The sequence below is a fragment of the Callithrix jacchus genome, chromosome 2 (genome assembly GCF_049354715.1).
Source record: "Callithrix jacchus isolate 240 chromosome 2, calJac240_pri, whole genome shotgun sequence".
Classification (NCBI taxonomy): Eukaryota; Metazoa; Chordata; class Mammalia; order Primates; family Cebidae; genus Callithrix; species Callithrix jacchus.
The window spans coordinates 203746126-203818214 of NC_133503.1; the positions used below are offsets into that span (position 1 = coordinate 203746126).

General features: G+C 47.6%; 1 long non-coding RNA gene across 1 annotated transcript; it reads left to right on the forward strand.

Annotated features, from left to right (window-relative positions):
- Nucleotides 1-16330: 16330 nt before the first annotated feature.
- LOC118151604 (uncharacterized) lies at nt 16331-30243 on the forward strand. Its single transcript, XR_004740015.3, has 3 exons — nt 16331-20305; nt 21666-21726; nt 24526-30243. It is a non-coding gene; the product is annotated as an uncharacterized LOC118151604 (long non-coding RNA).
- The last annotated feature ends 41846 nt before the right edge of the window (nt 30244-72089 follow it).

Here is a 72089-nt window from a genome sequence, read left to right on the forward strand (position 1 = left end):
TGTACCAACTTGCTTTCCCACCGACGGTGTACAAAGGTTCTTTTTACTCCATGCCTTTGCCAATGCTTGTTACTTTGCCTCCTGGGATCAAGAGATTCTCCTGCCTCGGCCTCTTGAGTAGCTGGGATTACAGGCACCCACCACCATACCAAGCTATTTTTTAAATATTTGTGGTAGAAACAGGGCTTCACTAAGCTGGCAAGGCTAGTCTGGAACTCCTGATCTCATGCGAGCCACCTGCCTTGGCCTCCCAAGGTTCTGGGATTAGAGGCATGCCACCATGCCTGGCCCTTATGTGTTTTTGATTCGCATTTTCCTGATGATTGGTAATGGTGAGCATTTTTTCATATGCCTGTTGGTCGTATGTATGTTTTCTCTTGAGAAATGTATATTCGGGTCTGTGCTCATTTTTAAATCAAGATATTTGTTTTATTGTTATTGCATCCAGTTCTTCATATATTTTGGATATTAACTCTCTATCAGGCTTATGGTTTGCAGATATTTTCTTCTGTCTTGCAGGTTGTATGTTTACTCTGTGGTTTCATTGCCGTGCAGAAGCTTTTTGGTTTGATGCATTCTCATTTGTCTATTTCTTACTTTTGTTGCCAAAGCTTTTGAGATTATATCCAAAAATCATTGCCCAGACCAATGTTAGGAAGTTTTTTCTGTATGCTTTCTTCTATTAGTTTTACATGTTCAGGTCTCATATTTAATTATTTAATCTATTTTAAGTTTTATATATGGTGTGAAGTAAGGTCCATTTTTGTGCTTCTGTATGTGAATATCTAATTTTTCCAACCCTGTTTGTTGAAAATACTATTTTTTCTCTATTCTATGTTCTTGGCAACCTTTTTGTAGATCATGTAACCAAAAATGTGTAAAGTTATTTCTGGGCTTTTCATTCTGTTCCATTGGTTTATATCTGTTTTTATGCCACTACCAAGCTGTTTTGTTTACTGTAGTTTTGCAGTATATTTTGAAATCAGGTAGTGTGATGCCTTAAGCTTTGTTCTTTGGCTCAAGATTTCTTTTTAGCTATTCAAGGAATTTTGTGGTTTTTATATAAACCTTAGATTTTTTTCTATGTCTGTAAAGAAAAAGCCATTAGAATTTCAATGGGAATTGCATTGAATCTGTAAATTACTTTTGGTAGTATGAACATTTTAACATTATTAATACTTCCAGTCCATGAACAAGGAACAACTTTTCATTGATAATTGTTTTTCTCAATTTTATTAAAGTTTTATAGTTTTATGTACATAGATCTTTTGCCTTCTCAGTTAAATTTATGCCTAAGTGTTTAATTTTGATGTTCTCATAAGTGGAATTTTATCTTAATTTCTTTTCTTTTGGCAGGTTCTCATTAATCACATTGTATACAAATGTGACTAATTTTTGTGTGTTGAATTTTGCATCCTAAAGTTTACTGAATTTGTTTATTAGTTCTAACAGTTTTATGGTGAAGTCTTTATGGTTTTCTACATATAAGATCATGTAGTAAGCAAACAGTCCATTTAACCCCTTCCTTTCCAATTTTGATGGCTTTATTTTTTCTTGCCTCATTGCTCTGGCTAGCACTTCTATTGTTATATTGAATAGAAGTAGCAGGAGTGGACATCCTTATTTTATTCATATTTTGGAGGAAAGCTTTCAGATTTTCACTGTTGAGCGTGGTGTTAGCTGTGGTCTTATATGTCCTTTATTATGTACATTTCTTCTATACCTAATTTGTTGAGAGTTTCTTATCTTGAAAAAAAATGTTAAGTGTTGTCAAATGCTCTTTTAATCTATTGAAATTATTATATAATTTTTATCTTTTACTCTGTTAGTGTGAAATATATTTATTGATTTGTGATGCTGAACTACACTTGCACTCTGGGAGTGGATACCCCATAGTCATGGAATACGATCCTTTTAATGTACTACTGAATTTGGTTTGCAGGTATTTTTGCACCTCTGTTCATCAGGAATACTGGTCTGTAATTTTCTTTTATAAGCTTCCCTCTTAGTACTGCTTTTGTTGTATCCCACATGTTTTGGAATATTATGTTTCCACTTTCATTTGTCTTAAGATATATTTCTTATAATTTTTGGAGCTATTCTTTGGCACATTGCTTACAGGAGTTATTTATACTTTAGAGTGTGTTAATTTCCATATATTTGTGTATTTTCCAATGTTCCTACTGTTACTCATTTCTGGTTTCATGCCAATGAGGTTAGAAAAGATACTTGATATGTTTCAATATTATTTAATCTATTAAGACACATTTTGTGGCCTAAAATACAGTCTATAATAGAGAATATTCTGTGTGCATTTGAAAATAATGTATCTTATTCTGCTATTAGATGGAATGTTCTCTATATGTCTGGTGGATTTAATTTGATAGTATACTAAAAATTTTGAATACACATACACATTATACATTGGTCTGAAGTTTTCTTTTCTTTCCACATATTTTTGTATTTTTAGTGTATAGCACACACCAGCCTCATAAAATGAGTTGGAAAGTATTCCATCTTTCTCTATTTTCTGCAAGTTTGTGTATAATTGGTTTTATTTATTATTTCATTATTAATTAAATTGGCCCATAAAACCACTTAGGCCTGCTTTTTTCCCCTTAATATTATATTAATTTAATTTCTTTTGTATTATAAATTTTTTTGTATTTTATGTTTCCCTTCATTCTGCCTACCTTGGGGGTTATGTTGCTCCTATTTTTCTAGTATTTTAAGATAAAAACTTAAATTATCAATTTGAGTTATTTTTTAGTGTTAATGTTAAAAGATGTAAATTTTTCTTAAAGCTGTACTTTACATAAATTTTATAATTTTGGTAAGTCATGTTCATTTTTGCTCCATTTAAAATAGTTTTAAAATATTCAAAATATCTTCTAACTTATCTTCTGATTAACTTTTGTTCCATGGGCTATTTAGAATTTTGTTGTTTAGTTACCAAATATGTACAGATTTCTCAGATTTTTTCTATTGTTAATCTTTAATTTTATTGTGGTTGAAAATATATTTTGCATGATTTCAAACTTTGCAGATTTTTAATATTTATTGTATGGGTTGGCACATAGTTATCCTGAGGAATATTTCATGTATGTTTGAAAATAATGTGCATTCAGCTGTTATTGGGTGAAGTTTCCAGTAAAGATCAGTTCATTGTTAATTTTATTTATCTTAACTATCATTATGTTTTCTGTCTAGTTTTCCTATTTGTTGCCTTAAATGGATTTTTGAAATCTCCAACTATAATTGTTCAGCTGTTCATTTCTCAATTTGATTCTGTTGATTTTTTTCATGTATTTTGGGACTCTGTTGTTAGTACCTAGACGTTTCAAATCAGTATATCTTCCTGACAATTTGATCCTTTGATATTCATAAAATATTTATCTTTGTTGCTAGCCTAATTTCTAGTCTCTGAATTGGCTGTTGAACAGTCTATTTTGTTTGATTTTAGAATGGCCATTCCAGTTCATTGATGGTGAATGTCTGAATGTGAATGGTGTGTGTGTGTATGTGTGTGTGTGCATGTGTGTGTATACTCACCATTATATATATATATATATATATATCCACACCATTATATATATATATATCATATATAATCAGTTTGTTTCAAACCCCTTTGTACTTTCTTGTTATATATATTTAAAGTGTACAACATGACATTTTGATGTACGTATACTTAAATAATTACTACAGCAAAAGAACTAACATATTCATTTCCTCACATAAGCACCACCTCGTATATGTACGTATGCTAAGGATATCTGAAATCTACTCTCTCTGAAAATGTCCAGCATACAACATATCTTTAACAATAGTCATTGTGTCATACATTACAGCACTGGACTTATTTATCCTGTGTGACTATAACTGTGCACCCTTTAACCTGCATTTGTGTCTTGAATCTAAAATATTTCTCTTGTAAGTAGCACATAGTTGGGCATTGTCATCTTGTGTTTTTTCCAATAGCATGATCTCTGCATTTTGACTTGAACATTAGTCCATTTACTTTTAATGTAATTTTTAGTAGAACTGGATTTATGGCTGCCATTTTCCTATTTGTTTTCTACGTGTCTTGTGTGTATTTTTGCTTCTTATTTACTTTTTTGTATTAAAGAAATGTTTTTATCATACCATTTTAATTCTGTGTTTACTTTTAACTATATATTTTAGAATTGTTTTAATTAAGGTGCCATAGGGATATATAGACACACACATATATATATGCACATATATATGTACATATCTAAAGATATATATGCATACGTATTTGTATTTTTAGTAGAGATGGAGTTTCACATGTTGGCCAGGCTTGTCTCAAACTCCTGACCTCTGGTGATTCACCTGCCTCAGCCTCCCAAAATGCTGGGATTACAGGTGTGAGCCACCATGCCCAGCCTGTTCCTTTATTTTTCATTCTTTAAAAAAACATGTAACTGTATAAAGCAATAATTATTACACTATAATGTTGGGTTAATTGTAAATATTTATAATATATATTACCTATATGTATGCATATATATTGACAGTTCAGTCTATTTTAGGTATACATACAGACTAATCACGATAAAATATAGTAACTTTGCTCTAGAACATCTCTAATTCTACTCTCTCATCTTCCTCATGTATGCATGTTGTATGGGTATATGCCTGCATGGGAAAAAATATAAACACACATATGTTATACATATTTTAAATATTTATAATTAACCCAACATTATAGTATAATAATTATTGTTTTATACAATTATATGTTTTTTTAAAAATTAAGAATAAGAAACAGGCTGTGTGTGGTGGCTCATGCCTGTAATCCTAGCACTTTGGGAGACTGAGGTGGGTGGATCACCAGAGGTCAGGAGTTTGATACCAGCCTGGCCAACATGGTGAAACCCCATCTCTACCAAAAATACAAAAATTAGACAGGTGTAGTGGTGCACGCCTGCAATCCCAGCTCCTTGGTAGGCTGAGGCAGGCAGAATTGTTTGAACCTGGGAGATGGAGGTTGCTATGAGCAGAGATCCTGCCATTGAACTTGAGCCTGGGTGACAAGAGTGAGACTCCATTGCAAAAAAAAAAAAAAGAATAAAGGAATATACTTATATATGTACACACATATATAAATATACACACATATAAATACACACATATATAAATATACACATACATACATGTATCATATTTTATATTGACTAATATATTTGTAATTTCTGGGTTTTTTTTTCTTGTAATGTCTAATGTCATTTCCTATTGAAAAGTTTTCTCTAGTGTCTCTTACAATGCAGGTGTGCTAGCAATAAATTCTCAGTCTATGTTTATCTGGGGCTGTCTTCTTTGTCATTTTTAAAGGGCTGTTTTGTAGGAAGTGAAATGTTTGGGTAAAAATGTTTGTTTTCTTTCAGCAAGACATATTATTCCACTGATTATTGATCTCCAGCATTTATGTGAGAAGTCAACCACCATTTTTGTTTCTCTCTGTGTGTGTTGACTTTGTTTTGTTGCTTTCAATATTTCCTCTTTTCCTTTGTCTTCCAACAGTTTGACTATGATATATCCAGGTGTGAAACTCTTTGTTTTTATCCTGCCTGGAGTTCCTTAAACTTTTTGGATCTACAGACTTAATCTTTTAAATGAATTTGGGAGTTTTCAAGCCTTCATTTATTTCCTAATTTGAGATGGAGTCTGGTTGTCATCCAGGCTGGAGTACAGTGGCATGATCTCAGCTCACTGCAACCCCTGCCTCCCGTGTTCAAGCAATTCCCATGCCTAAGCCTCCTGAGTAACTGGGATTACAGGTGCCTGCCACCATGCCTGGCTAATGTTTGTATTTTTGGAAGAGACAAGGTTTCACCATGTTTGCCAGGCTGGTCTTGAACTTTTGACTTCAGGTAATCTGCCCACCTTGACCTCCCAAAGTGCTGGGATTACAGTTGTGAGCCACTGCACCTAGCCTCAAGCCACTAATTTTAAATATGTGTCTATTTTCTTTTTTTCTCCTCTCTTCCTGGTATTCCTATTACATATGTGTTGAGATGCTTCATGTTGTTACAAATTTCTTTTAGGGTTTGTTCCTGTTTTTATTTTCAGTACTTTTCTCCCTGTTCTCCATATTAGATAATTTCTATTGATCTAAATTTCGTTTCCCTGATTCTTTCTTCTGCCATCTCAAATCTATAGTTGAGCACCTCTTGTGAGTTTTCCAGCTTGTTCATTATACTATTCAACTACAGAATTTGTTTTTTTCTTTTCTGTGGTTTTTATTTCTCTATTGGGATTATCTTTTTGGAGTTACTGTCATCACGTTTTCTTGTATCCTTGAGTGTATTTCTTACAGCTGTGTTGAAGTCTTTGTCAGAAATAAAACATTTGGTCCATTCAGAGCCAGTTGACATTGACTGCTTTTCATCCTTAGTGTGAGTTTCACATTCCAGTTTTGTAGGTTGTCTTGTAATGTTTGTGTTGTATTTGAAGGTTTTAGATACGTATTGTAGCCATTCTGGGCCTCAGAGTTACTCTCTAAGGTTTTCTTTTTTCGGTTTTTTATTTTTTTCAGGTTGACCCTTCAGTTTTGCATCTCTAGTATTTCATTCAGTGTCACTTGTTTCACAATGACTAGGTTTGTGAATGAGGTCTTCATTCTTAAATGAGGTTTTGCGGCATACACAATTCTTGATTGAAGGCATGCCAGGAAGACCATCTTTTGACTTTGGCTGTTTTTAAAGAAACATGCTATTTGTCTTCAACAGCCTGGTTGAAGACATGCATGTGGAGTTAGGGTTCCTATTTACCTAGTTTCAAGTTGCTGTGAACCTGAATTTTCCACCAACCCCGGAAAATTCTGTCATTGTTTTTTTTTTTTTCCAAATACTGTTCTCTTTTATCTGCTGCTTTTTCTCTTTTTGGAACTCTAATTAGATTCATTCAACCTGCCCTTTTGACCTTCTTAACTTCCTTCATTTGTTATTTCTTTCTCTTGTGGCTGAATTCTGGAATTTTCTTAGATTGGCTAGTTATCTATTCATCCTCCAGCAAAATACTGCTATCCTAATTCAACATAAAGAAAACTAGAGGGAAGGAAGCTGGCCAAGATGGCCAACCTGAAGACACTAGTGTGTGCCGCTGTCGTGGAGACAAATAGATCCTTCTATTTGTTAGAAACATCGCCTTCCGTGGAAACATCCAGGTGTGTATGTCAGGATGCATCAAGGAAACAACTCCGCCCGTGCAGAGTGGAGAAAAGTAAGGCATAGTGACTGCCCACCCAGGAGTCACACAGAGCCAGGGGAGTCTACCCACAGAAGCAATGAGTGAGTGACAGGCCTTGGGGACCCATGTTTCTCTCACAGATCTTTGCAAACCTCCGGTCAGAAGACCCCTTTATGAACTCACTCAACCAAGGCTTGCAGTTTGACATGCACCCAGCTGCAAGAAGTCTTGGTAGGGCATCCACCCAGGCACATGCAGATCCCCAGGAGTTTTAGATACCTGGACTTCCAGCAAAGTGGGAGGTTAGACCCCCATATGTACCTTTAAGAAAGGGGCTGAGCAGCAATGGTTGGCAGACGTTACTTCCATGCATCTTGCAGAATAAGGCCCACTGGCTTGGAAATCCAACTAGCCACCAGTAGCAGTGTTACATCTCCCTGAGACAGCGCTCCCAGAGTAGGGGTTGGGACACCATCTATGCGTTTCAGAGCAATCAGCCATTTCAGTGCAGCCACCCTACAAAAAAGCAGCCAGACTGCTGGTTTTATGTGAGCCCCTGACCGCATTTTTCCTCACTGGATAAGACCTCGTGATCAGGGTCACCAGCTACCCAGTGCTTTCCAGCTGGCAATGGTTCTGAGCCTCCCTGGAACACAGCTTTCAGGGGAAGGGATGGGTCACTATCTGTGGTTTCATAGCCTGAGCTGTTGTTGCCTTCAGGGTCTAGGAAGTCCAAGGCGACCAAGGACTGGAGTGGTCCCCTGGCACAGCACAGTAGCTCTACAAAGAAGTGCCCAGACTGCTTTTTCACCCAGATCTTGGATCCCATTTCTTTTCATTGGGTGGAATCTCCCAACCAAGGTCTACAACCACCCTTGTCAGTATGTTTAGGCCAGAAACAGGTCCATACCTCCCTGGGGTGGAGCTCCCAGGCTGCCATCTTTGCTGTATTGCAGCCTTCACTGTTGTTACTGTCAGGTGCTGGAAAATCTGGGGTGACTAGGGGCTGGAGCAGACCCCTAGCATACTGCAGCAGCCCTATGAAAAACATGGGTTCCTGATTCTGTATTTTTTCACTGGGTAGGTCCTCCCAGCCTCCTGGGTCTTCAGCTACCCACTTCTGAGGCCACTGAGTCTACAGCAGCTCCACAGCTCATGGAGGTAGAGCTCCCAGAGGAAGAGGTGGGTTGCCTTCTTTGCTAACTCACACTTCTCGCCTTTGCTTTCTCTAAGCTCTGGAGAGTCTGCAGGGACCAGGGGCTGGTCCAGACCCCAAGCACAGAGCACCCACCTCACAGAAAAGTGGCCAGACTGTTCTCCACATAGGTCCTGGTCTTCAGTTCTCCTCACTGGTCAGGGACACCCAACCTGGGACTTCAGCACAACCACCCTGCCCTCACCTGATTACTGCAATCAGAGGCAACTCAACAGTTAAAGGCTCACCTACGCAAAGATGAGAAAGAACCAATACAAGAACTCTGGCAACTGGAAGGGCCAGAGTGTCTTACATTCTCCAGACGATCACACTAGTTCTGAAACAAGGGTTCTTAACCAGGCGAGTTGGCTGAAATGACAGAACGAGAATTAGAATATGTATAGGAATAAAGATCATCTCGAGTCAGGAGAATGGCAAAACTAAAAATCACCATAAAATGATAACGGAGCTAACACATGAAATAGCTAATAGAAAAAAGGACCTAATTTATCTGATAGCACTGAAAAACATGCTATGACAATCTCCCAACCCAATCACAAGTATTAATGGCAGATCAGATCAAGCTGAAGAAAAAATTCTCAGAACTTGAAGACGAGCTCTCTGAAATAAAACAGACAAAAATAAAGAAAAAAGAATAAAAATGAACAAACCATTTGTGAAACACTAGATCATGTGAAGAGGCCAAATCTGTGAATCATGGGCCTTGAAAAGCACGAGGAGTAAACAAAGAACCTGGAAAACATATTTCAGGATCTCGGCTGTGAAAACACCCCCGATCTCGTTAGAGAAGCAAACTGTCGAATCCAGGAAACACAGAGAAGCCCTGCAAGTTCTACACAAGAAAATCTTCCCAAGACACACAATTAGCAGATTTTTCAAGTTCAAAATGAAAGAAACAATGTTAAAAGCAGCTAGAGAGAAAGGGCAGGTCGCCTACAGCGGAACACCGTCAGGCTAACGGCAGAGCTCTCGGCAGACACCTTACAAATCACACAGGTTAGGGGCCTGTATTCAGCATCCTGAAAGAAAAAGATCTTCAGCCAAGAATTTCATATTCAGTCAAACTAAGGTTTTTTAGTGAAGTAAAAATGAGATACTTTTCAGATAAGCAGATGCTGGGGGTGTTTGTTGCCACCAGACCCACCTTTTAAGAGATCTTGAAAAAAGCACTAAATATGGAGAAACCACAACCAACAAATACAAAACACACGTAAGTACACAGACCAGTGACGCCATAGCAACCACATACACGAGTCAGCAAAATAACTCACCAGCAACACAACGACAGGATCAAATCAACCCGCACATACAAATACTAACCTCAAATGTCAACGGGCTAAACGCCCCATTTAAAGGCAAAGAGTGGCAAGCTGGATAAAAAAGCAAGACTCGGTGGTATACTGTCTTGAAGAGACCCATCCACATGCAATGACACCCATAGCCTCAAAATAAAGCGATGGTGGAAAATCGACTAAGCAAACGGAAATCAGAAAGAAAAAAAAACCCAGAGGTTGCAATCTTAATTTCAGACCAAACAAACTTTAAACCAACAAAGATCAAAAAAGACAAAGAACGGTGTTATGTAATAGTAAAGTATTCAGTTCAGTAAGAAGAGTTAAACATCCTAAATATAAATGCACCCAACACAGGAGCACCAAGACTCATAAAGGAAATCCTTGGAGACCTACAAAAAGACTTAGGCACCCACACCGTAACAGTGGTAAACTTCCACCTTCCACCGACAGGACAGATGGCTGAGGCAGGAAATTAACAAAATATTTAATACCTGAACTCAACATTGGACCGAATGGATCTAATAGACTTCTACAGGACCATCTTCCCAAAAACAACGGAATATACGTTATTCTCCCTCCGTATGGCATATACTCTAAAATCACCCATACGGTCAGACATGAAATGATCCTCAGCAAGTGAAAAAGAGCCAAAATCATACTAAACACACTCCTGGACCACAGAACGATAAAAGTAGAAACCAAGACTAAAAAAATTGCTCAAAACCATGCACTTACATGGAAATTAAACATCCTGCTCCTGAATGGCTTTTGGGTAAATAATAAAATTAGGGAAGAAATTAAGTTATTTGAAACTAATGAGGAAAAGGATACAAAAGTATCTTTGCAACACAGAATCTCTGGAACGCAGCCACTGCAGTGCTAAGAGGAAATCTGTAGCAGTAAATACCACATCAAAAAGTTAGAAAAATCTCACATTGACAATTTAACATCACAACCAAAAGAACTAGAGAAGCAAAAGCAAACCAATCCCAACTGAAGGAGATTGAGACGCAAAACGCAATTCAAAAGATTGATGATCCAGTCATTTGTTTGAAAAAAGAATCAATAAGATAGGCCACTAGCTAGACTAATAAAGAAGAAAAGAGAGAAGATTCAAACACACAATTAAAAATGGCAAAAAGGGCCAGGCGCCATGGCTCATGCCTGTAATCCCAGCCCCTTGGGAGGCTGAGGCAGGTGGATCATCTAAGGTCATGAGTTCATGACAAGCCTAGCCAACACGGTGAAACCCCATATCTACTAAAACTACAAAATAATTAGCTGGCTGTGGTGGCAGGTGCCTGTAATTGCAGCTACTCAGGAGGCTAAAGCTGGAGAATCGCTTGAATCCAGGCAGCAGAGGTTTCAGTGAGGCAAGATCATGCCATTGCACTCCAGCCAGGGGGACAAAGCAATACTCTGTGTCTAAAAAAAGAAAAAGAAAAAGAAAGAAGGAAGGAAGGAGAAGGGAAGGAAGGAAGGAAGGAAAGAAGGAGAAAGAAAAGAAAGAAAGAAAAAGAAAGAAAGAAAGAAAGAAAGAAAGAAAGAAAGAAAGAAAGAAAGAAAGAGACAAAGGCCATGTTACCACCAACCCAACAGACATACAAACAACCATCAAATACTACATGAAAACATATATAAACACAAACTAGAAAACCTAGAAGAAATGAATAAATTCCTGGAAATATACACCTTTCCAAGACTGAGCCAGAAAGAAATTGATTCTCTAAGCAGACCAATCATGAGTTCTAAAACTGAATCAGTAATAAATATCCTACCAACTGAAAATAGCACAGGACCAGAAAGATGCACAGTCAAATTCTACTAGGTGTATAAAGAAGAGATGGTACCATTTCAACCAAAATCATTTTTTTAAGTTAAGGAGGAGGAACTCCTCCCCAATTTATTTTATGAGACCAGCATGATCCTGATAACAAAAAGCAGAGACATAGCCAAAAAAGAAAACTTCAGACCAATATCCTTGATGAACATTGATGCAAAAATCCTCAACAAAATACTGCAAGTAGAATCTAGCAGCACATCAAAAAGCTCATCTACCATCCTAAAGCAGGCTTTATCCCTGGGTTGCAAAGTTGGTTAGACATATATGCAAATCAATAAATATTATTCATTACACAAACAGAACTAAAGACAAAAACCACATAATCATCTCAATAGATGTAGAAATTTTTTCTGATAAAATTCAGTATCACTTCATGTTAAAAACTCTCAACAATCTAGGTGTTGAAGAAACATACCTCAAAGTACTTAGTGCCTTCTGTCACAAATGCACAGCCAACATCACACTGAATGAACAAAACCTGGAAGCACTTCCCTTGAAAACTAGCACAAGACAAGGATGCCTCCTCTCACCATCCTATTCAACAAAGGACTGGAAGACCTGGCTACAGCAATTAGGCAAGAGAAAGAAGTAAGGGGCATTCAAACAGGAAGATGGGAAATCAAACTACCCTGGTTTGCAGACGACATGATTCTATACCTAGAGAACCTCATAATGTCGGCCCATGGCTTCTTCAGCTGATAAACACTTCAGCAAAGTTTCAGAATACAAGTCAACACACAAAATCAGTGGCATTCCTATATACCAACAGCAGCCGAGCCAAGAGCCAAATAAGAAATTCAATCCCATTCACAACTGCCACAAAAAGAGTAAACCACCAAATAATACAGCTAAACAGGCAGGTTAAAGATCTCTACAATGAGAATCATGAAACACTGTCTAAAGAAACCAGAGGCTCACACCTATAATCCCAGCACTTTGGGAGGCCGAGACGGGTGGATCATGAGGTCAAGAGATCGAGACCATCCTGGTCAAAATGGTGAAACCCCGTCTCTACTAAAAACACAAAAAATTAGCTGGGCATGGTGGCGTGTGCCTGTAGTCCCAGCTACTCAGGAGGCTGAGGCAGGAGAATTGCCTGAACCCAGGAGGCGGAGGTTGCAGTGAACCGAGATCACACCATTGCACTCCAGCCTGGGTGACAAGAGTGAAACTCCATCTCAAAAAAAAAAAAAAAAAAAGAAACCGGAGGTGGCAAAACCAATGGAAAAGCATTCTATGTTCATGAATAGAAAGAATCTTTATCATTAAAATGGCCGTCTACTTAAAGCAATGAACAGATTCAATGCTATTCCTATCAAACTACCAATGACATTCTTCACAGAACTAGAGAAAACTATTTTAAAAATCATATGAAACCAGAAAAGAGCACAAATATCTAAGGCAATCCTAAGCAAAAAGAACAAAGCTAGAGGTATCACAGTATCTGACTTCAAACTACATTGCAAGGCTACAGTAACCAAAACATCATGGTACTGGTACAAAAACAGATACATAAGCCAATGGAACAGAATAAAGAACCCAGAAATAAGACTGCCCACCTACAGCTATCTGATCATCTGACCTGACAAAAAATGAGCAAGGGGGGAAAGATTCCTTATTCAACAAGTGGTGCTGGCAGAAGTAGCTAGTCACATAGAGAAGATTAAAACTGGATCCCCTCCTCACATCATATACAAAAATCACCTCGAGATGAATTAAAATCTTAAATGTACAACCCAAAATTATAAAATCTCTGGAAGACAACCTAGGCAATGCCATTCTAAACATAAGAACTGGGAAAGATTTTATCATGAAGATGCCAAAAGCAATTGCAACAAAAGCAGACAGTGAAAATGGAGATCTAATTAAGCATAAGAGCTTCTGCACAGGAAAGGAAGCCATCAACAGAGGAAATGACACTCTACAGAATGGGGGAAATACTGTGAACCACGCATCTGACAAAGGTGTAATATTCCAGATCTACTAGAAACTTAAACAAATTAACAAGCAAAAATCAACCAGCACCATTAAAAAGTGGGCAAAGTGTAATCCCAGCACTTTGGGAGGCCGAGGAGAGTGGATCATGAAGTCAAGAGATCGAGACCATCTTGGTCAACATGGTGAGACCCCATCTCTACTAAAGATACAAAAAATTAGCTGGGCATGGTGGTGTGTGCCTGTAATCCCAGCTACTCGGGAGGCTGAGGCAGGAGAATTGCCTGAACCCAGGAGGCAGAGGTTGCGGTGAGCCGAGATCGCGCCATTGCACTCCAGCCTGGGTGACAAGAGCGAAACTCCGTCTCAAAAAAAAAAAAAAAAAAACAAGTGGGCAAAGGACATGAACAGACACTTTTCAAAAGAAGACACACATGCAGCCAACAAGCACACGAAAAAAGCTTAATATTATTGATCGTTAGAGAAATCCACACTAAAGCCACAATGCGACACCATCTCACACCAGTCAGAATGCCTATTATAAAAAGGCAAAAAAATTGCAGATGCTGCTAGGTCACAGAACTTACGCATTGTTGGTGGAAGTGCAAATTAGTTCGACCTTTGTGGAAGGCAGCGTGGTGATTTTTCAAAGATCTAAAAAACAGAACTAGCATTTGACCCCGCAGTCCCATTAGGCATATATATCCAAAGCATATAGATTGTTCTATTATGAAGATACATGCACATATATGTCCATCACAGTACCATTCACAAGGGCAAAGACATGAAATTAACCTAAGTGCCCATCGGTGGTAATAGACTGGATAAAGAAAATGTGGTACATATACACATGGAATACTACACAGTTATGAAAAAGAACAAGAACATGGTCTTTGCAAGAACATGAATGGAGCTGGAGGCCATTATCCTTAGCAAACTAATGCAGGAACAGAAAACCAAATACTGTATGTTCTCACTTATAAGTGGAAGCTAAGTGTTGAGAACCCATGGACCCAAAGGGCAGGATGATACAGAATGGGACCTATTTGAGGGTGGAGGTGGGAGGAGGGAGAGAATCAGAAGAAAAATAACTATTGGGGCTTAGGCTTAGTACCTGGGCAATGAAATAATCTGCACAACATACCCCATAACAGGAGGTTCCCTGCATAACAACCCTGCATATGCATATGAACGTAAAATAAAAGTTTAAGAAAAAAGAAAACTAATATTCAGCCTGATTACAAGTTACAAAGCAGTGGTAGTGAATCAGGAATCGCTGATGTGTGATCTGCATATGAAAGACACATAACGGGAAGTGAAAGCAATTCCGGAAATCTCGGACCAAAAAAGAATACCAAGATAAATCTCGTTTTAGGCTGGGAGCACCCACGCATATTGGTTATTTAGAATGAATTAACTGGAACTGAACTGAGCAGGAGTCTGACAACAGATCGAAGCCCCTTCTGAGGCAAAGCTCTTCTCTGTGGCTTGGAAAAGAAGAATAAATATATTAATGTACTTCTCCGGGTGCTTGGAGAATTTGCAGGATAATGTCTGTAATGAACTCTAAGCTTCTTAAAAAATAATCCTTGCAAAGTCATGCAGGGAGACTCATTATCACGGTGTCCTCAGGAGAAGCCAGGCCAGGTGAGAAGTGTGTGGCATTATAATGACGTCCTGGTGGTGTCTGGAGAATCAGACCCCCACGGATGCAGCAGAGCAGCCCATATGCTACACAGAAGTCCGGAAAACTCATTTGTGCACCATGAGCAGATGCTTGTTTTCTGTGTGGGTGGAGCCGCACCTGTGTGGCGGGACTCATACAGAGGCATCTCTGAGTTCCCCATCTTCCCGAACTCCTCCTATGTGCAAACCGATAAATAAAAAGGTCCTGTCTCTGACTCTTTGATGGTATCTCACGGTAATGCTCACATTTAAACACAAACAGACAAATAAAATGATGAGAACAAAAAGACCTCTGTAAGATCTGCGACCCCTGTGGATTGCATGTCGTTTTGTTGTTGTTGTTGTTGTTTTGAGATGGACTTTCACTCTTGTTGCCCAACCTAGAGTGCAGTGGCATGATCTCGGCTCACTGCAACCTCTGCCTCCCTGGTTCAAGTGAGTCTCCTGCCTCAGCCTCTGGAGTAGCTGGAACTACAGGCATGTACCACCACTCCCAGCTAATTTTGCATTTTTAGTAGAGACGCGGATTCTCCGTGTTGGTAAGGCTGGTCTCGAACTCCCGACCTCAGGTGATCCCCCGCCTTGGCCTCCCAAAGTGCTGGGATTACAGGTGTGAGCCACTGCGCTCTGCCACCTGTGATTTTTTAGAAGCGTCCACAAAGCCTGTGGAGGGACAGTGAGCTGGGAATAGAAATCTCATGTTCCTGGGCTTGTGCTTATGAAATCCAGAGAAATGAGATTAATGGTCTCACTGTATCGAGAACTGGGCGTTTTGATAGAGTTGTGTCCTCAAAATGACTTCCTTTCTGAGGCAGGAAGCAGCCGACAGGCTTCCTAATAAGCTTGTGATTTAGTTATCTGACCATGAGCACGTCCCTGACCTCTCTGACTCAGTTTCCTCATCTGTGAAGTGGCGGGGTTGCTGTGATGCCGCAGCACTCACAGGAGGGGCCGCATGACGCGCCTGGTGCCACTGTCATGGTGCGCCCTGCATTGCAGAGTCCCTGGTGCCCTGGACTGTGCTCTGGACGGTGCTCTGGAAGGCGGGCGAGGGAGGCTGGACGTTTCCATGGGCCGAAGCGTTCTCACGCGTCGCCTCCCACCTGCGCTCAGGGTGCCCAGGAACCTCGCGTGTTTCTCAGACGTCACCCACCTTGGAGGAACCCGAGTTCGCAGCCCTTCTGAGCGACCTGCGGACATACCTGCCAATGGTGACGGGCGCGCCGGGGGTTCCTGGCAATCCCGATGCAGGCCTCGGGTCTCAGGAGGCGCTGACATTAAAACAGCGGACAGCCCGGCACTCCAGGCACGTGGGAAAGCCGCGCAGGTGCCACGACCTCCTTAGATGCTGTTTCCGGTGTGAAACGGTTTTCTAAAATGTAAACGAGGCGTTGTAAAGCCCCTGTTTCTTCTAACTCTGCAGCGCCTGGCGGACCCGGGCACGGAGGTGACACGCTCCGGCTGCCTCCGCTCGTTTTTGTCCTTTTTGTCTGCGGCGCCCCCTCCTCCGTCCACCCCCACTGCGTTCAGAACGGCCGTTAACGAGGCGCTCTAATTAGCAGCGCTTTGAGGTGAGCTTGGACACTTGAAGTAGTTCTCGCTCCCCAGGCTTTCTTCCTCGGTAATAATTAAACACTGAGGACCAGATATTCAAACGGCTTCGCTGAGACGACGGCCGCCGTTCCCTGGAAATGTCAGGAGTGCACGAGGTGCGAGTCTTCAAAGCACCCCTGGAAAGTTTGCAGGCTCACGATGCGGCATCGAGAATTTCAATGAGAACTGTTTCAAAGGACCAAGAAACAGGAATTTACGCAGGTCGGAAGAAAATACGTTGGTTACAGTTACAATAAAGATCTTAACTATGTTCAAAATACGTTGCTTACAAGAAGGGAGTTCGTTTTTCTTAATCTCCAAGTGCACATTATGTATTTCATTTGCGTCACATTTGGGTAATGTTTCATAAAGGCGGCTGACAGGAGAAGTTAGAATTAAACGGAGGTTATCTGCGTCCCACACCTGCAGGGTGGAAGGAGGTTTAACCTGGTCCAGCAGCTAACCCCACACAGGACGCCTCGCGGTGGCTTGAAATCCGCCGTGGTGAGAGCAGTCGCTACCAAACAGACAGCCGCTGTGCATGGGGCTGGATTTATTGTTTTTTTGATCATCTAGACTTGAAAGAGTAACGGATACGACTCTAAGATGTGGTGTTTCTACAGCCATCACATTGCAAATGGCACAGAAACTAAGGGAGCATTCTTTTAATCCAAAGAGATGGCAGAACTCGGCAAAGAACTTGCTCTCGTCGTTGCACTGATGAACAAGTCCCAACACATGTCTTCGCTGTTTCACTTTTGTCTTGTTAATGTAAATAAGAGATCAACCAACGTTCACGTCAGGACTTCAGTTCATTACGTGCGTGTGTTTTGTTTCCCATGGAGGCACCGCTGAATCTCTCGGTTAGATCCTGCTGACGGGTTTGAACTCTCTACGCAAGCACTTCCCACAGGAACACCAACACGTGTTCTCTCGGCGGGAGAGGAGAGCCAAGTGCTGTCCAAAGTGACTGTTGATCAGCTCCACGCCCTCCGTCAGTTCGCACCTTTTCATTCTGACTCTCCGCGAGGTTCCTGTGTCTCTGCGCAGAGTTGCTCATCCCGTCAGTCAATCTTATTTTGTTTTTGTTGTCCTGTCTGTGTCTCCAGAGATCTTTCTAATTTCTGCATCATAACTACTCACTGCTTCCTTACTGCTACCTTCTCCTGTCCTCATCTCTCAAACCGCAAGGACCTGGATGGCAGGCAGGCAAACCGAGGTGTACACAACCGAGGCAGGGCCGCATCTTCTCGGGCGGGAGCAGGACTGCCAAGGAAAGGGGGACCAGTGGCCTGGGAGTCTCCAACCCTCTGCTGCAACTAAAGAGGAAAATATGCTTTTGACTTAACGCTGACAACGGGCTGTCTGGTGGTGGGCAGGATTTGCAGCCTGTATCCCAGGTCTTCCAGATTTGGGGGTGGGTCGGGCCGTAGGCACAGAGGACTGTGATTGTCCCTCCCTGGCAAACCCCTCCTGGCTCTCTCTTAGGGTCTCCAGCATGCCTCACCTCGAGTGAGGACCTTGAGATGACCCTCTGGGCCCTGCTTTTCTCTCCCCATCCCCTGGGGTTGTTTCTGATGCTGGTGCCTAGATCAGCAGCTCTAACACCAGTGCCCCACACAGGTGGGCATCGGGCTGCGGCCCGTAGACACTGCTCACAACCACCAATGCCACCTGCCAGGGCTGCTGTGGTCCAGACACAGGAGGAGCCGCTGGTGCCAAGTCAGTTGGTAGCTGGCCCTTTCCAGGAGCCTCAGAGAAAATGGGTTCAGTTTCCCTGTTGATCAGCCTTCCCAGAGGGAGGTGGGCAGGAACCCAGGTGGCCTGGGCTGCAGGATTCGGAACCCCTCCCCCTTCTTTGGTGAATCATAAAACTTAATCCCAGGGCCCCAGGGGGCTTCTGGAGGCACACACACTTGGGCCCTCCCACATGCCCAGGTTTCTAGCCCTCAGGGGCCTCCGCCCAGGGACCCTCCTTGGGTCCTGTGACTGTGAGAGGCCCCCCGTTAGAGGAGACAGCCCTCAACTACCTCAGAGTCGGGCTGTGTTTCACCCAGGTTCATGTGTTTCTCCACCGACAACTGTGATGGGCTGAATCGTTCCCCCAAAAAGTTATATATCGACGTCCTCACTCCCCACACCTCAAATGCCGACTGTATCTGAAGACAGTCTTTAAAGAGGTGATTAGCTGAAAATGAGATTATACAGACGGCCCCTAATCCAATCCAGAGGTGTCCTGATAAGAAGGAGAAGTTCGCACACCGACAAGCAGGGCCACAACCCGGTGACGACCCGGGAAGACAGACTCGCTGTCTGAGCCCAGGAGAGAGGCCCCTCGAGGAACCACCTGCGGACAGCTTACCCTCGGGGAGCAGCTTCCAGAACTGCGAGGGAATAAAGGCCGTGTTTAAGGCCCCGTCGGTGGTGCTTTGTCATAGAAGCCAAGCGTAGGAACGCAGCCACCAAATGTCCCCAAGCACATGTCTGTCTCCAGGGCCTGTGCGTTTGCAGCCCCTGAGGACCAGGGTTGCACAGTTTGGATCACGTCAGAGCATGTGTCCATCCATAACTTATCACAGCATTATGTCCACGGATGTTCCATTGCTCACAGTACCTGACTCACAACATGCACAGCTTTGAAAGGAGCCGTGTGTTCAGCCTGGATCCAGGTGATCGATCGGGAGCCCAGATCCAAGATGAAGCAGGAACAGAAGCTCTTGACTGTCACACAAAGTCAAAGCGTGAGCAGGTCATGTGGACGCTTCTGAGGCCACAGGAAGGCGTGAGGAAAGACCTGAATGGAAATCTCATTTCCATTCAGTAGGTGGGCATATTACAAACAAAGGGAACAGGTGCCAAATCAGAGTCGGAGGGAGTCAGCTGCACCTTCACTCTGACCTGAACATAGCCGGAGGTGTGGGCCCCACGGCCGGCACCCCATTTAAAGACTCTGAGACTAGGTGGGGCCGGGCAACACAGCAAGTGTCCTGAGTGCTGGGGACTGGCCTTTCCATCGCTGCACTCGCTGTACCACACAGACCACAGGCGCGGGGGCGGGGAGCCTTTCCACCGCATTTTTACGAAATGAGCCCCCTTTCAAAGTGAAACAGTATTATGGATCAAAGCGTAGGTGGCTCCATATGTAAGGAAGAAACAGCCGGTGTCACCCTGGGCCACTCACACACGCTGCATGGACGCCCCCTCTCATTAAAAACGGGTCGGATTGCATTCCAGGCCCAGCCTGCAAAGTTAATGACAAGCTGGCAACAAAGCAGCTTGTGAGCCTTGTACTACAACGTGATTACCTACCTGCTTCTTATGAGTGGGTCTGAGCAGCGCCCGGCCGGCTGGTATTTGACCCACAGACAGGGAAGTTCCCAGGCGCTGCGAGGCTGACTCACTTCAAAGTCCTCGCCCTGCTGGCTTGGTTTACACCTGAGCCAATTAGCTCGGGCATCAGAAGAGGCCTGAAAACGGAGCCAAGCCCTTATTCCCGGGCTGGAGAAAGTCACTTGATCCCAGGTAAATGATACAGGAAGAACAATGGAGGGGAGGGGGGGCAGTAGGGCTCTGTGCCCCTTGGAGGAACTGAGACGCAGGGACTGGGCGTTGGCGAGTACTGAGGGCCAGGCCCGCGCTCAGGGTGTTTGTTGAGCTTCTGTTGGTAACAAAGGGGCAAATTGAAATGAAGCTGTCTGCAGTCTGTTTGCCGCATATCAAATATGCTGTCAGATATGCTGATTTGCGCTTCTGCTGAATTATTGAACATTGAGCTTCCAGAAATCGGGCAGTTGGGGGAGGCCCAGGAGGAGGGGCCCAGCTGGAGCAGCACTGCCTTCTGAAAGTTCCACTGCGTCTGCGGAAAAAATGGAGGCTTCCTGTAATCCCAGCACTTTGGGAGGCCGAGGCAGGCAGATCACCTGCAGTCAGGCGTTCGAGACCAGCCTGACCAATATGGTGAAACCTCTTCTCTGCTAAAAATACAAAAATCAGCTGAGCATGGTGGTGGGAACCTGTAGTTCCAGCTACTCAGGAAGCTGAGACAGGAGAATGGCTTGAACCCAGGAGGTGGAGGTTGCAGTGAGCAAGCTGAGATTGTGCCACTGCACTCCAGCCTGGGGACAGAGTGAGACTCCGTCTCAAAAAAAATGAAAAAAATAATGGAGAGCCCAGTGCCCCCGTGTCCCCTGAACCCTCCTCAACTCCCAGTCATGTGAACCTGCTGAAAAGGCCTCGGGCCGAGGCAGGTGAGGCTGGCCACCATTTTTTGGTTCACTTTGGTCAAGCCTGTGGCTGGACGAGCCTCCTCCAAAGAGCAGCTGTCTGTCCACATGACACGTGCGATGCTTACACCTCCCGCACGTGGAGTAGGCCAAAGAATAGGACCTACCGGAGTCAGATCAAAGTTCTGCTTATTAAATAACCGTGTTCCCAACACCTTCCCGAGATGAGGAGACACGTTTTGGTGTTGGAGACACAGGATGAAGGAGGCACAGCTGCACCCTGTGGTGGTTGGCCTCTGTCTGGCAAGGAGTGAGGGGCGCAGGCATCCCTGCTGCTGGCATCACATAGGCGATGGCATCACACGGTATTGCAGAAACGGGAGTGGAACAGGGTTCCCTTTAGAAAAAACAAAGCGGCAGCAGAATACGCACATTTTCGAGAGCTGGTGCATGTATGTGGGTGCGTGTTCCTGTGTGTGGACACGTGGGTGTTTCTGTACAGTGTGCTGAGTGGTGCAGAAGTACGACCAGGGACGCGTCAGGTAAACCCATGTCACAGGGTCCCAAACACAGTGGCCAGAATGATTCACTTACTGAAAGCCCCAGCTGATGTCTTGATTAAACGCCTTCATAACTCAGGATACGTTTCATTTTCACAGTAAGTTGGAATTACACTCCCGAAATCCACGGTAAATTGGGATTACACCCCCGAAATCCACGGTAAGTTGAATTACACCCCTGAAGTTTTGCAATAAGACAAAATCTCAGGCATTTTTCTCTGTGATGCTTCAGATGACTGCGTCTCAAGGGATGGAAAATCGGCTCTTCCCGTGGGATTAGAGATCATGCCAACTAGAAGGCCCTCTTCGGGCAACTCACTTGGAGTTTAGCCAAGACGTGCATAATTATTTTTCTAATAATGGGAGAGTGAAAGCCACGGCCTGTGGGTGTGTCTGGCTGTGTAGTGAAGTCGTGACCACAGCCTATCATAGGGGGGGATGGGGTGACATGAGGCTCATCTCCTAGAGGAGAACCTGCCCACTGCACATGGAGGAAGAAGAGGTCAGGGCCCCCAGGGGACTCGAAGATGCTGGTGGCCAACTTGGGCCAGCTTCCCAGGTTTGCCCTCTGTCCTCCTGCCAAGCCCTCCTGGAGAAAGGGCCTTTCTGCCTTCACCAGGTCCTGGATACTGAGCCTGCTCTGCACTCATGGTAGACATTTGGAAGGGTAGTTACAGGAGAGAGGGGCAAACACAGAGTACTCCAGATTTAGTTTCCAAAACAGCATCCTCTTCTTGGACCCATGTGCTCAGTTCTAAGGAAAGTGACAGAAGGTGTGAGGGTTCCTTTGAGGGCCCTGGAATCAATGTGACATGTGTCCTTCCTTCTCCCCTCACTGTTCCCACTCTGTCTCCTTCCAAGCAGAGCACCAGCACAGCCACACACATATGTACACACAGATATGCACATGCATCACTGGTGCATATATGCATGCATACAGCAAGGTACAGACACATGTATGCATCACTGGTATATGCACACACACACAGAGCACACACATGCATCACAAGTACACACACATGCACAGAGCAAGACACAGGCACACACATGCATCACAGGTGCATGCACACACATGCACACACACATCACAGACACGTGTGTACATGCAGACAACATGGGTACATGCATGCACACACAAGCACACACATACATCATGGGTACATGCACGCACAGAGGTGCACACACAGGTATGGGTGCATGCATGCACATACATGCATCACAGGTACCTGTGTGTATATACAGGTGCACACACAGGCATTGTGGGTACATGCAGGCACACACGTGCATTACAAGTATGTACACATGCACTCAGCAAGACACGGGCACATGCATACATCACAGGTACATGCACACACATGCACATACATGCATCACAGGCACATGTGTGCACATGCAGGCATCACGGGTATGTGCATGCACACACACAGGCACACACATGTTGATATGGTTTGGCTGAGTCCCCACCCAAATCTCATCTTGAATTTCCACATGTTGTGGGAGGAACCTGGTGGGAGGTAACTGAATAATGGGGGTGGGTCTTTCTTGTTCTTTTCGTGACAGGGAATAGGTCTCATGAGATCTGATGTTTTTAAAAATGGGAGTCTCCCACACAAGCTCTCTCTTTGCCTACTGCCACCCGTGTAAGATGTGGCTTGCTCCTCCTTGTCTTCTGCCACAATTGTGTCACGGTTCCCCAGTCACGTGGAACTGAATCCAGTTAAACCTCTTTCTTTTCTAAATTGCCCAGTCTTGAGTATGTCTTTACTGGCAGCTTGAAAACGAACTAATAGACATGTCCACTGTCTTCCTTTGTGTGCAGCTGCCCAAGGTTCTTGTAGGTTGTGTGTACTCACTCTCCATGCAAAGCCCTCCCGTGGCCTCCTCACAGCTCAGCACTACACAGTCCCCTCTGTACAGCCACATGGCCACCTTCTCCAGAGAGCTTTGATTGTCTTCCCTCAAAAGAACACTCTGCATTGCATTTTTCCCATAGCACTTCTGTTTGTTAAGGCAGTAAAGTAGACAGATTATCTCCCAACTGGAAAAAAATGTCTCCAAATGCAGGATTCGTTCATTCATTACTTCATTAAATGTGTATTGAACGTTGACCACATCCTGGAACCCACGCTAAATGCTGAAATGGGAGGGGTGGACCGTCCCCCCAGGAGGGAGGTGCTCAGAGAGGAGGTCATCACTGGTGAGGGACACCAGGCGAGGGGCAGAGACCCACCTGCCAGACACCGGTGTGGTCCTGCTGTGATTCAAAGCATCCTGTTAGTAATAGACACAGACACATGTTCCAATGACAGTGACTTGTAACAAAATTTAATCTTGGCAAATGTGTATTATTAAGATGGCTAAATACTTTCCAGATAGGAATTAGGTGTTGAAAATTGAAGCTGAAGTAACAAAGTGTCTCATACTGAGACATCCTTTCCTTCCGACAACTCTTGGTTCTGCTCCAATGCTGTTCAAACATGCATGCAGGAATAGCTGGAGTGAGTGGCTGAGCCTGTAGAGCAGCTGCTGGACTCTAACCCTCTTAGCCGTGTGTGCCCAGGGTCACCCATTCACCAAGCAATGCTGGATCCCTTCCTACGTCCCGGGGCTCACAGGTTAGAGTCAACAACATGGACACAGTGAGGTTTTATGTGCATTCCCAAGTTTAAAAACATTAATCACAGTTTTAGGAGGGGCTTCTCCTCACTTCTACCGGGACTGGGCTCTGGTTGAGGGCAGCTGTTACCCATTTTATAAACAGATGAGCAGAGCCAGTGATGCCAACTGGGGAGCTCTGAGATTCCTGGGGAGCTGAGAGAATCACTGCTGGGAAGGACCTGAGTCCCTGGACTCCCACCCACAGCCGGCTCTGGGGGCCCCCACGGCTGCTGCAGAGGGGGAGGTAAGGCAGGCATGATCTCTTTTCATTATTAGTCTTTAGCTCTAAATGCTTCTGCAGGAGCCCAGGCTCTGGGGAGCTGGACGGACCACACAGGAGTCCAGAGCCCTCAGCCTGACGAGACCCAGCCTCCCTCCATGGCTGCTTCCCGGCGGACCCACCACCTACTTGTCACGAAGGCAGGGAGCATCACTGGCCTGAGCCAGCTTGCAGTGGGGAGGGTCCCCAGGGCAGAGGCCAGTGCAGATCCCCAACAGCAGCAGGGTGGGCGGCTCCAGGAAGCAAAGCCATCTACCGAAGGAAAGGGCCCAGAAAGGGAATCATGTGGCTTGGACACGCAGCAGCACCCGGATCTCTAACTGGAGCCCACACTCCCTGGGCCCCTGCTTCAGAATACCTGGTCTCCTGTCCGTCTTTTGAGCTGGAAGTGGTGCCAATTACTATGATATTAACTCCAGCAAATAGCAGTTAATAAGCACTTCCAGTGACGTGTCAAGGGCCTCTATATTTGGAGAGCAGGAGGCATATTTCCCACTATACCACCTGCCATGGACTGCAGGAGTCCCCGCAGCATTCTGTGGTGAGCTTGTCACCCCCAGTGTGATGCCTCTGGGCATGATGAGGTCAGCAGGGTGGAGCCTCACAAATGGGATCAGTGCCCTCACCGACGAGGCCCCTGGAGCTCTCCTGCTTCCTCTGCTGCGTGAAAACACGTGAGAAGTCAGCAGCTGCAGGAGGCCCCCATCGGAGCCCAGCCCTGCTCATGCCCTGATCTCCGACTTCCAGCCTCCATAACCGAGAAATACATGTCTGTTCTTTAAAAGTCACCTGCTCCGTGGTGTTTTGTTACAGATCCCAAACTAGGACACCACCCATGAAATTCACATACCCCTTGTTCATGGACACCCGGAACTAAATAAATGTCATTGAATGTCTTGGGCCATCCGGCAAATGTCTCTGGGAATGCAGACATGAATTCACCTCAGCAACATACTCGCATGTCAAAGTCTCAGGCATGTAATTGTTTATCTGTACAGCGTATCTCCTTATGGTGGGTGCAAGAGAGGCGCACAGATACACACACCCTGTGATCCACATAAGAGAGGCCTGGTATTGCGTACCCAGGGCTGGTGCGTGCACACGTGTGTGTGTGTGTGTGTGTGGTGTGTGTGTGAGCCCGCTCCCACGTGCCGGGTTGGACGTGCACAGATTCACAACACAGGTGCTCTCCTCACAGTCCCTCCAAAAAGGGGGAAGGAAAAAGGAAAGCATCCGAAGAGGTGCGCTGGAGGCTGGAGGACTGCAGTGTTTCTTCATCATTGTACATTTTTAAGTTAGGCGAAGAGACCACTGACCCCTTTCCATGGAGCCCTAGACCTCCCCCGAGGCACTGAAAGAGACTTCAGCGACAGAGATCCGCCCTACAAGGGGACCAGCGCTGGCGGCAGTGGCACCCCCTCCCACCGGGCATCCTCCCAGGCCATGAGACATTTGATTACATGAAATGTAAGGAAATCACTTTTCCAGATAAAAACAGTTCTTTGGCAGATACCCTCTTCTCTTCATTAAATATTTATATTCTATATCCAGCATTGTATTAGAAATTTGATCTCAAATGTCAAAAGTTTAGGTGTGGTGCTAAGACTCAGGTTGTCAGTATGGAATAAATTATCCCTGATTTTCTGAGAATTGAAATCTCCGCTGGGGGGCCGTCCTCAGTTCCCTGGTTCTAAATGGGCGGGGATCGGGGAAGGTGGGATCTGTAAACATTGGCCCATTCGTGGCACAGCATCTGTGGCCACTTCCACGCCACAATGGCAGGGCTGAGTAGCTGCCCAATAGACCACATGACCTGCGACACCCAGCTGGTTATGGGAAAAATCTGCCACCCTGTTCTAAAGGAACTGAGGCGTGTCGGCACTGGCAGGCGCACAAACCCACACTCGCCTTGGTAAGGCTTGGACTGAACTTGGGCACAGGAGCGGACCAGGGCATGGGGCCCATTGCTGGGCCAGAGACACCAGCCCGATTAGAAGGGGCCTCCCAGTGCTGGAGATGGGAAAGCCCCAGATGGAGGTGGGTCCCTTTGGACACCATGGGAGGAGAAAGGCTAGACTTTCTCTTACTCCACAGAGGTGTCCCCAAATGTGGAAGTGGAGACAGGGGTCAGGCCCTATGTTTCTGAGCAAGACAGGGCCAGGATTCCAGGGACAGCAAATGTGACTCTAAGAGGCCAGTGATGCAGAAGCCAGAGCAGCCCCTTCCTTGGAGATCTGGGCTGTCCCTGGCTGCAGACTCCCCACAGGCTGCCCATGGCCTGGGACCTGTGCACATCAGAGAGGGGCTGGCCCTGGCAAGTCTTATTCTCATGCAGAGGAGTCAGCCCTGGGACAGAGGGACAGTCTGCTGGCCAGTCAGAGCCCACTCAGGGAAGCACAGTCACCAAGACCTAGGGGAAGGTGGCATGGGGGAGGGAGGAATTGGCCCCCACCTGCCTAAGAAAGCTGGAGAACTTCAGGTCCAGGAGGCCCAAAGGGGCCACCAGCCAGCCAGTGGGCTGGGTTTCCCAGGATGGCCCGACTCTGATGCCAGCAACAATGACTCCTTCCTTTGTGTTTCCAGGCTGGTGGGTAATGGCCTTGCTGTTGCTCAGAGCTCTGGGCTGCTTCTCCAGGCCCCGTGTGACCTCTCAGCCACCCCAACTCTGGTTTAACTATGTCCTGGTGTTAAGTCTCATGTTTGCCTCGCTGGACTCCTAATGCGGGGGACAGGTGCTCAGAATGCTCGTCCCTTTGGACCACACAAGGATGTAGGCTTGGGCCCAAGTGTACATTTCCATCCACCAAAGTCTTGGCAGAGATCTGGGAAGCAGAGTGGTTGGAGAGGGTCAGAATGTGAATGGCACATTTTAAAGAACCAGGGGTGACGTCAACTCAGCATGAAGCCACAGCAACCAGGGAGCCACAGGTTACTTGCACACAGGGGCAGAGCAATGACGATGGCAGCTCTCTGGGTCCAGGTATTGCAAAGTACAATGCCCTGGTGCAATTTCCTGCCTCACTGCGGCTGACCTGGCCCCGTCCCCGAGGTTGCTGAGCACCGTGGTCCGTAACGCCCTTCCTGCTCAGCTGGACGTGGGCTTCAGTCCTGGCTCTCATCAGTTCTGTAAAGTAGAAATAGTGAAAGTCCCTTCCTCCTACAGCCTTCATGAGAGACAAATGTCATTCAATACAAAATTTCTAAAACACTGTTCCACATTTTCTGCCTCCATTTTCTCATTGTTCAGTCCCTTTGCAACTATTTGCAAAAAAAAAAAAAAAAAGAACTGCGTCTGATTAGAAGTAACTTTGACAAATTCGGGTTAGGTTGTCAAATACATCACCCCCATAGAGTGCAGCGTCACACCTCTCGTCAGGCAGTCCTTTCTGTTCTCATTCTCCTGCTCGTTCACTCCAAGCAGCACCTCTGGAAAACGCTGCTTAGTGATGAAGACTCTTTCTGTAGGAGACAGACGCTCTTGGTTGGACTCCACTTTTTACCCCTATTCCTCCCACTGGGGAGAAGACCCTCAGCATTCCACCTCAGAAACATTGTTCTTCACCACAATAAAAGGATTACTTCTTTGGGGGAAGAGACTTTGTGTAGACGAATGTTGGATCAAAGAACAAGGATAGCTTGGACCAGCCGATCCCTCTGCTTCTCTCTTGAAGAGCATCTCTCCTGAGACCCGCCCTCCATATGCCCGCTGAGCGCTGGCTGCCCGTTGGCCTGGGTGATCATGCTCACTGGGGCTGCAGTCTGCCTGGAAGCCCCCGCCCACGGCTACCAAAGGCACCTGCTCGCGTCATCCGTCCTGGAGACCAAACCCCAAATTCATTTTCAGTCTCCTGTTTTTCTCTAGAAAGGACCAAGAACTTTTGAAAGCAACTCATCATTACTAATTAAATGAAATTTAGGTTTCATAGAAGCAACTCATCTTTTATTCAAATTCATGTTTTGTCCTTTAAATGGCATTGGATAATGTGTGAAGTAGAAAAGTTCCTTTTAAAAGTTTTCTTTCTTGTTAAAGAATGAGTGTGCTAATAACTCTGTTAAGCCCTAACCTACGTGGCTGTTAGATAGGCTGCGCTTACAGGCACGTAGCACATTCTATATGTGGTACGTTAACCAAGCTATGGGTGCTGGACGTGCTCACAGGCATGTGCCATCTCTCCAATGCTTTCACCTGTTTAGGAAAGTTTGAAGTCATTAGCCAGTCGTGTTTCAGTGAGACATGGTAATTTTCCTTTGCGCACTGCGCATCTATTTCCAACAGATAAGTTACATTCCTGCTATAGTGTCATATATATGATCATAAACAGTGACTGCGGGTGAACAGGTGCCACAGCATAGACACAGCGGTGGTGGCAGCACAGCATCTGTGGCCCTGTGCCCTCTCCCAGGCTCCAGCGGCTCCATCTCTGGAGGGTTTGGAGAGCCCTGGGCAACCTGGCAGGCCGGCGACGTGATGGTGATTCCAAGAGGACCTCTGTAGTTTCCCTGATTCCCAAGGTGCTTGTTCATTCATCAAAATGAACACCGGGCTTAGTGATTCACGTCTGTATTCCTAGTACTTTGGGAGGCCAAGGCAGGTGGATCAGGAGGCCAGGAGTTCAAGACCAGCCTGACCAATATGGTGAAACCCTGTCTACTAAAAATACAAAAATTAGCAGGGTGTGGTGGTGTGTGCCTGTAGTCCCAGCTACTCGGGAGGTGGCAGCAGAAGAATCACCATAAACTAGAAACCACTCACGCCATCCACGTTCTCTCTCTTCTCTCTGATCTTAGTGGCAACGAATTTAATTCACTGCTCTGCTACGACTTTCTGAGAAAGCGCACGTGGAGCAGCGGGTAGATGACGGAGAATGCTTCTCATCTGTGCTAGCCCGTTCTCACGCTTCTGTGAAGGAAGGAATGCCTAAGCCTGGGGAACTGATAGAGAAAAGAGGCTTAATTGACTCACAGTTCCACATGGCTGGGGAGGCCTCGGGAAACTTGCCATCACGGGAGAAAGCACCTCTTCACAGGGCGGCAGGAGAGAGGATGAGTGCCAGCAGGGGAAATGCCAAGTTGTTATGAAGCCATCAGGTCTCATGAGATTCACTGACTATCCTAAGAACAGCATGGGAGAAACTGTCCCCATGATTCAGTGACCTCCACCTGGTCCTACCCTGGACTCGTGGGGATTATTACAATTCGTGGTGAGATTTGGGCGGGGACACAGAGCCAACCCGCATCACCATCGCCTCAGGAGTCCCAGCAGTTTGAAGATATCTACCGGGAGTTCCTCATGGTAGCTGCTAGGGCAAGGCAACTAGAAAGGACATCCCAGGGCTTCCTGCTGTGTCCCGGACTACAGCTGCTGCTCGGGGTTTGTGGGTGAAGATGGAACCAGGAGGGGCAGCACCCACCATCAGCTGCCCCTGCCCGCGCCCTCCTGCTGCTGACTCAAGACAGATCAGTGCAAGGCTACAGTCCCGAATGTCAGCTCAGACTCCAAATAGAACCTTACAAAACCATCTCCTGCCCACCCCAGCCCCACCCCAGCTCCAGCTCCTGATGCACAGGGGAAAATAACCAACTGTTGGGCTGAGCGTGGGTGCTGGCTCATGCCTATAATCCAAGCACTTTGGAAGGCTGAGGTGGGAGGACTGTTTGAACCCAGGAGTTCCAGTCCAACCTGGGCGACACAGGGAGACTGTCTCTACAAATAAAAAAAAAAAAAGAAATTAGCTGGGCATGATGGTGTACTTTTGTGAGTCCAGATACTCTGGGCTGAGGCTAGACGATGGCTTGAGCCCAGGAGGTGGAAGCTACAGTGAGTCATGGTTGTGCCTCTGCGCTCCAGCCTGAGTGATAGAGTGGGGTCATCTTTAAAAAGGTCAAATTAACTGTTGACTCTTTTAGATGTTTCTCCTACCATTCTATTTTGTATTTTAAGTAACACGTTTATATTACTACTTACTGATTATTTAGGATGGGAAGCTGGGTACCAATGGTCTCCTGTGGAAGGTGATAACTCAGTGGATGTGCTCCTCACACCACTACACACACACACACACATTCACAACCACCGTCCAAAGTAGGCTACAGTTTCCTTTCTTTGCACAGATTTTTCTTTTTCTTTGCTTTTTCTGGATTTCACAATTTTCTTTTACCTATCACGCCCCTGCACCCAAACTTTCTATTGGAGCTGGAAGATTCCTCGAGGTGCAGGGAAGCACATCAGGCTACGGGCAGCCCCTTTCTCCATCCTGCTCCCCGAAGACCAGCCCCCACCCCCGCTCTCCTGGGGGCTCCCCTTCCCCCTTCATCTGCTGGCGCACACTTTTCCATGTCTGGGGCTGTGCGTGGGATCCTCCTGCATTTTCTAGTTTGAAACATGACAATTAGCTTTTGGGGGAGAAAATGCACACAGGATCTTTTATTGAGACTGAATATTTGAAAACACTTTGACATTTTACCTTGACATTTGAAACCTTAGACAATGTTTTAGAAATAACTGACTGAATGTAAGAGAGAGAGAGTGTGTGTGTGCGCATGTGTATGTGTGTGCTCATATGTGTGTACATCACTGTTGCAACTGAAAGCATCCAAATCTGAAAACCATTCATGAATTCAGGGGTCCTGGGCTGAGGCTGGATGGTATTCTGAGAAGCGAAGGCTCCAGGCTCCATCGGGCACTTGGAACTAGAGAGGAAGGATCTGGAAGGCCCTGCCTGGGCTCCGGCTTTGGGAAGATGCCTGGCCGCATCCTCAGCTGTGCAGGCATACTAGGGACCACAGCCCCGCTGGGTGAGGCCTCCAGCTGGGCTCCCTGCCTGCTGGCCTGTGTAGGGTGGTCAGGGGAGCAGCTGCACATCTGTGTGGGGGGCAGCAGGGGTCTGTGCATTCTGCTTTTCATCAAACTCAAAGACCCCTTCCACTCCCCGCCCTCCCCACCGTCCTTGCCTTCAGAGCAGCTCTGAAGAGTGGCTCTGATTTCTGCTGGGCGTGCGGATGCCCCTCCACCTCCATGTGTCTTACCCTTCCTGAGGCTGTGGCGTCAGCTCCCTGCTGTTCACGAGGCCAAGCCACGTGTCTAACCATCCTCAACTTCCAGAATCGCCTGACGACCTTTCATCTTCTTTTCTGTTCCCCATCTCATCAGTTCCTGCTTATTTTATTCCTTAATTTTATGAAAGCTCCAAGCAAGAGGGTTCTCACATGAGTCTGTTTGGATATGTATGATGAACTGGGAGCATATTGATTGTATGTTAAGAAAAAAACAAATAAACATTGGTTTCAACATATATTGGACCATTTTCCCATTAAGTTCTGACAAAATAAAGTCTGTCTACACGGGGAGGCTGGAGGCAGACACAGAAGGAAGTTGCAGGTGCCCCCTGGGCTTTCTCTTCTCCCCAGTGGCTTTTCTGATTCCTCTGTTGATTCTTCCTCCAAGATTTCACATGGGACTGGCAGAAAACAAAGAACAACAACAAACACAGATGCACATACACACACGTGCACACATATACACACATGCACAGGCATGCGCACACACGTGTGCATACACATTTACATGTGCACACTCACATGCACACACACATGCACAGGCATGCACACACACGTGTGCATACACATTTACATGTGCACACTCACATGCACACACAGGCACACACTCATGCACACTCACACATGCAGGCACACACACATGCACAGGGACACACTTACACGTGCAAACACGCTTAGGTATGCATGCACACACAAGCAAACATACACATAACACAGACGCATACATGTGTGCACTCATGCACGCACACACAGGCTCACACATGCACACTCACATGCATTCACACACGAACACACATGTGAACACACACAGGCACATGCTCACATGCACACACACAGACACACACAGACATACACTTGCATAAACACATGCCCAGGCATGCATGCACATACAAAAGCAAGCACACACTCACACATACACACACACATGCACACACATACTTTACAGAACTCCCAGGACACAGCAGGTCCCTCATGGTCTTTCGGGGGAGGGGGAGCAGGGCTTGAGGGCACTTACTGCTCCTCCCTGACACCCATCACAATTGGTCTGCCGTGAGGCCACTTCAGTAAAGGTTTTTACATCTAAACTTTCTACAGGAACTTTTCACTTTCCCTCTTTGATTTCTCCTGGTATTTCACTTCTGCTGCTGCTTTCTCTGCCTCTGGGGCTGGCTGGGACCTCAGCTTCATGGTCTCTCAGCCTGGGAGGCTTCCCCTCTGCCTCGGGCCTCATGTGCCAGGTCCTGGCACCCAGCTCCCCCTCCCTGAATCTGGCATCCTCGAAATCTCACTTTTGCATAATTCCTTCTGTCGTCTCTGGCTCCCCCAGTAGACAGTCAGTGTTCCATGCACAGCGTCATGACTGAGCAAATGGCAGGCTCCTGACAGACATTCCCAGGGAGCAGCTACCCCACCTCTCAATCCTGATGCCCACAGGTCCCTCGCTATAGATATTCCACAAGGTGGGCCCACCTCCAACACTGCAGGTGTGAATTTTAAAACAAATGTATGTTCCTCTTTGATGTAATAACTACAGCCTTATTTAAAATGCTTATTGGATTTGATTTAGGAAAATAACAAATTAATTTTCAAATTAAATGTGTGTTTTCAGAAATTTTTATACATAGCATAGGTTGAATACCAAGTTTATATTCACCATATGAAATATTAAAACTCAAGGGATGTGTGGGACCCCGTGGGACCCCAGTGCAGCACATAAGCATTTTAATGTCATTCTACATGGCATCCTCATGCGCATGCACACTAGGGTGTTTCTTCTGTTGGTTTGAATAGGAAGAAGTCAACCCTCATGTTTAAGGGTGCCTTGTGATGCTGAATTTTTGTTTTCATTGGGATAACTGATAACGTCTTGTCTCTTTTTTTTTCCTCAAATAACTCCACCCCCCTGATGTGGTTTGGATTTGCATCCCCACCCAAATCTCATGTAGAATTGGAGGAAGGGCTTGGTGGGGGGTGATTGGTCATGAGGGTGGATTTCCCACTTGCTGTTGTGGTGACAGGGAGTGAGTTCTCGTGAGATCTGGTTGTTTGAAAGTGTGTAGCACTGCCAGGCGCAGTGGCTCACACCTGTCATCCCAACACTTTGGGAGGCCGAGGTGGGCGGATCACAAGGTCAGGAGTTTGAGATCAGCCTGGGCAATGTGGTGAAACCGCGAAACCCATCTCTACTAAAAATACAAAAATTAGCCAGGTGTGGTGGCACACACCTGTAATCTCAGCTACTCGGGATGCTGAGGCAGAAGAATCGCTTGAACCTGGGAGGTGGAGGTTGCAGTGAGCTGAGATTGCAACACTGCATTCCAACCTGGGCAGCAGAGACTCTGTCTGAAAAAAGAAGAAAGAAAGCAAGAAGAGTGTAGCACTTCCCTCTCACTTCCGCTCTCCCCTGCTCCACCATGATAAGACAAGCTTGCTTCCTTCTCAGCTTCCACCATGATTACACATTTCCTGAGGCTTCCTCGCCATGGTTCCTATAGAGCCTGCAGAACCAGGAGCCAATTAAACCTCTTTCCTTCGTAAATTGCCCGGTCTCAGGTAGTTTTTCATAGCAGTGTGAGAATGGACTCATACACCCCTTAAGGCATCTTGAGGTCACAGTTTTGTCTGGCAGTGGTGGTGCATACCTGTAGTGCCAGCTACTTGCTGAGGTGGGAGAATCATGAACCCAGGAGTTTGAGGCTGAAATGAGCTATGAGTGTGCCACTGCATTGCCAGCCTGGGTAACAGAGCAAGACTCTGTCTTAAAAAACAAAACAAGACAAACAAGAACAGACAATGTTATAAGCACAAGGTCTGGCTTGGGAGCTGGTAGCGTGAATGCGCTGAGAGTCAACTGTGATTGTTTACCCCTTGTTCTTTCTCCAGTCTGAAATTTTAAGGACATACAATATAGAAAATTACTCTTTTTAAGTCTATGTTTTATGCAATTTCATTATCACATAATTGCAGCGTATTACTTGGCTCAATTTAAAAATAACCATTGGTGTGAATAAGGTGTCTAATGTGGCAACAAATATTTCCCAGGGTACAAATGGTCTAATGTGGGTAAATACGTTCACATGGCAGACACTATGAAAAGTAAAACAAAACAGTAGTTTTTAAAATATGAGACTATTAAATTTAATTGTAGCCTTAAAAAAATAAGTTTCATTGCCCTCCAATAATTTTAAAATTTGCATCTCTTTCATTGAATCTTAAGAAAGCAAAAACAAGAACAGAATAAGACATTCATATTAAGTAACAAAAGGAAAAGTTCCCAGTGCCAGGAGCTATTTGATATTTGAATGTGTTACCAAGAAAGGGTATGAAATTTCTGAAACTTTAAGGGGAAAAAAATGACACCAGTTTGCAACTGCTTAGTGTAGCTTAAGTCCCGTAGGTAAAAATCCCCTGGCTGAGATGGTCGAGGGGCGAAGCTGGCCCTTGGGTATACTCAAGGGCACCGAGGCAGGAGATTTTTTCCATTGGTGAAATGGCAGAGAATAAATACTGTGCTTACAACCTGCAAGTATCACGGTGAAATTAGCTGTCGTTATTTCTCAAGGTTCTTTGTGCGCAACTTAGTACTTAATCGGTTCATCATCTTGTCCATCGACCTTCTTTCTCCCACCTCTCTCTTTCTTGTTTCTTTATTTTATCACTCCAGAAAGGACATGCTGAAATATACATAAAGAGAATGTTCTGGAATGAATACCAGGCAGTGTGGGGTTAGAAGACCAGGACTGGGGAGCAGGGGTGGGGTCAGAAAGTGCAGGGAGGCTGGCTCCTCACATACCTACCCCCAACCCGTAGCCCAAGGCTGAATATCCCAAAGGAATAAGCTGAAAGTTTTCTTTTTCTTTAGGTTGCTCATGGCTAATGATAAATTCAAAAATAGAAGCAAGGGAAAATTGAGAGAATTCACTGGATAATTTATAAATAGATGATGAAAACACACACATGCATTTGTGCCCAGACCGTCCACCTCCCTGAGTGGAGATTATCTGGACCTGTGTGGAATTCTCGCCTGCATGGAAATCACTGATAGATAAACGATACAGTGTTCTGTTCCAACCACCTAAATATTCCATGGCCCTCGACATTTCTGCCCTGCAGGGTGGCTTTGAGGGACCCCCTGAAATGAGACGATGAACACAGAAGCTATCCCTAGACTATGAAGCACTTTATAAGTGAAGGAATCCACTTTTATAGACCAACATTGTTACAGAAGATTTTCATTCTTTAACAAAATGACCATTCTTGCCCATGCATGATTCTTTGTCATGAGTAAGAACAGAACTCTATGTGTATAAGTCTGTTCTCACATTGCTAATAAAGACATGTCTGAGACCGGGTGATTTATAAAGAAAAAGAGGTTGAATAGACTCACAGCTCCACATGGCTGGGGATGCCTCACAATCATGGCAGAAGGTGAAGGAGGAACAGAGGCACATCTTCCATGGTGGCAGGCAAGAAAGCCTGTGCAGGGGAACCGCCCTTTATAAAACAGTCAGACTTATTCACCATCATGAGAACAGCACAGGAAAACCCACCCTGTGATTCAATTATCTCCATCTGCTCCCTCCCATAACATGTGGGGATTATTATGAATTGATGTGAGATTTAGGTGGAGACAGCGCCAAACTGCATCACTGTGGTTTTTACCTGAACAGGCAGCATCGTTTACAAGAGCTTGATTTTTCAGGTGAGAAAATTAGCCCAGTTACTTCTTCTGCCTGAGGTTTACTGCTCCTTGGGAACACCCAGGCTTCCCTAACCACAACAAAATGAACACGGCTGTGGAAAGTGCAGCACTGATTTTTCTCAGCCACCCTACCCTCCTGATCATGGAGACTGCAGTATCCATTTCCCAGCCCCCTCTTGCATCTGAATGCTTGGATTAGTCACTTGCAACCTCAAATGCTGGGTAATAACCTGGGAGGCACCACAGCCCTTCCAGCTGACATCCTTCCATTGCTCAAGAGCAGAAGCTACAGGAAGCACAAGCCCTGGGTGCAAACATCACCACACAGTCTGCGCCTCCTAATGCCACTTCCAATGGGAAACTGATCCAGACCATGCTGGGCAGTGCCATGGCCCGTTTGTTCTCTGACCCTTCCATCTCCTGCCTCCCTGGGCGCCTGGGGTTAACACCACACTCCTTAGGCTCCTGTCTCCTCTTCAAAGGGTGAAATGTGACCACACACTGATCCATGTGACTTCTCGATTCCCCTCTGGGGCATCCTTTTCTTCAACAGATGTTTTCACAATAATTAAGTGATGGGGATCGTGCATTATTGAAGATGCTGGATGCCTCCTGATGTTCTTCACATTTGTAAATTTGTCAGCACAAAATTGAGTGCTTGGAAATGTTGTGCTTATTTATTTTTTAAATTACTGAACACACTCATCCCAGCCAACTGAGGAGAGGAGAGGGGAGCGGGTGAGCTCTCTGGTTCCTGCAGCTGTTCCACAATGAGGGGTTTGGGCAATCATGAAGTCCTGCAGGATTTGGGAGCAAGGAACCCTTTAAAAGACTATTCAGCTGATTACCCACCCATGACATGATCCCCAAAATTGGAGCTATTTATTTATTTCTTTAAAAAATCTCAGGAATTTTACATTCTCTCTTGGTAACCATTTTCCAATGATAAATAACTCTTGGTCTAAGAAAATGTCCTTTCTCCTAGAAATATCCGTTTGGTGTCTAGAATCTTAAAGTCAGGTTCTCCTGCGGCCCTTACTGTTGTCTTGGAACTTGCTTGGGGCACATATGACATTTCCGGACCACTTGGTCTTAGATCTGATTGATATCTTCACTTAGACAATGCAAAAATCTCAGTGTTTCGATGCCCGTGTTTTCAGCATTACAGACTTGGTAAGAATTCTGAGAAATATGTGAGTCTATGGTATTAAAATGAATTTGTGATTTTCATGTGATTCTAGATTGTTATCTCCCTTTGTGAGCATATTTTTGGTGTCATTGGCATTTATTGTTAGAAAACATTTGAACTTGGTGCTGCGAGCCTGGGCCGATGTCCTGCAGGTTTTCACTCTGTGTCTCAGATCTGCTTGAGAGACACTCTCCACGGTCACAAGTGACTGAATGTGTCTTAGGATAAGATGCTTTCAACAAGGTAGGCAGATTCTCATGCCCATAAGAGCTGCTCGGATAAAAGCCTGCCTTTCTAAAAGGGAATTTTCTGGAAAAACATTGTTCCAGAATGCCTTGGCTTTCAAGGTAAAAACTTGCTTATTTACATTTTCCGCAAATATTTACAGAGTAGTCCTCTCATTGCAGGGTCTGTAAATTCAGCCATAAATGTGACAAAAGACCCCCCAGTTTTCATGGAGCTTGAACAGATGGGAAAAGGTAATCAGCAGTGTCTTAAGGCGTGTCCAGGTCTCCTGATAACTGCATGCATGCAAATGGCAATCGTATTCCCAATTCTTCCATACCAGGTTGGCAACTGACTCTGTTTTCTGGGACTCACAGGAGGGTCAGAATACAAGCCTCAGTTCAGGGCTGCAGGCTGATGACGGTGATCTCTGTAGGAGATGTGGCAAGCAGGACAGTGACCTCATCACCATTTCCCCCACCCCCCGCACCAAGCACCAAGGCCAGTGCCAGAACCTGTCCAAGATTCTGAAGTGGGATTCATGAGGAGGTGTCAAACAACATGGTAGAGGAGCTTGGGCTCTAGCTGGATGAGACAGAGGAAGAAGGAGGAGGAGGATATTTAAAATACAAAATCAGAAGGAAAATAGTCCATATTTCTCTTTGATATTAAAACGGCATTTTTGATAATTTTTGACAAATGACTTTTAGAAAATCACCATCTAAAGCTGTATGCTTTTAAGAGACTTTGGATATTAAAAATAAGGGATGTCTTTTATTCTTGACTGAAACGTTGTGCCATGAAAGTGGCAGTCAATCAATATCCTTTCAAAAAGGGAGTCTAAAACTGATGTTTTAACACATTTGTATCTGCAAGATTTATAAAAATTATTTTGGAGAAAAATCAGTGATGACAGAACATCTGTGTCAGGGAAGAGGGAGTACATTCTTTCTCTAAAAATAACCAAAATCTTTGGTCATTATATAGGAAACAAATACATAATGACTCTGGAAGGTGGGAAGAAGACAGACTGGCTAGAAAACCTGGGGCCCAGGGAACAACACCGTGATGAATTAGCTGAGTTTTCTTTCTGTCTCAGAAATCCTAGACTTGATGCTAAAGTTAGCAACTCAGAAATTCCAGCAGGTGCAGAAAAACCATTCAAGAAAAGCACTCTCTGTAGACATAGGACCAGGAAAGAAGTAGCCTAGCAAGAAAACTTTAGACAATAACCAGGCTACTCCCTGCCAAATGCCACACAAAAAACACAGCCTCACTGAACCAACACCAGCCAGGGCCACTGGCGCTTAGACTTCCACCCTCATGATGCTGTAGTGAAGCATCCCAACACCTCAGCCAGGCAGTGGTAGAGAAGGCCAAGTAGGGAGGCTTGATCTTCTTCACCGTTGGGCAGTGACCAGGCCACCCCACCCAAGATCAGGGACCACTTGAGGAGCCCGAATTCCACCCAAGCAATGATAATGAGGTATACACCTCCCCTTGCTTCTGCGTTGGGGGGCAATAGAGAATCAGGAATTTCACCACTGCTTAGTAGCAGTGAGGCTACTCCACCAGTGAGTCAATGAAACCCACACGAGACGGCAGAGTGCCCAGCCCAGCTTGCAGGAAGAAGAACCCCTCCCTTGCGATGCCGAAGGAGGTTATTGGGAACTTGCACATTCAGCCCGACATCCTCACCCTGTCAAAGTGTGCCAGAGAATATCTGTTAAATTAATTGGTGTAAAGAAGATCCTGTGTCTCATAAAAGAATATAAACGTATTATGGTTTCAGTTAAAAATCACTCACCATACCATAAACCACAGATATCATAGATGTTAAAATTATCTGACAAAAACTCAAAGCAGCCATGACCAAAAGGGGCTTTGGGGAAACATACGAACACACTTGAAGCAAAAGCAGAAAACGAGAAAATCCTAAGAAACAAATAGAAGATGTGAAAGAAAATGGAAATTTAAAATTAAAACTACAAGAATTTAAAAAAGAGTTGACTTGACACTAGCACAGATGTGGGGAACGCTCCCATGTGAGGTCCCTAGGAAATGGGCCTCGCCATATGGTGAGCTTGAGCCCGGACACAGATGCCCAGTTGGGGGAGTTGAGCTGAGGGAAAGCAGGAACCGAGAGAGGGACTATGCTATTCAAAATAATTAACAGACATTACTTTATGGATATGAGGACTTGGGAGGCATTGTGTCAATTTTCGGTTCCTTATGGTTTATTGCTTCATTGTGTTCATTTTTGGATCCTTGCTACATTAGTTGTAAAATATTAACTTCAGTATTTACAATTGTTAAGTATTTACTGGGCGTAACATACTTACCTTGTGACTTCTAGATAATTGAAGATTGTTATCCAAGTTACTGGTTGTTCTGATAATATTGATAATCAGCATCACCTACTTTGCCCTTGACCTTTTAAATCAGTATCTGTTCCTTTTTCTAGTTCCCCAGAATTGTTTTCTGTTTCTTTTGTTATTTGAGAAATGCTTTGATCTGACGTGAACAACATTAAGTAGAAAAGTATATAATGGAACCTACTGCACAAATAAAATTGCTGCTTGGGCATAGCCCATCCAGTCCTCCAGACCCCGCTCTTTTCTTTCTCCTTTTTTTCCATGCACGCTCTCTTCCAGGTTTGGGACCGTCTCGCTGGATGAGATTCCCGGGCTCACATTCAGTTCACAACACAGAGAAAATAGAAATGGTAAATTTGTAAATAGAATAATAGAAACCACCCAATTTGAATAGCTGAGAGCAAACAGAATGAAAAAGAAATGTTATCAGAGCCTCGGGGATACTTACAACAATGATTTTTTTTAAACTAACATTGTGTCAGAGGAGTCACAAAAAGAAAGCGGAAAGAGAAGGAACTGAAAAAGTGCTCTAAGAAATAATGGCTGAAAATTTCCCAAATATGACAAAAGACAGAAAACTTTAGGTTACAAAAGATGAGCAAACCTTTCTAAAAATAAAATTTGCAAAGGAATACAATTCCCCAAATTTATACCGAGACACATCATAGTCAAGTTTCTGAAAACTAAAGACAATAAAGTCTTAAGAGAGAAGCAATACTCTACCCTTAGGTGAAAAAGTGGTTCAAATGACGGCAGACTTCTCAGAGAAAACTATGGAAGTCAGTAGGAAGTGGCACGACATTCTTGCAACTGGAAGAAAAGAACGATTAGCTCAGATCACAATCGAGTGAGAATCTTTGAGGAATGAAGGGTCTATCTAGACACTCACAGATGATGAATAACTAAGGAAAAACTTGCATCGCTGTTATACCTAAAACTATGGCTAAAGAAACTTCTTTAAAGAGAAAGAAAATAATAAAGGAAAAAATCCTGGAATATCAGAAATAAAAAGGAACCTTAGAAGAGTTGAAATTGTGCATAAATGAAATCAGTTTTTTTTCTTGAATTTTACAAATTATGTTTGATAAAAAGTTTAGCAGCACTTGATTTACTTCTAAATATTTGCACGGAAATATTTTAAATTATTTATAAACAAGGAGGGTAAAATGACATGAAAAGGGGTAAGGTCTCTGTAGCTCACTCAGACTGGTGAAATGTTGTCACAAGTTGACTGAAAATAATGAACATATAATGTAATACCTACAGCACCCCCTAAAATGCTATATAAAGAAATACTCTAAAAAATTACAGGTATAGCAAAACTAAATTTGAAAAAAAAAAGTTCAAGTAACTGATAGGGTAAAGAAAAGGAAATCAAAAAGAGAAAGGACACAAAGAAAACAAATAAGATAAATTTTAATTGCCAATACATTAATAAATGTATTATTAATTATAATATTTTATAATACATTAATAAATTAATATAATTGATTTATTATAATTGTTCATTACAATTATAATTATAATTAAATGATTATAATTATAATACATTAACAAATTAATTATAATACATTAATAAATATATTAAATATAAATGGTCTAATATCACTTAAAAGACAGAGATTGACCAAATGGATTTTTTTTTTAAAGACAACCATTCAAGGGCTGTGGCTCTTACCTTTAAGCCTAGAATTTTGGGAGGCTGGGGTAAGCAGATTGCTTGAGTCCAAGAGTTTTGAACCAGCCTGGGAAACATGACAAAGTCCAGTCTCTACAAAAAAAAGAAATAAATAGCCATGTGTGGTGGCACACACCTGTGGTCCCAGCTTCTCAGGAGACTGAGGTAAGAGAATTACCTGATCCCAAAGAGGTAGAGGCTGCAGTGAGCCATGATCATGTCACTGTACCCCAGCCTGGGTGACTAAGACCCTGTCACAAGTAATACATACATACATACATACATAATTAAAAAGACAACTATGACTCAACTATATACTTCCCACAAAAAACTCACTTCAAATTTAACAATAAAGGCAGATTGAAAGTAAAAGAATGGTTTAACATGGTTTAATACAAGACCTATTATAATCCTAGCAAGTTTTTTTATAGATATAGACAATATTACTCCAAAAATTGTACAGAAATAAAAAAGAACTAGAAGAGTTAAAAATTATGAAAAAGAAGAATAAAGTGAGAAGGACCAGTCCACAGGTTTCAAGACTTACTTCATAGTTACAGGAATGATGACCGTGTGACATGGGGGATAAATGGTCACACAAATCCAGGAAACAGAATAGAGAACCAAAAAGTAGACTCACACAAATATGCCCGAATTATCTGTGACGGAACTCCAAAAGCAATTAAAAAGGAGACTCTTTCAACAGGGAATACTGGGTGCACTTGGGCATCCACAGGTCAAAAAAAGGAAAAAACCTTGAACTAAACCTTACAATTTATACAAAAATAACTCAAAATAGATCACAGACTTCAATATAAATTGTAAAATTATACAACCTTTGAAAAAAGCATAGGAGAAAACTTTGAGATAGAGGTTTGACACCAAATATGATCCACAGAAAAGAAAACTGATAAATAGGACTTCATTAAAATTAAAAACGTTTACTGTATGTGAACAATGTTAAAATATAAAATGGCAAGCTACACACTATGAGAAAATATTTGGAAACCACGTGGCCATCTCAGGCTAATATCTAGATTACACAAAGAACTTTCAAAAAAAATTTTTTTTTTGAGACAGTTTCACTCTTGTTACCCAGGCTGGAGTGCAATGGCGCGATCTCAGCTCACTGCAACCTCTGCCTCCTGGGTTCAGGCCATTCTCCTGCCTCAGCCTCCCAAGTAGCTGGGATTACAGGCACGCATCACCATGCCCAGCTAATTTTTGTATTTTTAGTAGAGATGGGGTTTCACCTTGTTGACCAGGATGGTCTCGATCTCTTGACCTCATGATCCACCTGCCTCAGCCTCCGATATTTTTTAGACTCAAGTAGAAAATGAGAAAAAGACATGAACAAAAATATACACATGGCAAAAATATTGTCAACATTATTAGCGATTAGGGAAATGCAAATTGAACCAAAATGAGACATCATTACACAGCATTCAGAATTGCTAAAATTAAAAAAAAAAAACAGTGACACCACCAAATCCTGCAAGGATTGGAGCAGCTACCATTGGTGAATGGTTAAACAAACGGGTCTGTCCACATCATGGAATGCTACTCAGCAATAAAAAGGAATAAACTATTGATCCACCCGGCCACGTCGGTGAGTCTCCCAAGAATTATGTGGAGTGAAAAGAAACAACAATTTCACAAGGTTACATGCCGTATGATTACATTTACATATTAAATTATAGAAGTTGAGAGGAGATTGGTGGTTTCCAGGGGCTCGGGAGGAAGTGGGTGGGGACATCGAAGGGTGATAGGAGATTCCTCTGCCATGGCAGGTTCTGAGCCTGGATTGTATCCACGCCGGGCTCCTGTCTGTTACATTGTCCTACGGTGTAGCAAGGTGTTACAAGACGTTACCACTGAGGGAAACTGGAGTATGTGGGGTCTTACTTTATTATTTCCTGCAAACCAGGGGAAACTTCCAGGTTCTTGAAATTTTTTAAATAATTGAAAAACCGAACAACCTAGAAGCTATACCTGTTTCCTCATTTTGAAAGAACGTAGAATTAAGCCAATTATTTATACCTTTATTTCATAGGTATGTACATAAATAATACAGACATCAGAGCAGATAGAAACGGTTTTGTGTTTACCCCAGTTGGAGTATGGAATAAATAGAAGCTGCTTATCTTTCTTTTTTTTTTTTTTTGAGAAGGAGTTTCGCTCTTGTTACCCAGGCTGGAGTGCAATGGCGCGATCTCGGCTCACCGCAACCTCCACCTCCTGGGTTCAGGCAATTCTCCTGCCTCAGCCTCCTGAGTAGCTGGGATTACAGGCACGCGCCACCATGCCCAGCTAATTTTTGTATTTTTAGTAGAGACGGGGTTTCACCTTGTTGACCAGGATGGTCTCGATCTCTTGACCTCGTGATCCACCCGCCTCAGCCTCCCAAAGTGCTGGGATTACAGGCTTGAGCCACCGCACCCGGCTGTCTTTCAAAGTCAAAACTTCTGTGAGCAACATAAAGTTTGGCACTTCATGCAGTTGCTTCCATTAATTTTTATATTAATGTGTTCTTAGATCATTGTCTTTTTTAACTAGAAGGAGCCAAAAGGAAGGCAGAAAAAGTGTAATAAAAAGAAGTAAATGAAGATACATCCAAAAAGGAATAGTTAAGACCTGCAAAGATACTGCCAGGTGGGCTAAATAGCAGAATGGCCTGAGACTTGCGAATGGGTAATGGAGGAAGCGCGGGCCTTGTGGGTGGTTTGTTTCTATTTAGAATAAGTGGAGCATGAGGGCAGCCAGGCCCAGGTGCCTGATGGAAACCGGGTGAAGTCACTCGCAAAGGGATGGTGGGAGGGAAGGAACCCCGCTGCCTGTGGCCCCCACATCCTTCAGCATGTGAGAGGTTGAGTGTTCTCTTTGCCCAGGAGCAGTGTTCTTATCGAAGTGCTGAGATAATTTGGGGAAATCATCCTACTCTGTTGTTACTTCCCTTTGTCTCCAGTATCACAGCTACCAGTTCCTCCAAGCCAAGCCTTCAGCCCCACCCCAAGGGTCCCCACATTCCGTAAACAGCAGAACAAGTCTCTTTGGCACATATCAGTTTACGGAGTGAAAACATCTGTTTGGTTGATTGCTTTTGATCACGCCTGGAAACAACTTCTAAGTCCTCCGGGCTGTGGGCAGGCTGCCGTGCAGGACACATTGTGGTCGGTATAAAGTCATGGTTGTCTCAGTGTGCGATCTCAAGACGGCCAGGAGCTCCCACAGCACCCGGCTCTAAAGAGGACGTGGGTTCCTTCCTTCCTTTCTCTTCCTCATCTAGACTATAAGACGGTTGAGCGTAAAGGTCACGTTTAAAATCACATTTGTATCTAGGACCTGGCGGCACGATGTCATCAAGGGATAACTGGGGTTCCTGAGCTATGCTTGGTGAGGTTGAGGATGCTCACACACACACAGAGAGAGAGAGAGAGAGAGAGAAACACAGAGAGGAAACACACACACAGAAAACACGTTCATGCATAGGCACAGAAAATGCACCCAAGAAGCACACACAGAGGACACACACAGAAAACACACTTACACACTCAGAAAACACACACAGGCACACTCATACATGCACACACATATAGCTGGAGATGAGCATAATGTCATCCTCTCTTTCACAAAGGATGGACCTTGTCAGCAGCTCTGGGCCACATTCCAGGGTCAGGTGAAATGGACAGCCAGCCGTGTCCCCACTCCGGGCGCAGGGATGCTCCGTAAGAGAACACACTCCACTGACAGCAAGGCTCATGCTAAAGTCCGTGTGTGCTGTTATTTTGCCAACAGATTTCTCCAGGTCTCTCATAAGATCATGACAAGCGACATGGAGAAATGTTGGCCTGCTGGAGACCAAAGTGCAGAGACTCTCTCCTATGAGAGCACGAGGCTCTCCCAGTGGAGGATTCCCAGCACTGCATCCTCCAGGGCCCCGTAATGACACCATCTTTTGTCCCTTTCAATATTCCCATTAGTGCCCTGAGTGAAGATGTGTCCTTGTCTTCAAGGAAATCCAGGGGAATGGAATCCCACCGTGATGAGTCTCCCAGCTTGAAGCTCATCATGGTTACATTTTAATCCTTGGGCAACAAAACACTATCGGCGTCACCGTGATGCCGTGGCACTGTAGTTACAGTCCCCACTGCTAACAAAAGAACCAAGAAAAAAGGACCAGGCGAAGTGAGAGCCTTGTTACTTTGCAAGCTGGGGAGCCACAGTCTTTGGCACAAAGCAAAGGTTCACTCCGTGAGAACCAGGAGAGGGGCCGTGTTTATAGAAAAGGTTTCCTCCCAGGCCCCGTCCTGGTCCACTGCATAAACAGGGCATGAAGGCTTGTTTTGTTTGCACTGGCTGGTAAGACTGATGTAAGCCAGGTCCGTGGCAGGTCCAGAAGGAGACGTGGGAGTTCCCATCCAACATTGATTCAAGCAGCGCGAACAGGAGCAGGCAGGCGACCATGAGACGGCAAGACAGCTCAAGTGTGTGGTTTCTGCCACGAACGCAGATACACAAGTACCCTGCGGTCAGCAGGAGGCCAGGCGCCTCCACCCTGAATTCCGGCCGGTCAGCCCCTTGGGATCCATCTCGAGGGGCCGGCTCCTTCGGGTTCACGCTGGACCTCGGAAGGGCCACACGTGTCGTAGAGGCCAGGATGTCGTAACACAGTGTGAAAACATCACCACGAAGGGATACAACTCCTCTAACTACGGAAGTCCCACGCGGAAGACACGGAGCTCCAGTCACGTGACTGCACATTCCGTTTCAGGAGTCCTTTTCTGGTCTCTTCCCACTCTCTCTCCAACAAGCCACACTCTGTGCATTCCAAAGAGACGGAAAATCTTGCACTAGCCAGTCCCGTGGTGTGCGTTAGTAACTCTAAATTCACAGTGTGTCAGTCTCTTCATAGTTTGTTAAAAATAAATGTCCCAAACTCACCCCCACCCTAAAATTCTGATTCAGTAGCTCTGGAATGGGGCCCAGGAATCTGCATTGAGAGTGGTCTTCCCTGACGCCCCCAGGATTTGAATTCTGTGGCCTCTGCACTGCACGGAGAGGGAGGACTGTGGCATTCAGAAGCCTCTGTTAAGGATCGTGGGGGCCCAGCATGACTTTGACATGGCTGTTCCACCCTAGCAAAGCCCTCTCCACTGGCAATGGACCAGAATCACCCTGGAGATATATCAGTATTTTTTTTTTTGAGACCGAGTCTCACTCTGTCGCCCAGGCTGGAGCACAATGGCACAATCTCAGCTCACTGCAACCTCCACCTCCCAGATTCAAGCAGTTCTCCTGCCTCAGCCTCCCAAGTAGCTTACAGGCTCCTGCCACGATGCCTGGCGAATCACTTGTGTTTTTAGTAGAGGTGGGGTTTTGCCATGTGTTAGTCTAGTCTCAAACTCCGACCTCAGGTGATCCACCCACCTCGGCCTCCCAAAGTGCTGGGATTACAGGCGTGAGCCACCACACCTAGCCAAATACACAATTGTTTTCCCCAAATTCTGGGACAGAAGAGCAAATTTCAAGATGGGGCTTCCACTGAAACCCTGCCTGACTCTCTCACAATCTGGTGAGCAGTGCCAGGCAGCCTTCAGGATTGCCTGGGCCTGGCCTCCAGTTCTCTTCCTTTTGCTACCCCTCTCTCTGTCTCCACTCCTCTGCCTTCTCTGAGCATGGAAATAGCCAAATAAAGGCACAGTTCTGCTGCTCCGAAGCCTGTTACTCCCTAGGAAGAGCTGGCGGGCAGGCCAGGTAAACACTAACACAGGTAGTGCTGGCATTGCTGCCCGCGGATTTGCATCAAAAAGAGACAGAAAGACCAGAGACCCACTTAGGGAGTTTTTCAATGGGGAAATCCACTGGGCCTGCCACGGACCAGCCACATCTCACCTGTTCATCAAGAGAAGGTTGGTCAGCTTGTACCTTACAGAACGGCTGACACAAGCCAGACACCAGAACATAAATGACAAATGAAATCTTTGTGTCTATACTAAAAAGAGAAAATGTGACAGACTTCTCAAACTAAAAATAGAAAAGCACCTCTTTGGTCACATTCCAAGTATGAGCAGAGGCCACAGTTGAACGAAGGCCACTTTTTCACGTTTTGGGCTTTCTCTGGCCCATAACCTAAGAGAAAAGGCAAGGGGGTGGTTTAAGAAAGGAAGCTCGGAACTCTGACATCACGCTGCTTCAAGAGAAAAAGAACACACAGCATTGCTTTTGTGTTTTCGCTCTGTAATCACCTAGACGAGTCCTTCTCTGAAAGGTGGTGAACAGTTTTCACTGTGTTACGTAGACCAGTGACAGCAGCTGCCGGGAATTTGCTCTGGGTCGGTGAACGACCTTCTGCCAAGCTGCGCATTTTTGGTCATTGTGCATGTCTGCTGTCCCCACTGTATTTTAATCTTCTGATGTTCCTGTATTATTTTCTTTTCAATTATTACCTCTTTTTCAAAAGCTAAAGCTGTGGAAACCAGTTGAGAAGGCTTTCCAGGCATCAAATGTCTCTTACCAAGTATGCCGATGACTTGTGCGTCAGTGAATTTCAGACACATGGCCCACGTTTCCCCTAACAGCTCATGACTTCAGAAATGCAGGGGAAGGAGGTTCCACAGAGCCATTGTGCGCTGCTTCCCCAAACCCCTGCCGGAAACCAAATGCACTTTGGTTTCCACGTGACATTTTCCCCCAATAACTGATGTGACATGTCGAAAATCAGTTATTAAGAATGTATGTACACAGGCATAGATGCATATACATCTACAAGCGGTGTTTATTTTTAAAGTCAGATAGTAATAGAGAGTTAATGCTGAGATTTCAAGATACAATTCAAGGAATATGGAATTGGTCACAAAACTGTATGGAGCAAACACTGTTAGGACTACAGCAATTCAGAACTTTTTCTTTGAGACAGAGTCTCGCTCTGTCACCAGGCGCCAGGCTGGAGTGCAGTGGCACAATCTCGGCTCACTGCAACCTCTGCCTCCCAGGATCAAGCAATTCTCCTGCTTCAGCCTCCTGACTAGCTGGGACTACAGCCGTGTGTCACCACGCCCAGCTAATTTTTGTATATTAGTAGAGACGGGGTTTCACTCTGGTGGCCAGGATGATCTCAATCTCTTGACCTCATGATCCGCCCGCCTCGGCCTCCCAAAGTGTTGAGATTACAAGCGTGAGCCACTGTTCCCGACTGAATTCAGAACGTTTTAATGGGAAAACGTGTTCATTCCATTCCTTTCCTTTCCTTTTTCTTGTTTTAGCGTGCCCATGAGAAACGTGGTGACTTCTGTCCCCACAGCATGCTCCACGCTGGCTGCGATGGCGGCCCGAGCCCTGGTGTAGCATTCCCGCCGGCCTCAGATGGCCCTCCCAGGCGAAACATGGGGCCAGGCTGTCCGTAGCCTGAAATGCCCGCCAGATTATTCCAAATGTGCATGCTAATGACCATCAGATCTGCGTGCTGGTGGAGAGGTTAAAACAGAGAAAATCCTGACTGTGTTTGTTTTGGGCCACATGAGACTCTAAACTTATTCTGAGGCTTTGAGGACGATGCACACAGGGCAGTCAAGGGTGGCTTCACCAGCAGATGCGTGGCCTCTTATTTCTTCAGGCTGAAAGCTCTGAAATTTGAGAAGCCGAGGCTGTGCCTGCAGAAAGCATTGCAACCAGACTGAAAAAGACAAGGAAACCTGTGGGAGCTCCTGGACAGGCCGATGAGGGGGTGTATTCCGGGGGCAAAGCAGCGCATGAACCGCAGCATTGAGGGCTGGTCCACAAAGCCCCTGCTCCCACATCTCCTTCTTATACCCACGCATGCAGAGGTGAACGAAGAGGGGCACAGACATACTCTTCAAAATAAATGACCATAGAGGGCAATTGTTATCTATTAAAAATCCAAGTCTCCTACTAAGTTAATGCTGCAGGAAAGACTGGCACTTCTGCTTCCAGGCCTGGCATCCGAGCTGTGAGGGGAGGACCCTGTGTGGCTGTCATCGAAACCATTTGATGAATAAAAACACATTCCTTTCATTTGAAAATAAGTAGCTAATGTTGGCTGTGGAGCTTACAATGAGGTCTCTTGTGGGTTCATATGAGGCCAAGAGTGAAGAGAGGGACGTTCTTTGCCGAGGCACGTCTACAGGCTTTGACATTACTGTTACCTGAATTCACACCCTGTGCCTTAGATACCTGGATATTTCATACATGAAAGGCCGAAGCAGGCATCAGAACCGCTGGAGACCAGCCCGTCATGAGAGCAGTGGGAAGGTGGGCTGTCTGAGAGTGGCAGCCTCATGATGAGTTCCACGGGACAGCGCTGCAGCCTGCGTCATCTCCCGCTGTCCCCCGGCTCCTCTTTCCTTCTCCCTAATATTTTTAAGCACCATGGCAGATAATTCAGCTTTTCTGAAAACCAAAGTCTGACTTAATTATAGTTCTGCTAAAGGGGGAAAAATGATATTAGATGCCAAGCTAAAATAAAATGAACTCCACTTTTTTCTTCCTTTATTAGATTTTAATGGTATTATTATAATAATTAAGCTTTTCATTAATTTTTCCATGCTTATTGAGTCACAGTTCCCTGCAGATTTGAATCATATTTAACGTATAATTGTGGTGATCTGTTTTTAGAAGGAAATGTGAATGTGGGGGTGTGGGACTCCACCTGGTCTTCTTAAATTAAAAGTGGCAGCAAGGGGCCGGCTCGGCAGGTGTGTCGGGTCAGAGCTGGCAGCGGAGCCCGTGTCACATGGACCGGGGGAGCTTTGATTCACCGTGTCGCGCGTGACGAGGTCTGCTCTGGAGGCCTCCGACATGAGTGAGTGAAACACGCGTGACACAGGCCTGCTCTGGAGGCCTCCGACATGAGGGAGTGAAACACGCGTGACACAGGCCTGCTCTGGAGGCCTCCGACATGAGGGAGTGAAACACGCGTGACTGAGGCCTGCTCTGGAGGCCTCCGATGTGAGGGAGTGAAACACACGTGACACAGGTCTGTTCTGGAGGCCTCTGACATGAGGGAGTGAAACACGCGTGACACAGGCCTGCTCTGGAGGCCTCCGACGTGAGTGAGTGAAACACGCGTGACACAGGCCTGCTCTGGAGGCCTCCGACATGAGGGAGTGAAACACGCGTGACACAGGCCTGCTCTGGAGGCCTCCGACGTGAGGGAGTGAAACACGCGTGACACAGGCCTGCTCTGGAGGCCTCTGACGTGAGTGAGTGAAACACGCGTGACACAGGCCTGCTCTGGAGGCCTCTGACATGAGTGAGTGAAACACGCGTGACACAGGCCTGCTCTGGAGGCCTCTGACATGAGCGAGTGAAACACGCGTGGCACAGGTCTGCTCTGGAGGCCTCCGACATGAGGGAGTGAAACACGCGTGACACAGGCCTGCTCTGGAGGCCTCCGACATGAGTGAGTGAGTGAAACACGCGTGACACAGGCCTGCTCTGGAGGCCTCTGACATGAGTGAGTGAGTGAAACACGCGTGACTCAGGCCTGCTCCGGAGGCCTCCGACATGAGCGAGTGAGTGTTTGCTTCCGACCTCGAAGGGGCTTCAATGTGGGACAAAGCAGGGGGCAGACCCGTCTCTCCTGTCTCGCTTCGGACACCAGGCGCTCTCTGTAAAGGCATCTGGGGACACCGTCTCTGTGCAGGCCACTTAGAGACAAGAAGGAAAACAAAGTCCACAGGCCATTTTAAACAGCTCAGTTGACGTGTTAGTCCATCGGTTTACCTCCTTCTCAGAAAAAAGTGAAAACAGTTCACCAGCCTGTCACGGGCAGTTCAGTCCCTAGCCAGGCTGTCTAACAGCACCCCTCCGATCCCCTGCTCCTTGTAGCTAAGGGAGGGCGGGAGTGAGGACAGGAGTGGAGGCAGGGGTGCGTGAGCACAGAGCCCCTGCAGGGAGCAGGGGAGTTCCCATGTGCAGGGAAACTTCCAGAAGCAAGTCCTAGAGGCCTTCCACTGCTGGGGGGAGGAAAGGAGAGACAGACAGAGGCAGAGGGATGGAGACAGAAAGAAGGGGAGGGAGTGCGAGAGAGGCGGAAGGAGACAGAGACAGAGAGAGAAGGGGAGTGAGAGAAGGAGAGAGAGATGAGGAAATGAGGGAGGCAGACAGGAGACAGATAGGAGAATCTAAGGGAAGAGAAGAGCAAAGGAGACAGGAATGTCTGGGGACCCAGGGGAACAAACACGGACTCTTCTGCAAGTACGCAGATCATTTCAAATTTGAACTTTTCCATGGAAGCCGGCCCACCTTGGGTGAAGTACTTACCCTCTTGTAAACTAGTTTCTCCTCTACAGAATCATGTCTGCCCAAACAGGGCTGTTTTGAGGAGCCACCCAGGGAGCCATGGTGGGGTGAGCAGCTGACAGCCACGCCTGTCCTCCTGCAGGTCCCAGAGATGCAGGGAGAAAGCCACAGACACACTGGGCCTCACAGGCCTGCCTGGGATGTGTCCTTCCCAGCTCGCAGTCCCCAGGGATTTGGAGTAGCCTGGTCCTCTGCGTTCTGCAGCAGGTTCCTATACCAAAGCCATGTCCGCAGACCCTCAGGGAGGGCCCTCCGTGCAGAGCAGCCACAGCCAGCCCGTGTACCAGGCCCCAGCACTCAGCCAGGACGTGGGACGCACGGGGACTCCTTCCCCTCTGAGGGCGGGTGTGTGCTTGGCAACTGGAGCACCTCTGCAGTGGGCTCAGGGGCAGCACCCAAGCTGCACTGTTCCTTCAAGACCCATCACATGGCTCACATGACTCCTCCAGGAGCAGCTCCTGTGGTGGCATCTTCTCTCCTTCCCACACGAGGAGCTGCCTTCTGAAACGCACAGCGAAGGATGGACCCTGGCCTCCAGGGCCGCTGTCCCAAAGCCACAGCATACTGGGGCCTGGCCACAGCCCAGCCGGTCGTGTCAGGGAGTCACCTCGTCCCCTCATCCACAGGGGATGGAACCAGAGCCCGGAGATAGCAGGTGAGTTTGCCCAAAACCACCCCAGCGCCCTGAACCTTGGAGCCAACTTTTCCGCTTCTTAGGTGCTAGGAAACAGGAGTGCTTTCCTGAACAGGAAGCACAAATCCCCAGGACAGCTGTGGGTGTCCAAGCACTTGGGTTTCCCAGTGTTGATTTTCACTCTTCAGAACGTGCATTAGAACTCACTTGAAAGCAAGTGTCCTTCCTCATTATACACAAGTACTTTTCCACATCTTCGCAAATGTGTGGTGTGCGCCCAAGCCAGGCCCGTGTGTGTTGGCCGCGGGCGTGCATCTGGTCAGGGATGTCTGCGTGGCCTGGGTTACCAGGCACCAGTGCAGAAGGGGATCCGAAGCCCCTGCGGAGGTGGGTCCAGCCCGCCCACCCTGCGCAGTCTGCGTGGGGTGCCTGTGTCAGGGCAGTGGCTCGGCTCCCGACTGCCCCCTTGGTTTCCTGGTCCCATCCGCTGTGCAGCCCGGCCCTCAGGACAGCCCTCTCTGGAGTGCTGGCAGGACGCACTGGCTTCCTGGCCCAGTGCCTTTCGTCTCCCTGGCTGTGGACGTGGTGATCTGGGTTTCCCTCACTCCCTCCCACAGATCAGCCTCTGGTACCCCGGGCTACCTCCTGGATGCCCTTCAGGGACCAGATCCTGGTTGGCTTCACCCCAGCGTGGGCTCCAGTCCTAGGAGATGTCCATGATGGCAGTCTTGTCACTGCTGTGCCATCCAGCGTTTTCAGATGTGGAGGGAGTAGAATAAGAGTCTTCCTGCCTTGTCCAGCCTCTGGGGCCCTAGTGCTCTCGGGCATGGGGGTCACAGCACTGCAACCCTGCCTCCATCCTCACGCAGCCTCCATCCACAAATAACCTCCATCCTCACACAGCCTCCGTCCTCACGCAGCCTCCATCCTCACAGCCTCCATCCTCACACAGCCTGCATCCTCACACAGACTCCATCCACAAGCAACCTCCATCCTCACACAGCCTCCATCCTCACACAGACTCCATCCTCACAGCCTCCATCCTCACTCAGCCTCCATCCTCACACAGCCTCCCATCCTCGCACAGCCTCGTCCTCACTCAGCCTCCATCCTCACTCAGCCTCCATCCTCACAGCCTCTGTCCTCACACAGCCTCCCATCCTCGCACAGCCTCGTCCTCACACAGCCTCCGTCCTCACACAGCCTCCGTCCTCACACAGCCTTCATCCTCACACAGCCTCCGTCTTCACATAGCCTCCGTCTTCACACAGCATCCATCCTCACAGTCTCCATCCTCACACAGCCTCCGTCCTCACACAGCCTCCGTCTTCACACAGCCTCCGTCCTCACGCAGCCTCCATCCTCACGCAGCCTCCGTCCTCACGCAGCCTCGTCCTCACTCAGCCTCCATCCTCACGCAGCCTCGTCCTCACTCAGCCTCCATCCTCACACAGCCTCCATCCTCACGCAGCCTCCGTCCTCACGCAGCCTCGTCCTCACTCAGCCTCCATCCTCACACAGCCTCCGTCCTCACACAGCCTCCATCCTCATGCAGCCTCCATCCTCACTCAGCCTCCATCCTCATTAAACCTCCATCCTCACTCAGCCTCCCACCCTCACACAGCCTCCATCCTCATGCAGCCTCCTCCCCGTGTGTCTCCCCAAAAGCAGTTGCTGCTGGATTTATGACCTATCCTAAATGTGGATGATCTCATCTGGACCTTTTTCCAAATAAGGCCACATTCTCAGCCTCTGGGGTTAAGATGTGGACACATCTCTTTGGGGCCACAGTTGAGCCCATGGTAGAACGCGCTCCCGTCTCTACTGTTCCCCTGTCACATCGGAACTAATGGTAACCTTACAGGGAAACTGTTAGGATGGAGCTGGGGAGAGAGACGGGACAGGAAGTGAAGAAGACATGGCAAGGGGGAGAAGCCCTCAGACCAGCCCCGCAGGCTCCCCGGAGCTCCCCAGACTCAGCCCCGCAGGCTCCCCGGAGCTCCCCAGACTCAGCCCCGCGCTCACCCTGGCTCTCCCCAGACTGCTCCCACACTCAACCCAGAGCTCCCCAGACTGGTCCTGCACTCACCCTGGAGCTCCCCAGACTGGGCCTGCAGGCTCCCTGGAGCTCCTGCTGCTCCCGTGCTCCCTGCTCCCACCACACGCCACCCTGTTTTAAGACAGCAGCAGCCTGGGAAGGCGCAGGCCGTGTAGTTTGCCAGATGTGGCCAGAGCGGACCTGGGTGATGCTGATACAGGCAGGCAATGGGGGCGCTGGTCGTGCACTGTGCCCCAGGCCCAGTGACTGCTGTGGCTGGGGTGACTCAGGGAAGGGGGTCACTGCAGGCGCTCGTGGAAAGCCCTGCAGACCACCGTGGGGACACGTGTCGCCCATGAGGTGACCACAATGCCACGTGGGCTGGGAGGGGGAGCACCAGACCCATCACCTCAGGGGAGGGACCTGTCGCAAGGCTGAAAGGAGCAGGGAGACCAAACACTTCCCCCCAAAAAGTTCCACGAGAAGAATGACGCAGGCCTTGCCACAGTTGCCAGAATGTTCCATCCAGCCACTGCGCTAAAGCTAGCACGGTACTGCCCAGGGAATGGACCGGTGGAAAATGCTGGCCCTGGAAGCCGGGAGGGGTACAGTCCACTGGCTACAGAGTGAGGACGGCTCTGGCCCCATCACTGAAGGGCTTCCTGGTCCTTCAACGTGGCTGCACCACTGATTTAGAAGGAAAGAAAATCACACTCCTACCTTCCACCAGCAACGGGAGTAAAATGCAGACAGATGCAAGACTTACGGCAGGAAGATAAAATCAGCTCAGCACGGAAACTCCTGGGAGTCCGCACATTCAGGAAGGGCTGCTACCTGGCAGGGCGCTCTGGGGCTGTGACCTCACTCACGTCAAAACCACTGCACATGGGGAAAGTGCAATAAAACCTCAGCAGACAAGCAAGAGATTTGGAAAAAGAGTACATGTTGCAAGTCCAAATAGAAAACCCACCGCGGAGAGGCAGAGGCAGCTCACAGATGAGCAGGGGCAGTGGCCAACAGGGCGGGAAACGTGCTCAGACTGTGGAAGGACAGTTGTGCAAGTCAAGGTCGCAATGGCAAAAGCTGAAACCAGCAACACCACTGACACTTGCAGCCTCCGGGAGGGGAGAGGAAGAGCAGTCACATGACGGGGAAAGGCAGACTTCAAGAACCTTTGTGAAAACCGAAATCTATTACGATTAGGGAAGCACATACGCTTGAGCCCCGTGATCTGACCCTGGGGACTCAACCACCTACACGTAAAAGTGCCAGCATTTGCAAAGTTGCGAGGGGCAACGTTGTTCACAGCTGCAAAAAGCCAGCAGCAGAGAGAGAAGCTACTCTGGTAATCCTGACTCACTCCCACAGTGGAATACTACGCAGCATGGAAAAGAGCCAGGAAAGCTGCCTCACAGAGAAAAATCCTGGGAGTGTCTTTAACAAGTAAAAGATACGTAGAAATATGATTGTTCTTGTGTGAAATCACAGAAGGGGTGAAAGAAAAGAAAACTCTGCCTGGACTGAGCAAAAAGGAATGGGTGAGCCTCTTTCTAAATCTTGGAATTTGCATATTTGCATATGATTGCATTTAGTCACACACATATAAAACGTATGTGTGTTTATACCTGAGTATCCTCTGCTTGCTTCCTCCCTGGACTTAACACTCAGCTCTGTTTTGATGGAAATTTACATTTCCTTTTCTTTACCAACGGTTCCCTGAAATGTCCCATGCTAGTTAATTACATGGAAGGAGGCATTTGAAGCCTGCGCTAACACTATCTCTGCCTCGATGAGCTGAAATGTGCCCCAGTGGATCGGCAGGTACTGAGAGATGGCAAAATGGGGAAGCTGCCTGATCCAAAAGCACCTTCCTTCAGAGTTCCTCTCCTCACAGGAGATCCACCTGTGGTTGGGGATTGTGGGATTCAACCCTTTCGAGGACTGAGAAGAAGAGGGTGACTGATCCTCATGCAACCTCAAAATGTAAACCGCACAGTTGCAGGCTCCGTAACCAACGGGACAGGGACGCCTCACACCAGCCGTTCACGAGGCTGCTCTGAGCCTTCTGAGGCTCCGTGAGGCCTTGGCCTTGGTCAGCTTAGCAAAACTCCTAAGCCAGCGTAGGAAGGATCCCCACCGCGACACCCGGCCAGGCCCTTCCTCCTCCACTCTGGGTATCTGGTCAAGTTCCTCCTGGTGGTTTCGGTCTTCCTTCCCCCTCACCTGCTATCTATCTCTGCTGGCCCCTTATTTAAGTTGAATTCAGCCCCTCTCTCCTGTTGTAAGTCTTGACTAAGACTTTCTGTTTCGAATACATATTAGAATAATTAGAATATTAGAATAATTTCTCTGTAACAAATGTGAAGTAATGCTTTTCTCACACAAATTTGCGTCCAAAGCTCCAGTTCTCCCCAGCTGGCTTCTGAAGCCTCAGAACTGTCCCTTGACAGGACCTAGGGAAAAGGGAGGTGAGTGGCATCCCAGGCCCTAGGTGGAAAGCACCCCACAGGTGACCCTGCAGCGGGCACCCCGGACCATCCTTGCTACAGGGAGGCTGGGCGCCTGAGAAAGTCAGGAAAGCTTCTTTGAACCCTGAGACCGCCAGTCCCTCAAGACAGATCTTGGGTTGAAACTGGTCCTAGATTCAAACAGAACCCAGTGGCCAGCGGCTGACTCAAGGCCACACAGGTACTCAGTGTTCCAGCTCTGTTCCTGTCTTAGTGCCTGCATCTCGGTGGCTGCCCGCAAAGCCCATTTCACCTCCTGGACCTAACCAAAGACTGTGGCCTGAGTGGGCCAATCAGAACCGAGCAAGTCTGCAGCCCTCATTCGCAAAGAGGACCAGAGTGGAAACCTCGATGGGAACTTTCTCTGTGGAAGACGTTTCCCGCTCTTCGTTCTTTCAGAGAGAACCAAGGCTGTGTCTCCTCAGCGTGCCGTCTGCTGGAATAAAAGCTCTTTCCTCTCTTAAAAAGGAAATCCTTTTCAGAAGGCAGATCTGTTAGCACTTCCAAAACCCAGTGGTGCTGGGTGCACTGGCGCCGCCTCTGCGTGGCACACGGGGGCCCTGCAAACCCCCAACCCTGGACGGACAGGGAGAGAGAGTCTTTGCTGACAGCGTGACCTTCTTACTGCCATCAGTTTAGCAAGTTTGAGAAAAAACTCTGGGCTTGTAGTTTTCCCGAGTTCTGCTTTACTGTTCTGAAGGGCGCATGTTGTAGATTGTAGAGTGACATCCCTGAATTGTCAGCTGGCCTGGGAGGGGCACCGGGGCAGCCTTGGGTCACAGCTCCCACAAGGTGAAACCCCTGTAGAAACCCTGGACTGAAAATGGATTTACTCAGAGAGGCCTGGAAAGGGAACACGAGAGGGGGCCTTTGAATATTACCATATAAATGAAACCCGCGTCTGAGTTGGTAAAATGTTTGAAAAATGTTATTTTTCTAAGGAACGGTTTGTAAGTTGTTTTATGTATTGAATCTCACCTGAATATTTGGAATATCTTATTTTGGAAGATGTGTGATGTAACCGAGCACAGCACACGGAGGGCACGCACACACTAATTAATTCCTACGGTAGACAGGCTGCAGGAGGCCCCCAGCAGGGAACAGAAAATGCACATTCTAATTTCATTTTAATGTAAAAAAATCCTGAGAGTATCACAGAATGTATTTGTTGACATTTAAAGTGCAGCAATTTACACACAAAATTAACCAGTATTTGTCCCTTTACAGGAAAATGATACAGCAGCGACTCCTGCCATTTCTCCCGTAAGTGAATAAAGCACAGATACATAAGCCTTTCGGGGCATCTAGTTCCTCACCCTTGTCTTGGTAGGACTCTGTGAGTCTGTGGGCGGTGACTGCATCAGGCAGGTGACAGGAGAGCGCTGCGCCCTAACGTGGCCTCCAACGGGAAACCCAAGGCCGAGGGAGCAAGCAGCTTCCGCAGGAATCCACCACAATCAGCTTCCTCCATCAACGCCAGCAGTCACATACTTTACAAACCAATACTTAAAATGACATTTAAGGTTGATGGGGACAGTGATATTCTGTAGACCTATTTTCAGACTCACATAGACTGGGACACATTTCAGACTCATCCTCAGTGTTGGTTCAAGGTACAGCAGCTAAGGAAGGTTCCAGTTCCAACGTGGGAGCTCGCCTGCCTCCCCCTGTGACTACCTGATGGTAAGTTCCCACGAGATCTGGCTGTGTAAAGGTGCGTGGCGCCTCCTCCTCTCCCTGCTGGCTCCTTGTTCTCACCCAGTGACTGCCTGATGGTGAGTTCTCGTGAGATCTGGCTGTTTTTTTTTTTTTTTTTTTTTTTGAGACGGAGTTTCGCTCTTGTTACCCAGGCTGGAGTGCAATGGCGCGATCTCGGCTCACCGCAACCTCCGCCTCCTGGGTTCAGGCAATTCTCCTGCCTCAGCCTCCTGAGTAGCTGGGATTACAGGCACCTGCCACCATGCCCAGCTAATTTTTTGTATTTTTAGTGGAGACGAGGTTTCACCATGTTGACCAGGATGGTCTCGATCTCTCGACCTCGTGATCCACCCGCCTCGGCCTCCCAAAGTGCTGGGATTACAGGCGTGAGCCACCGCGCCCGGGAGACCTGGCTGTTTAAACGTGTGCGCTGCTGCCGCCTCCTCCGCCCACTCGTCACGTGACTGCCCACTCCCATGCCGCCTTCCACTGCGAGTCAAACCTCTGGGAGACCCTCCCTAGAAGTAGAGCAGATGTCAGCACCGTGCGTCCTGTGCAGCCCGCAGAACCTCCGCCAATGAAACCTTTTTTCTCCGTAAATTTCCCAGTCTCAGATGCTTCTTTGTGTGCAAGAGTGGCCTAGCACACCAGCTTGGATTTTCTCATCTTTTCAGGCAGATTCGTGGGAAGAAAAACACCAGCCGAGATATATAGAGTAAAGAAAGAGAGTTTATTTACAAGGATACCTAGAGACGCTCACAAACTTCAACACCGGCAGTAAAGCAGCACGGGTTTTCGCAAGTCCAGACCAAGTCACCACCGAAGCTCAGCTCGGCTTCTGCTAAACAATCTTTTATACTTTTTAAAACAAAGAAGGGTCAAGTCAGGACACTGTCCACGTCTTCATCATGTAACTAACATCCTTGAGGCGTTTACCAAAAATTGGATCAGGGAACTGGCCAGGTTCCCAGGTCCGGCTCTTCAGAGCCTTTTTTTTGCATTGGGAAAATTCTGAGCTCGGAATACTCCCAATGATAAGGAAATGAAGATATAGAGTCTGTCCATGACTTGTAAACATAATTAACTCCTTCTGTTCCATTACACCACCCAAGGAATAAATAAAAATACAGGACATAATGAGTTTTCCTCCTGGGACAGATGCATTCATGGGGCAGGGGCTGGTCTTGAACCCGTGGAAGCCACAATATTTTGATGCCAGTTCCACTGCAGAAATTCCTCCAGCTTGGCCATCTTGAGAAAGCCCTCACAAAGTGCCCCTGGAAAGCAGACCACCGATGCCGTGGCCGGCAGCTGCTTTCTCCCTTAAGCCAGAAGCAACGCTCTGGAACAAATGCTGAAAGGTCGGGTGTGGAGCCAGCCCTTCCTCAGAACCACGAGGCTGGCGGGAGGGCTCCGGCGAGGTCTCCTCCCTGAGGGCACGTTGCCAGGTTTCAAGGCCCTCCCCAGAATGTGACATGTCCAAGCTTCGCACATCAATACATTATTAAAGGAAAAAGAAAACCTCCAAATATTCAACTATATTCAGCAGCACATGGTGTGAGGCTGCAACTTCTTCCCAAGTGTGCTCGGGGCAGTCCTCCCCTTGAGCAACGAGAGATGCCTTTCCTGAGTCCTCGTCCCCAAGACCGCCCTGCATCCCAGGGGTATCCTCAAAGGCCACCTCCTGGTCTCTGGCAGATCCTCCTTGGCTCTGGCCAGGAAGGCCCCTGGGCAGGTTGGAGGAATCAGCACAAATGGATACTGCTCCCGGCGTGTTGTGAACTTGTCCCTCTCTTGTATCTGCAGTGAGCATGGGGCCTTCTGGGCCTTGCTTCATTTTTAATGACCATCCCTGAAAAGGAAGGAGAACAAGATGCTGTCACCTCAACGTATTTCATCCCTGATCAAACATTGTCTGGCAGCTGTTCTGAACGTCCCCAGCTGTGGGTGGATTGGGGACAAGGCAAGGCCCCTCTCCACCTGCCTACTCTTCTTCTTTGCAGGACGGCAGAGCCCAACCTGTGGCTTCTCCCCTGCAGCTGTAACTGGAGAACCGAGGGAGCCTGTGCCACAGGAGAAAAATCCCCGAGGTGCAGGCCCTGCTGTGGATGCAGGATCAGACCCACGCCTGCAGGCCCCTTTGCACATCCATCCAACTGTATTCCCAATCTCTAGGCCCAGGCTAGGCACGAGAACCGGGGCCCTGAAAGGCCCTCAAAGCCACTTTTCCTCTGGGACACCAACTTGCAGCCATCCCAGACACATGGACACCTTGTCTGCTCTCTGCCTTGCTGGCTGAGCTCCCTCAGACGTGCCTTTTAAGTTCCTGAATATTTCAATCTCCCCACATGCATATAAATGCATGACAGGTGCCTAAGGGCGTCTGGGACACCGGAGGCATCTTCCCATCCCTCTCGAGGAGCACTGCCTCCGTCTCCTGTGAGCGGGGAGGGTCCCGGCAGGCTGGTCCCAATGCTAACGTGAGCTTCACTCTCTGGGAGAAATCTGCTTTTTCATCTTTCATGAAGAAAACCAGCAAAAAGTGGAAAGTTTGGTTATGCAGTCTTCTTTCTTCAAGAAGCCAAACTTTGGTTCTTGTCTCCCCCAGTGGGGTTGACCTGTTGCTTTGGCCGTGCAAATAAACTACCTGGTTGAAACTAATCCCTGACTATAAATACCAATTTAACTTCTTGGAAAGCCTCCTTTTTTAAAAAGGGCAGGTGACCAACTTACAGACATATATAATTTTCACTTCTCAGAATAATTTCATGGTTAACCATTTAAGAGACAGTGACGGCTTTGCTGGCGAGCGTATGGAGACACTGGATCACTCAACGGTGTGGAGAGAATGTGAAACACTGCAGTCACTTCCCAGGAGTACGGCAGTGTCTTGCGAAACTAACACGCACTTTCTTCTTACACACCCGGAAACTGCAGTCTTGGGCGTTTATCCCAGAAAAATAAAGCCGTGTCCACACAAACCCTGTACTGAGATGCTTATGGCCACTTTATTCATAACGGCCAAAAGCGGGAAATGCCCACGTGACCACGTTACATGCATGTAAACCTGGTCCCACCTGAATAGGCTCTGTGGACTGTGCCAATAGCAATTTCCTGCGTCCTTACCCAGCGGGACCTGGCTGGCCCGGAGGAAACCTAGGCTTGCAGTAACCATGAGAAGTCTTCTCCCTACGCTGGGGAGAGGAGAGGAGGAGAATTGGGTGTGGCTGCACTGAAGCTAAGTGATGTCCTCTCATAGGGGGAAGGTATAGAGGGTCTCCAGCAACACTTAGAACTAATGGGAATCTGGCATTACCTTGAAATAAAATCTCTAATTTTCGTATTTTTAAAATTTAAATTAATCATAGGTTAATGTAACTATGAAGCTCTAGGGTGCCTGTGTGCACATGTGAGTATAAAATACATACATGCTCATATAATATTCACACATTTTACACAGGTGCATGTGATTATGCAGAGGCATTTATTTCACCATGTTTTGTGTCTGTGGGGAGAATGGAGGCAGCAAAGGTTCCCAGATAAAGACAGCACGGGTGGGCTTCCCTTAGGGTGGTCTCAGCCCGTCCATTGATCTGATGCTGCTCATGAGGAAGACGTTGTTGGGGTGATGAGGGAGGCTGCCGTTCCCAGGCCAATGCTGGCACTGAGTGCCGGGTCTGGCAGCACCTGCCCACCTGGCCCCTTCCCCGCTGCGCCCGTTCGCTGGTTTCCTGTCAGATCTGAGATGACAGCACACACCTCCCACGTGGTGGGGCCTTGGACATGCACATTGGCAGCTTGAGTCTTTCAAGTGACCTTCTGAGCCAGGTCCAGCTGTCTTCTGGGACAAGAAAACAAAACTGCCTTATTGGACAAATTGGATGTTTTGGATTCATTTCTTCCTTACTTCCTGCTGCAGCTGAATATCAGTTTGCTACCAAGGGCCACTGATTGCTAGTGTCTGATGCAAGAAGGCGAAGGACAAAATGGCACCAGACTGAGCCCTCCACGGAGACCTGCAGCAGCCCCGGGCGCGGGGCGAGGTTGCCCCTGCGCACATGGGAAGGCAACCTCGTGGAGATTCCCAGGCTGGTGGAACGCTGGCTCCTCCATCCTAACTGCCGTGAGTGGCCCACAAGCCTGGATCCTACAGCTGTTTTCAGAATACTCCGTCAAAGGTGAAATGGAGGTCTGGGAAATAGGAGGGGAGTCCTCTGCGGCGACCGAGCCTTCCTCTGAGAAAGGCCGCTGAGGTGAGCAGCCAGCAGGACATGTCCAGGAGGCAGAGGTGGAGACGGCGGCAAAGGCCAGCGGTTCCATGCTGCTGCCGTCTCCTGGTGAGATCGGTCACACACCCATCTCAGCAAGATCCAGTTCCCGTCACAGCCTCAAGGAGCTGGGTACCACCACCGGTGTTGTTCCTGGGAAGCTCCTAGAGCATCATTAATGCCTTTGTCACTTCGTGAAGTCATTGCTTTCAGACCTCTGAACCTGTGTAATGTTGCACGGCTCTAGACCCCTCACAAAAGTGAGAATTTGCAGACGGTCCCCCATGTCAGCTCATCACAAGTCCAAGCGCTGATCAGGGAGCCACCATCTCTTTCTCTTCCCAGTGGAGGCATCTCTTAAGATCACCTGGACTTTGCACCCACTGCTGCCTCCCCTGAGCCCGGGAGCCTTCTGTCCCACCTCCGTGGCTGCCGCCCTGTGCTTCAGCTTCTCTCTCTGGCCATGTGATCCTCACCCAGCCTCCAGGTCCTGCCATCTCCATGGGGCCCTGATGGCTCCGCCTCCTCTCTCACAGGTACTGAGGCCTATGAGTGTCAACATCATGAGGCAGCCAGGTACAAAGCAGAAAACAGCCCTTCTCCCTCACTGACAAGTCCACGCAGAGCGCGTGGAGCAGCCGGCAGCTTCCGCCCAGGCCTTTCAGTCTCAGAGGGTGAAACAGGCCTGCAGTGTGGACCAGGGCCCATCCAGTGTCTCTCACTCTGCTCCTCTCAGCTGGGGAAGCCTTGGTTCCCCCTGAGATCACCTTGACCCCAAACCCGCCCCACAGACAGTGGCCTTGGAGTGGCAGCCTTCCCAGCCACCAGGCCCCTGCAGCCGGCCAGGCCCCCAACCCAGGCTCAGCTGAGGCTCAGCCCAGGGGCTGCTGCCACCATGCACCTTCACTCTGGTGGGACCGGCCGGTCGCCGTGAGAATTCCTCTTCCTAACTCCGTGCAGCTGCTGGGAGGAGAATGCGGCGCGGATGCTGAGAGCACCTCGACTTGCGCATTTCTGGCCTCTTACTCCTCCAAGGAGTGCGTCACCCGGCCCTAACACTGTGACTTCATTTTGTCCCGATGCTTGAAAAGCGTCTTTTGTCCTAAGCTGTCGACCTTCTCAATCTCTATTAAATCTCTCTGCTAACCCCAATTTACGGCTCTTTCCCTTAACAAATGGAAACAGTATCTCATCATGGAAGGTCACGTCTTGGGAACAGAGAGGCGTGTAAAATAAATGAGGTAAGCTGGGGGCTGGTGCAGGAGAGGTGTGGCCCACACTCCCTCCCAAAAGGTTAAGGCGGCCAGAGGATTAGGACCCTCCAAACCGGGACCCTGCTTCCCCCCTCCCCCCAATAGACACAGTATATCCACGCAGTCCTTTCCTGTAGACACAAGAACAAAACACAAGAAACCAAAGACTAAGCGTGTGCGAGAGCGTAGAACCCCAGCACATACGCTGGGATTGTGTAATTCCCTGGTAAAAACCAGAACGCTTCCACAGAACTCGACTTCTTTGTCATTACTGCACAGGAGAAAAAAATGCCCTCAGAGCCCCTGAAAATAGAGCAGAAGGCCACGAGGGCCACGAGGCTAATCCAGGATTAAGGAAAACGAGCTCTGAAGACAGACAGAAAAATGCTTCCCCCATAGGCCGAGAAGAAACACAAAAGACAAATAAATTGCGGATTGGGAGCAAGTGGGGAGATACTGTCAGTTAAGGTGACTCATTTCATTTACACACTCCAGCTCATCTGAAGGAGACACACAGAGAAGAAGAAACCCACCCAGGCCAAGGACAGGACATTTGCAGAGAGCTCATCCTCAACACAGGAGACAGAGCCCTCAATAGCATTTCAGCTGCTGGCCTGCCCCTCACCTGCCCACAGGCCCTCCTGCCCCTCACCTGCCCACAGGCCCACCTGCCCCTCACCTGCCCACAGGCCATCCTGCCCCTCACCTGCCCACAGGCCCTCCTGCCCCTCACCTGCCCACAGGCCCATCTGCCCCTCACCTGCCCACAGGCCCACCTGCCCCTCACCTGCCCACAGGTCCACCTGCCCCTCATCTGCCCACAGGGCCACCTGACGCTCACCTGCCACCTGTTTTTCAGGCTCTGCCTGCTCCTCCACGTTGCCCAAGGAGGGCCTGGGTCAGGCCTGCTCTGCCTCCATCTGTTCCTGGCCATTACTGGACACTATGTGCTGAGCCCCACAATGGACTTGCTGACCTTTGTCCTGGCTGAGACACCCCCCCCCGCCTCTTTCCAGGAAGAGCAGCCAAGCCATGAGCACCCTTGTGTGCCCCTGCTGTGTGTATGGTGGGGGCTCCCCTCCACGTGTCACACAGAAAATGTCCCACAAACATGTTGATTCACCAGTCACCTTTATTCCCAGGGCATGGGCAACAGCTGCCCAGAAACAGGATCCCGGGTCCCAGGCAGCCCATCCCGAGGAGCAGGCTGCAGCATAAGGCCCTTGGCCCCAGGGCAGGGAGCAGGGGCACCAGGGCTGCCTTCTGAGGAGAGGGGAGGTGAGTGTATTCCCAAGAAGAGGATACTGTGAATTCCATGACTGGTTACCAGGCAGAACCTCCCACGGCAAGCTGCTGGCCCCTCAAGATGTCAAACTCTGCCATGAATGCTGCAGGTGCTGTTCGTTGCCGTGTTTACTCTACATTTTGTTATCCAGTAAAGTGCCTTCAACTTTTATTCTATACAGTGGTTAGAAACTGAACTATCAAAGCCAGATATTGTTACAAAATTACATTTTAGTTGGTTACTTAATCCAAGAAATACTATTTCTTCTTTCGCTTTCTATAAGTGAGGATATCTGAGCGGGTCATGCTCCACCACTGCCCCGTCGACCACTAGCCCTCATCTTAGCAGAGACAGGGCTTCATGGCTGATGCCCCTTTGTGCAAGGTTGCTAAAGGAAGTCACAGGACCAGCAGCGTCTGTTCTCCCATTCATCCATTCACCCATTCAGCCCATCCACCTGCCCACTCATCCAGCCACCCATCCGCTTGTCCATCCACCAACTCATCCACACATTCACCTGCCTACCTACCCTGCCATCCACCCACCCATCCACCCAACTACCCATCTACTTGTCCACCCATCCACCTGCCCACTCATCTACCCACCCATCCACCTGTTCATCCATCCACCTAACCACTCATCCACCCATTCATCCACCCACCTCCCCATCTACCTGTCCACCCACCCACCTACCCATCCACCTACCCATTCACCCACTCATCCACTCATCCACCCATCCACCTACCCACCCATCCACCTTCCCACTCATCCAACCACCCATCCATCCACCTATCCATCCAGCTGTTCACCCATCCACATACCCTCTCATCCACCCACCCATCCATCCACCTCCCCACTCACCCACTCATTTACTCATCCACACATCCACCTGCCCACTTGCCTGCTCACCACCCACCCACCCATCCACTTGTCCACCCACTCATTCACCCATCCCATCCACCTGCCCACCTGTCCACACATCCACCCACCTACCCATCCATCAGTCCACCCATCCACCTGCCCACTCACACACTTATCCATTCATCCACCCATCCCATCCACCTGCCTACCTGTCCATTCATCCACCCACCTACCCATCCACCTGTCCACCCATCTACTCATCCACTCATCCACCTCCCCACCTGCCCACTTCTCTATCCACTCACCCATCTCTGCCCACTCATCCACTCTCCCACCTATTTACCTGCCCACCTACCCTCTCATCAACCCACTCACCAATCCTCATGCCCACCCACCCACTCACCACTTACCCATGCTCGTCCACCCACCCATTCATCCAACCATTCACCTGCTCATTCATCCCCCTGCTCACTCACCCACTCATCCACCCACCCACCCACCTTCACCCATCTACTCATCCACTCATCCACCCACCTACTTGCCCACCTACCCACTCATCCATCCACTCACCCATCCCCTTGCCAATCCACTACCTGCCCACTGCTCATCCACTCATCTATCCATCAACACACCTACTTATTCACTCATCAACCCACCCATCTATCCACCCTCCCACCCATCAATCCATTTACACATCCACCCACTCTTCCACCCACCCATCCATCTATCCATCCATCCATCCACCCACTTATTCACCCACCCCACTCATCCACACATCCACTCTTCCTCTCATTCACCTGTCATTTATTTACCCATCCATCTATCTATTCATCCACTCACCCACCCATCCACCTGTCTATTCATCAAACCACCTATCCACCCACTTACCCACCTACCCCCTCACCCACCCATCCACCTACCCACTCACTCTTCCACCCATCCACCCATCTAGTCATCCATCCACCCATCTGTCCATTCATTCATCCATCCATTCACCACCTACCCATTCACCCACCTACTCAGAAACTTCCAGCAAGCCACAGAATTTTTGGTTTACCTGTGACATACCCACACATGTCCTCTTTCCAGGTGAGTAGGTAAGTAAAAATTCTCCCTCAATGTGAAGAGGACAGGAGGAAAGAGAGCACTGCCCTCCCAGCTAGCCCCTTCAGGGATGCCGAGGGGTCAGTCCTGTCAGGAGCTGGAGGTGCCCTTCCTCTCCTGCACAGAATGAGATTCAGAATCAGGAAAGGTGTATCTATTTACAGCACAAAGAAGTCGGGAATGGTGCACCCGGGCAGTGAAGGCCACAGGGGTCTGCCTCCTGACCCTTAATGAACATTCGGAGTCCCCAAGTTTCTACTAGACCTGGATGTCTTTGTGTCTAATTAGATGCATACAAGAATTGACATAGCCTTTGACATCCACATAATGGATGCAATGATGTTTCTTGTTCTCTCCACCCGTGAGGTTAAATGGAGTTTTTAAATAAATACATAAATACCCAACCCGTGGTTGAGGCCCATTGTCTCCCTGGATCTCCGGAGCTGTGGCATAAATCTGGCTACTGAAATTAAAGCAGGAAGCTATAACCTGAGCGTCTCAGGGCTGGTGATGGAACCCCACACCGGGCTCTTCTGAGGCTCCCGCACTGAGGCTGGGCCCCCAGAAGGCAGGATGCCCTAGCTGGTCTCGGACCTCAACCTAAGTGGTTACACACTGTCATGACAGCTCCTGGTCACTTCTGGGGCTGGCGGTGGGAGGAACGGCCAGAGCATAATTTAATTGCTTTTCCTTCCTCCCTCAGGTCTGCATATTATATTATATTGAAAAGTAATTATGCAGTGAAAGTAAAATGTCAGCCTGCGCTGTCTGGGAAGCGGCGGCACAGATGTGAATTACTCCCCTCCTCGCGTCTTGCAGACGTCTCTATACCTCTCTCGGTCACACACCACGGTGTGTGCTCATGGGCTGGAGTATTTATGCACACGAGATGATATTTTCTGGGTTTTTTTTTTATTTTTTCCCTTTTCCCCTTGCAGCATCTAGACCCCAAGCTGAGTTGCCTCGTTGGCAATGATTGATTACCCAATATCTAATTAAACCTGATCCCATCATTATTATGCAGAGTGGAACAAACAAACTGAAGGCGGCTGTCAGCGTCGTGATTGATGATGTGGCCAGCCCGGCTTTTGTGGCTCCTCATGTCCCGACGCTTGTTACAAGCAGGCAAAGCCGCACCGGACCAAGCGCCTGTCACTCCCTGCCGCCCGCCACTCCCACCACCCGCGCCCTTCCCTTCCTCCAGGTGAACTTTTAGAGAAGTATATGGGAGTGGGAGAGGGAAAGCAGGGTCACTGAGGACCCACGAGACTCCATCCAGGGTGTTCCATAATGAGATCCAAGTCCTCCTCCATGGTGTCCAGAAGCAGCAGAGGGTGGACGGACAGCGGGGTCTCCAGGAGGCGGGTGTGGAGGAAGAAGGTGTACGTGTCTTTGGCGATGCCTGTGAGTTTGTCTGCTGTGATGCTGCATGCGTGTGCACCATTGCACTCTGTGTGTGCACTGGGGAGCTGCCTGGGGCCTGAGCCACGGCAATGGCAGCACCTTAGGGAGAATGACAGGCGGGACGCTGACGCAAACCTGATGGGGCAATGATTTCTTCTCTATTGTCTGCCAGGCAGGATTCTCTTAGCAGCTCTCATTTATAAATTTTTCAGTTTTAATGTTTTAATTATTTAAAATGCAAATAGGTTCAGGAAGAAAGCAGCAGAAAATACAAATGCCCTCAACAAATTCCTTGTGCATGGGCTACAGGGCTGCAGGTGCAGGCACTGTCCCGCCACGGGGCTTGGGGGCCGCTGTGTCCTGAGAGCTGGGGTGCTCCTGAACTCGGGAGCCGGGTCCTCTCAAAAGACGATTGGCTTGGATGGGACAAGGCAGGTCTGATGTAGAAGACACAGGACAAGGGCCCTGTAGCAAACACACCTGCCCTTAGGAGTCTGAGCATCTGTGGAATATGTGCCGGGGTAAAGCCAGCAGCATCGAGGACCGTCAGTGCTCAGCAGACCTGCCTGTGCTCCCGTCTGCACTCTCCACAGACAAGTACACGGCGAACTCACCACCCCTGGCCCTGTACCCCCAGATCGCCAAACCTCCTCCGGGAGACAGAGCTTCCTCTCCCTTCTCTCTTTCTCTCTGAGGTGTTGATTCCACAGAATGGGCGGCCACCCAGTCCCTCTTCTGTGACAACTCACAGACACCGGTGCCTCAGGTTTGCATCTCAGTAGATGAAAAACAGCAGTACAGGCCAGGTGTGATGGTTCTTGCCTATAATCCCAGCACTTAGGGAGGCCGATGGTGGATCACCTGAGGCCAGGAGTTCGAGACCAGCCTGGTCAACATGGTGAAACCCTGTCTCTACTAAAAATACAGAATAATTAGGCATGGCAGTGCCTGCCTGTAATCCCAGCTACTTGGGAGGCTGAGGCAGGAGAATCGCTTGAACCTGGGAGGTGGAGATCACAGTGTGTCAAGATTGCATTCCAGCCTGGGTGACAGAGCAAGACTCTGTCTCAAAAAACAATGACAAAAAACAAACCACCACCAATACTGACAAAAACAGCACAGCCTCAGGGACTGACAAAAACAGCACAGCCTCAGGGACCAGAGCGGGGAGAGGCCTGAGGTCTCAACTTCAGCAAACACCTGATCATTGGCGGTGGCACCTTGAGACACACACATGAGACTGAAAATGTGGACCTGAGTGCTGTGGGGACCAGTCACATACCAGTCACTGGGCAAGACTCCAACAGAGGCTGATGTGGGGGTCAGCACCCAGTAGGGGGCTCTGCGGGTGGCCTCCTGCTGGTCCTTGCTCTGTGCTCATCCCAGCCTTGGATGCCCAAGGAGGGTGCAGAAGCCCGCAGGGTACACACTCAGCCCAGCCATGGTGGGTCCTGCTCCAGGCTGTGCCCATCCTGGGCTGTCTGGGAGACTCTGGAGAAGGAATTTCATACGGGACAGGCCCCTGAAGAATGGGGCCTCAACAAAAAATGGCAGGAGGCTGTCAACCTCAATCCTCCATCCCTGGTGCCTGCTGCTTCTATCCCAGGACCCCAGAAGGGCTGGGGACCCCTGGGGCACAGGCGGCATCTGAGGAAGAAGCTCATCCGTCTACTCTTACGGGCTTCAGGGCCCATCTTCTCCTGTACCTGATGGTGCAAAAATGCAAAAGCAAATCGCTGGTGTGTGCATTTCTTCTAGATTTTGCTCAGATTTACAAGTTTGTGGGGCGGGGAGGGAGAATGGAGAGCCACGTCTTCTCTTCTACTTTCTGTGAGCACTGTTCATTACTCTGCAGCCTAAAAGCAACCCCATTAGGTAGATGCCCCTGCACCCCTCCCTGTGTGTTGAAGCCAGAGGTTTACCCAGAGGATTCACCCCTAGCATGGAGAGGAGCGGACCTACAGGCACCAGCTTCTATATGCTCTTCTAGGAAATGGAAAAGATATGGGATTTGGAGCCTGAGACCAGATTCACATCCTGACTTCCCAAATGTGGGAAATTCAACCAATCTCCCGGAGTCCAAGTTCTTCATTTGTAAAATGGGCAAATTTAACCCAGCTTTGAGCAAAGAGAAAGTGACAAATAGGAATCTTTGTCACCTGGGAGGGTTCTTGAGGTCAGATGAGGGGCTTCACCTGTGGGAGGGTGTGATGGGAGGGAGGGCAGGGCCACTTGGTCCCTTCCTTGCTGAGCCCTGGAGCCCTTCCGTACTGGCCACGCAGCAGCACCTGTGGGGTGCACGCATGTGGCTGACATACAGTTAATGGCCCAATGCCTCTTATAAAAGCTTTTGCAAACTAGGAATGAGCTTCTGTGCATCAACGGGCTTCCAAGGTATGCTGGATAGAAGAAAGATGCAAAACACAGAAAACGTTGCATGTTTCTGACTTTTCCCATAGTTTAGACACGATTCTCTTTACACCAGTTCCAGCGTCGGGTTTTCTCACCTCCAGGGTCTCAGACGAAAATGCCCCTTCTCCCTCCTCCTTCCACCCTAAGCCCCTCTCCCTGACCCAAGACTTCACGCTGCAGTTTGACTTGGAACTCCAGGTGTGGGTTGGGTGTCGGCTGCTTAAGTGGGATAAGCTGCCGCGTTAAAGAATTCGCTAACGGTTGAACTCAGCTGATTGGCAAATTTAATTTGAATTAGAAATGTAGTCTGTCCTGGTCACTTGGTCAACACACCCATTTCATCAACTTCTCAGTGAGAACAATGCGTATCAGAAATGGCGGAAGACAACTCCTTGCTGGTGCCCCATGCTTCATTCTGCATCATTATTTCCTTTACTGGGGGCAGGAGGGAGCCACGTGCCTTCTGAGCCATCAGATACAGGTCACTGGTAAAGCAGTGGGGAGGACCCAGGAGGAAACTGCAGGACTGAGTGCCTCGGAAGAAGCCTTCAGAGGTTTGGTGCTAAAATGTCTCTC